Source organism: Cryptomeria japonica, unplaced genomic scaffold (genome assembly GCF_030272615.1).
Source record: "Cryptomeria japonica unplaced genomic scaffold, Sugi_1.0 HiC_scaffold_389, whole genome shotgun sequence".
NCBI classification, from domain to species: domain Eukaryota; kingdom Viridiplantae; phylum Streptophyta; class Pinopsida; order Cupressales; family Cupressaceae; genus Cryptomeria; species Cryptomeria japonica.
The window spans coordinates 62,156-134,244 of NW_026729210.1; the positions used below are offsets into that span (position 1 = coordinate 62,156).

Here is a 72,089-nt window from a genome sequence, read left to right on the forward strand (position 1 = left end):
CTTAGTTAGTTATCAATTTAGAAAGATAAAAAAAAACTTGTATGCTTTCTAAATTAAAATCACCTGTTTAAACAATTTTAGTCATCAAGAATATAATGTTTCTAAATTGAAAAAATCAAAATCAAAGTTATATATACATGTGAGTTTTCTATTTATCTCTTAATTTTTATAAGATTATATCATTAGAGTTAAAATAAAGTAAGAAATAAAAATGTTATTTTAATTAAAATAAATTTAAAGGTATTAATCTCATAAAAAATATTTAAATAATGAAAACTAATTCATAAGAAAAGTACATAATAATGAAGTTTTGTTTTAATATTTTATAATAAAATGATAATAACTTGAAACCTAACGTTAACAATATTCATTATGCTTGAAAATAAGCCTAACCATAACCCTAAAAAATTAACCCTATTTACATAATGCAAAACATATCTATAACCCTAACTCTATCCCAAACAATTATGTATACCCTAGCCCTAAACATAATCCTAACCCTAACTTTAAACTATAATTCTAAATCCTAGCCCTAGCCCTAACCTTAACACTAATATAACCCTATAGTTGAATTCCATCCATTACCTAATCCTAAGCATAACTCTAACTATAGAATTAAACCCTAACTACAACTTCAACCTTAATCTAACCCTAATTGAATCTTTACCTAATCCAAACTCTAACACTTATTGAATTAATCCTAATTCAATTCAAGCCCAAAACCTAACCCTAATTGATAATTTTGCTAATCTAGAACTAATTTAACCTTGAACCATAACCTAATCCCATACTTCAACCTTAATCTAACCATAACCTAATCCTAAATTTAAGTACAACCCTACAATTAAGCCCTAACTATAACTTGAACCCTAATCTAATCATAACTAAATTCTATCCTAAACTTAATCCTAACCCTAATTAAACTCTCAATTCTAATTTTAATCTAACCCTTACCATAATCAAACATTAATCATAATTGAATCCTAACTATAATTAATTATAACCGTAACCCTTAACTCTAACCCCTATAATTGAATGCTAACCCTAACCTAACCCTAAATTTAACTCTAACCATAGGAATAGACCCTACCTACAACTTCAACCTTAATCTAACCCTAATATGAACCCTAATCCTTATTGAATCCTAATCCTTATTTAGTACTAACCCTCACCCTCACCATGCCTTATCCTAATAATAACCCTAATTAAACCTTAACTTCAACCTTAAAATCAAGCTTTATTATATAATCCTAACCCTCACACCATGCTTTATCCTTAAACACTAACACTATTTGAATACTAATTCTAACTCTAGCCATAATTTAAACCCTATTTATAAATTGTAATGCTAACCCTAACCCTAATCAAGATGTAAATCCTAACCCTAATAATAACCATAATTATAAACTTAAACCTAAATATAACCAGAACCCTAAACTAACCCTAATCCTAACAATGATGTAGACCTTAAATATTATCCTAATCCTAATCCTATACCCTATCCCAAACCATAACCCTAACCCTAACCATGATTTGAACCCTAAACCTAACCATAATCCTAGGCCCTACCGTATCAATAATCCTAACAATAACCCTAATCATGGTGTAAATACTAATCATAATGCTAACCCTACAAACCTAACCCTTACCATGATGTAAACATTGACATTAATCATTGATGTAAACCATAACCCTGGCTATAATACTAATGTTAACCCTAACCCTAACCCAAACCATGATGTAAACCATAACCTTTACCATAGTCGTAACCACAACTCTAACCCATTACCCTAATAATAACGCTAACCCTAAACCTAACCTAACCTAATCATAATCCTAAACCCTAACCCTAAAAATATGAAATGACTCTATAACCCTTAGGATGCACCAATCATCTATTACAATGTATTAATAATATATGAAGGGTATTAATAGCTTGGTGCATCCTAAGGGCTAAATAGCTATTTCCCTAAAAATAAACCTAAACCTAGCCCTAACCATGATGTACACCCTAACCCTATCCATAATTCTAACCATGATGTAAACCCTAATCCTAACCATGATTTAAATCCTAATCCTAACCCTAACCATATCCATAATTATTACCTGAAACCTAACTATAACCCTAACCCAAGAAATAACTCTATCCCTAACCATAACCCTAATCATAACCCTAACCATAACCATAACCATAACCATGGTACACAAACTAACATTAATCCTAACCCTAACTCTTAACCCTAACCCTAACCATGATTTAAACCCTAACCCTAGCCATTATCCTATCCATAACTGTAACCCTAAGCTTAGCCATAAATCTAACCCTTACCCCAACACTAACCATGATGTAAACCATAACCCTAACCAGAACTCTAGACCTTAACTCTAACCTAGCCATAACCAAAAACCCTAACCCTAACAATTATCCTTAGCCCTAGCCATAAAATCTAATCTTAATCATTAGCCTAACACTAACCATAACTCAAAACCTATCCCTAATCCTAAGAGTTCATCCTATCCATAATTCTAATCCTAACCTTAATCTTAAATCGTAACCCCAACCATAATCCTCACCCTAACCCTAAGCATGATGTAAATCCTAACCATAAGACTAAACCTAATCTTAATCATGAACCTAACCCTAACCCTAACACTAACCTTAATCTTAACCTTAATCTTAACCCTAGCCTATTTGACTTTAGGGTGTTAAATTTTTAAAAAATAGGTGTCTTGACAAGTCTAGGCTTTCTTTATATATCAAAACATGTTGTTTGATATAAAAAAAAAAAACCTTATGCTGGAAAACTATAAGACTATATTAAAACTATAAATCTTTATATAGTCATATTTTATAAGACTATACATATTTTATAATTTAATTTCTTTACAATTACCCCTGCGGTTGCTACTAGCCTATATATATAGAAATATATATATAAAAAGTTGAGAGATATGGAGGCTTTCATTTCAAAATTTTACGTAGAATTAATAAATTAATAAATGAAATCCTAGATATCTCTTGGCTTTTTTTATATATATTTTTTTTTATATTAAAGATCGAGAATAAACAAAATACAATTAGCTGTAGATAGAGAAGGCTATGCCTCAACCATCAAAACCACCGAGGATCTGTGTTACATCACTACAGAGTAGTCCGATATCAAAAAAGGAATAGTGCAAAAAGGGAAAGTCTAAGCACTACTGCAACATGTGATCAAAAGGATCGATCCAAGTGGTCCACCCTTGGGCCCCTTCCATCCAAACCACCTTCTTTTGGTCTTGGATCTGGGTCAGCATGGCAATGTGATCAGCCTCAGGCATCCTATTACTGTTGATCTCTTTGTGTAGTTTCTATAGAGCCTCTTCAAAGGAAGATTGGTTTTTCACAAGCCTCCTCCATTTTTAGCCATCCTTTATCTCATGTATGAACATAATTGCGTGACCATCTTGTAGGAACCGGAGGAACTTATGCCTTTCGACATTCATAACGAAGGAGACCTACAAGGCAATTTTAAAAAAGTGAGTCTATGAAGAGACTGAGTAAGACACCTATCATTGCCATTAAACTTGTCCTCATTTCGCATCTTCCAAATGAACCAAAGGATATAAGAAGATAAGATAAACCAGAATAAATTAGCATCCTTTTTAGCCCATCAATATAACCAGAAATAGTATTAAGGGTATCCACATGATTAGGAATGCAAAAACCAAACATTAACCAAACCTCCCTGGTGAAGGAGCAGTCAAAAAGAATGTGTCTACCAGTCTCAGGTAATCTACAAATGGAACACATATTAGTACTGAGAGGGTTTCTCCTTAATCAGAGTCTGTCAATAATAAGCTGCCATTTAAAGCATTGTATTTTAGGGGGAATCGGGATTTTCCATAGACGAGTAAATCATTTATACTAGGAGTTGTCAGGTAGATCCAAGTACCACAGAATGTTAACATGTTTAATAATAGAGTCATCATTGGATATTAGATCATAGATGGTGCGACATTTGGTAATGGGAAGGAGAGAGCCACCTTTCCAATTGAGGGTCAGGAATCGGTGGGAGTCCAGATTAGTACTAGAAGGAAGGGCAAGAGTAGCACAAGACTTCCTTATCATATGGTAAGTTCTTTTCTGGGTGGGAGAGAGATAATGCATACTGCTGAGCTCTTCCCAACTGATTAGGAGACCACTCTCAAATAAGTCCTCAAAGATCCTGATGCTGGATTTGGCCCAAAGTTTGGCCGAGCAGCCTTGAGTGAGGGATAAAGGTTTTCTAGCCTTGAAAGAGATTATAAATACTATTGGATCTTCCCAGTATATTCCCATTCAACTGGTTGTTGATATGGATAACTCTATTGAAATGAAACCCCTAACCTCTCCCATGCTGAAATCATCCCTAGAGGACTCCGCTCCTTTTATTAAGGTCAAACCCAAAAATAGAAGAAGGAACTCCCCTATTGGCCAAAATCCTCTGGTCTCAGGGGGGTCTTAACCAAAAATAGACAAAAAGTAGACTATGGGTCAGACTCAAGGGGAGTGGGGAGACCACCCAATGCAATTAGCAGAGATAGGTAGAGTTGGGTTTCCATTGTAGACGGAGCTCAAAGAACATTACCAAAAATGGGGATGGGATCCCCTTCTCATGCTAAATGAAAGTCATCTCATAGAATATAAGGGGTTTAAATCACCCCCACAAGCATGACCTTCTATCCAATTTGGTTAGAGATCATAAGCCAGATATATTACTTGTTCAAGAAACTAAAATGCCTGGTAGCAAAGTGGAAAAAATTAAATTGATGATTTTGAGAGATTGTGGTGTTCACTATGTGGATGCAGATGGTGCTTCAGGTGGTATCACCACTCTTTGGAATTCAAGACTACTATGTGGTAAGGTGGTTCTCTCTTCTCCTAATCACATTGCTACTAGATTCTTTAATCTTAAAGATGGATCCTCCTAGATTATTTCCAGCATCTATGCTCCTAATAGGAGATCTTCTAGGAAAGCCCTCTGGTCTTCCATTTTCCATGCTATAACATTCTTCACTAATGAGAAATGGGTTCTTCTAGGTGATTTCAACACCCCACTCTCAAATTTTGATAAATATGGGGATATGCCCATCTCTATTGATAGTAGACAAGACTTGGCTGACATGATCAACTCTTTGAGCCTTTTGGATCTAGATCTTATTGGTCCTAAGTTCACCTGGTTCAACAGAAATAGTGGGGAGGATCTCATTCAGGTTAAGCTAGATAGGGGCCTTGTCTCTCCTTATTGGATTCAGAATGCTTCCTGTAGACTCAATGCCTTGCCCTGTGTTGGATCAAACCACTTCCCTATTTGCCTTTTGGTGACTCCATTGTTTGGAAGAAAGGGGTACCCCTTTAGAGTTGAGAAAATGTGGTTGATGGCCCTTGACATCCAAGATAAAATTATGGAGTGGTGGAATATTGATATCCAGGGTACGGACATGTTTCATATAGCCAAGAAGCTATCTAATTTCAAGTCCAATATTCAACATTGGAACAAGTCCTCTTTTGGAAATATCTTCAAAATTAAAGATAAACTCAAATTGGATCTTGAGGAGGTTCAAAAGCACACACAAGTTTTTGGGTTTGATAAAGATGTCTCAAACAAATAAATTGAGATTCTGACTAAATTACATGATATTATTTCCATAGAGGAGGAATTCTGGAAACAGAGATCTAGAGCTTTATGGCTTAAACGTGGTGACAAAAACACAAATTTCTTTCATATGATGACCCTTAAACACAAGGCTACAAATAGAATAAATAAAATTCAGATTGGCCAGAGATGGGTTGATAAGCATGAAGAGATTTGTGAGGAAGCCATTAGTTTTTTCACTAATCTTCTTTCACTGGATGATCCTCCTGACCCTCTAGCTCAAAATGAAATCTTACAGAAGGTTCCCACCATTATCTCTCAGGATATGAACTTGGAGCTTACCAGAATCCTTTCTCCTGATGAAGTTCACAATGCGGTCTTCTCTTTTGAAGGTAACAAAGTCCTTGGCTGTAATGGCTTCCCTCTATTTTTCTTTCAGAATTTTTGGCAGGTTATTTTCTCTCATGTGGTCACTATGGCTCAAGAATTTTTTGGATCCCGCTCTCTCTTGAAGGTGTTGAATTCCACCTTCCTTGTCCTCATCCCCAAGAAATCTAATGCCTACTCTTTTTCAAGATTTTAGACCTATTAGTCTTTGCAATTCTTTATATAAAATTTTTACCAAAATCCTAGTGTTCAGACTAAAGAATTTCATCCATTATTTAATCTCTAAGCATCAAAATGGGTTTGTTCCTAGGAGGTAGATCTTGGATTTTGTTATTATGGTGCATGAGAATATCCACTTCCTATCTATCAATAAAAAACCTGGCTTTTTTTTTTTCTGAAATTGAACCTATTGAAAGCTTTTGATAGAGTCAACTAGAGTTTTCTTCTTTGAATTCTTAGGGCATTTGGATTCGAGATAACTTAATCCAGATTATTGAACAATGTGTGTCCACCCCAAAAATTTTAGTGTTTATTAATGGATCTGCCTCTGATTTCTTCCGCCCGTCAAGGGGCATTAGATAGGGGGATCCTCTATCTCCTTTCCTTTTCATTTTGATGAGTGAATCTCTCAGTAAAATTATCCAGAGGGAAGTTACAAAAGGCAATATAATGGGATTATGACCCTCCTCTTAGGCCTCCTCATGCTCTCACCAACAATTTGTAGATGATACTTTGTTGATGGGGACAGGATCGGTTAAAGAAGCTAAGAATTTAAAAAAGACTCTAGATACTTATGAACAAGGTACTAGGAAAAATATTAGCCTAGCTAAAAACTCAAATTTTTTCTTTAACACCCCTGAACAAATAAAAAAGAAGATTGCCTCAATTCTAGGGTGTAAAGTTGGAATTCTGTACAACTCTTATTTAGGTCTTCCCCTCTACCATGGTTCAGCCCTAGACTCTTGGGTGAACCTTATTGATAAATTCTAGAACAAGTTGGCTGGGTGGAAAGGTGCTTTGTTAAGCCAAGTTGGTAAGCTCCAGTTGCTCAAAGCTTCACTTCAGAGCCTCCCATTATGGTATGAGTTTATTCAAAATCCCAGCCAAAATTGTTCATCAACTAGAAAGAATACAACAAAAGAAAATTTAGGACAGGGATTGAATCTAAGAATAGATTACATCTTGTGGCTTGGAATCAGGTTTGCCTTCCCAAGTCCATGGGGGGATTGGACATTAGAAATATGAGAGATTTCCATAAAGCCCTAATGGCCAAGCAACTTTTGAGATGTCTTAAAGAGAATAATGAATGGATTGACATTTGCAAACATAAATACCACATTTTAGATAACCAAAACACTTTGGAATCTTATGCCCTCCCAATGATGTTTCTAATTTATGGAGCAACTTCTTTTGCTCCTCCAAAGTTATTTTGCATGGTTGTAGATGGGTACTGGGGAATGGTGCTAAAATCAGGTTTTGGGATGACTGGTGGACTAGTGATAACCCCCTATCAGATTATGTTTGGGCTTCACCTTTCAAAGAATTATATCTTAGAAAAATTGGCTCCTGGGTAGCTAATTATTTTAGAGATGGAGCCTAGTTGGATCTCAATTATGTGGATAATGCTTTGATACCTATGAAACCTTGGTTGAATTGTATACACATCCCCTGCTCTCATGTGGAGGGTGAAGTGTTCTGGAATTTCTCCTCTTCTGGAAAGTTCAAGGTTGCCAATGCTTATAAGTTCATCTCCAGAAACTCCCCCACACCCTTCTGGGTGGGTATCTTGATGTTTATGTAGGGTAAGATCTCTGCCATTGACAATCTTTGCAAAAGAGGTCTTCCTCTTGCTAATAGATGTTTCCTTTGCAAAGAAGCAGATGAAAATGTTGGTCATCTGTTGCTTCACTGCTCTTTTGTCAGGGATATCTGGAATTTCTTCCTTAATATCTGGAACACTAATTGGGTCTTCCTTGATTTAGTTCAAAGGATGTAGTTTGAATGGATGTGCTCCTTTGAAACTCGGGCTTTGGGAGTTCTCTAGAATTTGTCTCTTCCTCATATTGCTTGGGGTATTTGGAAAGAAAGAAACAATAGAGTCTTTAGAGATTTGGAATCTTTTGCGCTTGTTGTGGCTACTAGAATTCACATTTCTACCAAGGACAATTTTTTGCACTCCTTCCCTAGCAGAAAGAATGACAATCCTCTCCCTACTCTCTAGGCGGAATGGGATACTATCAATCGGTGGAAAATTGATTGGAATATTGCAATTCCAATGCACAAAACAAAGCAGTGCAAACAAAATGTTCTTTGGCATTGCCACCTATGGGATGGATCAAAATCAATGTGGATGGGGTGGCTAAAGGGAATCCTCGACCGACCAGGTGCGGGGGAGTGGCTAGGAATCATACGGGTTTGTTGGTTTCTGCAATGGCGCTCCCTCTGGGCACCTAGTCCAACCACTTTGTGAAGGCCAGCGCTGCCCACATTGGGTTACACATGGCTAAAAGAGAAGGCTTTAGAAAAGTCTGGCTGGAGTCTGACTCACTAAACACTCTTAATTGTCTGAATGGGTGCACGGGTCCTAGATGGATGATTGCTAATCTGATCAAGGATTTCCAAGATATAATAAATAAGTTGGAAGAATTCAAAGTTTTGCATGTATTACGGGAAGGAGACAAAGCGACAGATCTACTGGCCAATATGGCGATGGGCTACATGGCGGCTAAATGGTGGAGTAGTAGGGTTTCATTCCCCAAACACCTATGCGATCTGGCTTGTGATGAGCTCACCCACTTGCGTTAATCAATGATCTTTAATCATGATTTGATTGAGTTGTTGGAAAAATGGCTCCTTTTTGTTTTCCCTAACTGAAGATCTAGAAACTTCCCTTGTACTTGGATTTTCTATCTGATTGTGTGGCCCATTTTTTTCTACTACTCAAAGACTTTTCTAGTGTGGCCCATTTCCTATGATTGTTCGAAGACTTCTCTGGTGTGGTCCATTTCCCGCAACTATTCAGAGACTTCTCTAGTGTGGCCCATTTTCTGTAGTTTGGCGACCCAGATCATTATGGGTGGGGACAAGAACACGCAAGAACCATCTACTTCTGAGAAATGGAAGAAAAACAAGGAGGTGTGGCAGGAAATCATTGATGGGGGATTGTCCCCTTCTTGGAAAGACTTCATGGCCCTTCTCCTCTGCTAATAGAATCCTTTGTCAATGGGTGGAAGAAAGGGGTCCCGAGGGCTTATGGTGTTGATTACCAGCTGGATGAAACCCTGGTGACGATGGTTACTGGTCTGGCGATGAATGGCAAAAGGTTCTATAATGATAGGAAAATAGGGGAGGAGGACTTGGCAAATTTTTTTGACAAATACAAGGAGCGATCAAGAGTTAACAAAATGGCTGATGGTGGCTACAATGGGAAAGATCTTATGGCTCCCAAAGTGGACATGGTCGAGTTCATCATGAGGTATATTACACTCGATGGTAGATATGCCAGTATCTTTTCCTACCATTTTACCATTTTGAATCATTTTACACATGGAAAAATCATTTCTATTCCTTTCTATCTAGCCTCCTCTTTAGAGAATAGTCTTGAAAAACATATGGAGAATCCAAATAATCATGTTCTTCATGAAGGGCTTATTGTGCTCATCATGGAGTACACTAAGACCCTTGAAGTTGTTCCCTCTCTATCTAAGAAAGGCCAACATACTAATATTCAGGATGTATCTGACTCAGAAATGGATTTGGAGGATAGTGGGGGTGCCATTCCTTTTGACGACCCTGATTATAAGCCAGTGGAAGAAGGTGAGATGATGGTCAGCCTTGGGACGTTTAGTAGTAAGAATCTCTCCAAATGGGTGGGCAAAAAATATAAATCTACCAGCAAACTGATTTCTAAGGACGAGCCCCATTCTAAAAAGAAGAAGCTTGCAGCTAAGGACTATGGTCCGAAGACTTCAAACCAAAAAATTAAACTAGACATTCCAATCAATGTCTTGAAGGAAAAGAAAGGGACCATATCTAAATAAGAGGATAGTAGGTTACAGAGAAATAATAATTTGATGAGCTTGGTTATGGAAGTGACTAGAAGGCAGGAGAGCTGATGGAAGTGGGTGGAGAGAGAAATTGATACCCTCAAAGTGGGGATAAAGGAGATTATTGATATCTTTATAGCCTCACTTGAGCCTAGCAAATCTGAGAAGCTCATAATTATGACCTAGAAGCTCTCCCAAGATGTCGAAGTGATGAAATACATTCTCATTTTCCTGCAATTGAACAAAAAGCTACCCTCTTTTTCCAAAAATCCTCAAAGTCACCAAGAAATACATGCAAAACCAAAAACATCCTTTTCCTTTTGCATGAGAACTCAATTAGCAACTTCCCATGCGAACACAAAAATCACTTCACATCAACACAAAAGAAAAGGGTAACAAATATTAATTACCAATTACAACTCCAAATGACCAATAAAATTAAAATAAATAACTGAATTCATAAATAAAAAATAAATACAGTAAAAATGTAGTTCTATAATATAATAAACCTATAATGAATACATATATACAAACAAACAAGTGAAAGAGAATCGCAACATCACACCCTACTCATAAATGAGTGATGTGACATTGTCCCTTTCACCTCCACAATAATAAGGCAACATGGCAATGACATAGCATCATCAAAAACATTATCACATCTAATATAAACATAAAATATAGGTTATCACATGGAAAAACATCACAATCAATAAATATAAGCCAAATCACATGATAATGAATAGGCACAAATAACCAAACACAACCCAAACATCAACATAGTCTTGAGTATACCATCATCCAACATAGAAACATAATGTATCAATGTCACCACAGAATATCTCAACATAAAAGAGTCTAAACAAGTCCATAAGTAACCTTAATATGTACCATAAAAGAGTTTGTCATGGAAGGGCACTACAATTAGTTATCCCATTCTAGGAATCCACATGTGGGAAAATAATATTAAATAATCATGTTCACAACCCACCTTTTTTGGATGTTAGTGGAACCCACCACCCCATATGAATATATTACAAAGAATAGTGAGAATAAATGTTTCAAAATATTTTTTCAATACACCCTAAGTGTCATAGGCCACTTTCCAAGGATATTGGAACCATGTAGTCTGACATAAGATTTACAAGGTAGATGACACCTTAATTCTAACACTTTGTTCACTATTTTGCAACCTTAAAAAGGTGGATATACATTTGTAAAATTGCATAACACCTAGTAATTAAATGGTAGACTCTTTATTATAAGGTGTTTATTTTTTATAAATACTTTAGGATGCATCATATTAAATAAAAATAGAACAAAGAAAGGAACTTGTGTTATTTCATGTCATCATAACTTTTGATAAGTCTAGCAAGATTCTTGGTTTCCCATGGATGGAATGATTTCAAGTAATCTCTTCTATTGGAAACATAAGTATGTGTTATCATTGATGTCAAATTTGTTGTCATGGGAGATCGATTGCAACTTGCATGGTGTTGTTGTCATCGATATCACACTTGCATATATTGATGACAAAGGTGAAGAGGAAGTTGTAGTTGCTCGGTTGTATGGTACAAAAATGAGTGTCCAAATGTTGTTATGATGTATGGTGGTGATATTGAGTTATTATGTGGTGTTTCAAAAGGTTTAAAGTCTTTATGGGAGAATGTTTCATATTCCCCCACTTTTTCTACTGATGTCTTTCAGTTTTAGATTTAATGTCTATGTTGTATGGATGTTGCACTATTATGTTTTCAAGTCCTTGATTGTTTAGATGTTAAAGTTAGTTGTTACAATTTGTTGGCAGTGAGGTTGTATGTCAAGACTACTTTGGAGAATGTTATGCATTGCTTCGTAGTGTTGGTCCAAGTGTTGTGGCTTGGAGGACATGTTCATATTGTTCATGTAGTGTTCCATTTCATAATTCAAGTGTTAGTATGCTCCAAAAGAGAAGTTATGTTATTATGTTATTTGATCTAATCTATTGTGTATGTCTTTGGTTGACTCAATTTCTTTATCTTATTTGGATCATACTCTTTTGGTCTAGATATGCATTGGAGATTGAGTTAAAGTGTTGTTATGAGTCTCATCATGGTGTACGGAGATCCACATTGAGTAATTTGCATTGAAATTTTTTTGGGGTCGACGAGTTAACATACTTTATTGTTTATCTACACATTACCTTATAAAACCTAATGCTAACCCTATATGCACTAGAATCCAAACCTTAAACAAAAATTAAGTCATAACACTAAACTAATTTGAAACCTAACCATAACCATAAATGTAAACTAAATGATAAAATAATTTGGATCTTCTATAGATATATGTGTACACTATTATCACATGTAATGTCTCCATTAAAAATTCAATTAATCTAATCTTACATTTGAGCTCTTATCAATATTAACATAAAAAATATCCTAATTTACAAAGGTTTTCCTCTAGAAAGATATATTTTAACCTATAAGGTCAAGTTTTTGATGGAAATTAAATTTAGTTGAATAATAATTATTGTTTAAAAAAGTATTACAAAAGCTACGCAGGGGAGATATACGCAATGAAAAGCTATACTGCATTCAACAAAAAGAAATGTATATTAAAACAATAAATGCTTATATATACATGACATGCTTTCAAACAACATAGCCCTAGTATATTTGGAAAAAAATCGAGCCAAATGGGAATATAATTATGCGTAGGTCCACTTCGCATGATTGCCTCCTCTTCCTGTTATCTTAAAATAAAGTTATTTTTATTATGGTTATAAAAAGGAGATACCTTTTTTTATGATTATAGATTAATATTTCTTTTAGTTTTAATTTTATTTATATATGTTAAATACCTCCCAATGATACTAATCTATATTGACATATATAGATTACTTAAAACAAAAAAATATTAATCTAAAAAAGGGAAGCACATAAATTTTTTATTATAATCATAATTAAAAAATTAAAAAACACAAGACAAATTAGCCTATAATCATAAAAAAGAGTTACTCACTTATAAAGAAGGTATCTGCTTTTTATGATTATAGACAATTATAAGCTAGTCTATCTTTTATACATACATACATTTATGTATGTGTATATGTATGTGTGTACACACAGACATAACTAAAAGACATATAATCATAAAAAGGAGATACCTCCTTTTAATGATTATAGGTTAATATCTCGTTTAATTTTATTTTTATTTTTAAATTTATATATGTTAGATACCTCTTCTTATGATTATAGGTAAGGATATTTTTTGTTTTGCTTTTTCTTTTATCTAAGTTATATACATTAGTTTCTCCTTGTACACACACATAACTTTATGTTTAAGTTAATATGCTTCTCTTTTCTAGATTCATGTTTATGATATTAAGATAAAGTTATTTTTATTATGGTTATAAAAAGGAGATACCCTTTTTATGATTATAGGTTAATATTTCTTTTTATTTTATTTTTTATTTTTATATTTATATATGTTAAATACCTCTCAATGATACTAATCTATATTGACATATGTAGATTACCTAAAACAAACAACATATTAATCTACAAAAGAGGTACTTAAAGTATATAAAGATAAAAACAAAAAGAAAATCAAAAGAGTTACTTATAAGGAAGGTATCTCCTTTTTATTATTATAGACAATTTTATATATATATATATATATATATATATAATCATAAAAAGGCAATACTTTCTTTTTATGATTATAGGTTAATATCTCTTTTAATTTTTCTTTTTATTTGTATATTTATATATGTTAGTTTCTCCTTATACACACATAACTTTATGTTTAAGTTAATATGCTTCTCTTTTTCAGATTCATGTTTATGATATTAAGATAAAGTTATTTTTATTATGCTTATAAAAAGGAGATATCCTTTTTATGATTATAGGTTAATATTTCTTTTAATTTATAGGTTAATATTTCTTTTATTTTTATATTTATATATGTTAAATACCTCTCAATGATACTAATCAATATTGACATATATAGATTACCTAAAACAAAAAAGATATTAATCTAAAAAAGAGAAGCACACAATTTTTTTATTATAATCATAATTAAAAAAAAAACACAAGACAAATTAACCTATAATCATAAAAAAGAGGAATCTAAAGTATATAAAGATAAAAACAAAAAGAAAATCAAAAGAGTTACTCACTTATAAAGAAGGTATCTCCTTTACACACATATATATAAAAGGTTACTCACTTATGATTATAGACAATTATAAATTAGTATTGTCTTTTACACATATATATAAAGTCACCTCCTTTTTATGATTATAGGTTAATATCTCTTTTAATTTTGTTTTTGTTTTTATATTTATATATGTTAGATACCTTCTTTTTAAGATTATAGGTTAATATCTCTTTTTATTTTTTATTTAATTTTATATTTATATATTTTAGATACCTCCTTTTTATGATTATAGGTAAGTACATGTTTTGGTTTTCTTTTTGTTTTTTATCGAAGTTATATACGTGAGTTTCTTCTTATACACACATAACTTTATGTTTAAGTTAATATGCTTCTCTTTTTCAAATTCATGTTTGTGATATTAAGATAAAGTTATTTTTACTATGGTTATAAAAAGGAGAAACCCTTTTCATGATTATAGGTTAATATTTCTTTTAATTTTTTTTTTGTTTTAATATTTATATATGTTAAATACCTCTCAATGATAATAGGTAAGCATATCTTTTGGTTTTCTTTTTGTTTTTACCTAAGTTATATACCTTAGTTTCTCCTTTTGCACACACATATAACTTTATGTTTAGGTTAATATGCAACTCTTTTTCAAACATGTTTATAGTGTTAAGATAAATTAATTTTTATTATGGTAAAATTATTAACAAATTTGTATTTATTATATATGTTTTTGGATTAGATTGTGTAGAATTTTTCTCGATTAAATTTGTATTTAATGGTTTCTGTGCCTTTTTAGGTTAATATATGTCTATATAGATTAGCATCTCTTTTTTAGGCACATATATATAGATTAGTATCCCAATTTTTATAGGTTAGTGTCTCTTTTGGTTTTCTCTTTGTTCTTATATATATATATAATTTTATTGTTTTATATGCTTCTCTTTTCTAGGTTATTATCTCATCTTATGTTTTCATCTTTATGTCTATTTATTTGATTTTATATTTATTGTCATCGTTATGTCTTGAGTGTTCTCATGTTTAACTTCATTTTTTCCATTTTTTTTAATTTTAATTTTTAATTGTTTTTTTTCTAATCTTTTCCCTCATCCCAACTCTCCTCTCTCCTTTATATCTACTTTTACAATCCTATTACACATTTTCCTCTTCTTGATGAAAGACTACTATGATTGAAAAAATTAAAAAACAAATACAATTTAAATCAAAACTCATACACTTAGTCTAATAAACTGTGAATTGTGAAATATTAATGCCAACCAATCATAATTTCAAACAGTGAATTGTGAAATATTAATGCCAACTAATCATAATTCAAATTGCAAGCTCAAAACTTGAAAAACAGTTACGGTCAAACAAATGACCGTTAGAAATCACTGCTCCCCCATGACATATGTACACCCAAGTATATTCAGAACTTTCAGTTGTAATCAAGGTTCACGTAATCTTTACGCAACGTGGAAGTGACCCACAGTAAATTACTCACATTAAAAATGCTCTATATATGCTGTGGATAAGAAACTCTTGATCAGAGTTCTGGTGTTGGTTGTGATCATGGCTGCAATCAGTACACAGTTGACCTTTCCCAAAGGAAATTCCCAAGATAGCAATGCAGAACACAGGAACTCTACAGTGGTTTATAAGGATCCCCACTAGCTAGTTGAAGACAGGATTGAGGATTTGCTTTCAAGGATGACTTTGGCTGAGAAAATTGGGCAGATGACCCAAATTGAGAGAGTAGTGGCTACCCCTGCAATTATAAGGGACCTTGGAATAGGTATGAATGTTTTTAGTCTTGTGGCTTAGGATTATTTTGATCCAACTGGGTTGCATTTTTCTAAAAAGGTTTCTGAATTGGTTATTTTAGATTGCAACAGGGTAATGAATTGAGTAATATAGCTTGAAATGGGGAGTTATACTATGTTATTAGATTGTAGGAATTATGGTATTGTAGCTTGGGATAAGCATCAATTGGGTGTCACTGCTACATTTGTTTTCTGGGATTTATACGGTGTTGTTGGATTGTCGGAATTATGGCATTCTGGCTTGGAATGGTTATGAATAGGGTATTATACTCCATTTTTCAGGGTTCACGGATTAAGGTATATTGTGATTTTGGATGAGCATTTTCTGGGTATCATTCTGCGTCTTTTCAGGGTTTGGGGATTAAGGTATTGAAGATTGGGATAAGTATGAATTGAGTATTATGTTACATTTTAAATATGTTTTGGGTAATAAGGTATTTCTGAACAGGGTATGATGCTGCATTTTTCAGGGGTTAAGGTATGATGTATTTTAGCTTGCGATATTTATGGAGTGGCTTCATTTTTCAGGGTTTTAGGATTTAGGAAATTTGGCTTGGTATAATTACGATTTAGGTATCGTACTGCTGAAGTATCAACTAGATACTATACTGCATTTTTTTTTTCAGAGTTTAAATATAGCTTGGAAGAGATATAAATTACGTACTATTCTGCGGTTCTTTTGAAGGTTATAGGCTTTGGGCATTACAGATTGGGACTTAATCCAAGAAATCGAAGGTACAACTTTTTGGGTATTGTATATTTTATGCGGTTTCTGCTAAATAAATTGGATTGTACACTGCATTCTTTCAGGGTTTACGATAAGTATAAACTAGGTATGATAGTGCATTTTGTTTTGGATGTCTTTTCTTTGAATTTTCTTGGCATTTTACTAGCATACGGAGTAGAACGGTTGTACACTTGTAGTAATCCAAGACATTTAAGGTCAGTTTTTTTGATATATTAAATTGCATTAGTTTAAGGATAATTCCTGGTTTGGGGTCTTAGATATCGTAGCTTGGGATGAGCAGGAACTGGATATATATATATTTTCACTGTGTAGGTTTCAAAAAGTTGTAGATTGTGGTATGGATTGGTTGTACTGTATAATCTTTTTGGGCATAGCTTGAAATGTATATGGATAGGTTAATATACTGCATTTTATATCAGAATTTAGGGTAAGGTTTTAAGGGAGGCTTCAGGATCTATTTTTATGGAGTGGGAGGTCTCATAAAATCAAAAAAAAATATGTTGCAGGAATGTTTTCCTGAAAAATAGCAGTCCCTATTTTTTAGGACTGAATATTTCAGCAGGTGAAATTGGGATGGGGCAAGAAATTGCCCAACCAGCTTTGGAAATTCTTTGCCACTTGTTAGTTAGCTAATATTTTAGATTCCCAAATTCTTTTAAGAAGCCCTCTCCATGGAACCTTACCTTAGTGTGAAGGGTAGGCATTATGGTGAATTAATTTTTCTATTTAGGGTTTAAAGGCTTCTAGCTTGGGATAAGTGTGTACTGGATGTTATTCTGCAGTTAGCTGAATGTTTTTCCTAAAAAAAGATGGTTCTATCATTTGTGCATTTGAAGGTACGTCTTTTACACTTGTATACTGCATTTGTATTGGGTTTTTTGCAATGAATTATGCATGTGTTACACTATTGAGATTGATCGAACATAAGGATTGTATTAATTTTGAGCTGGCGAGTGGTTTAAATGCTAAAATTGGGCACCCAAGTTGAAAGTTCAGTTGAAGAGAAATTATCCCATGTCAAAAGATTAATTTTTCTATTCTGTATTTGTTCATTGGGTATTTGAATTTTTTATGGATTTTTGGAGATAGCTGGATCATGATATGTTTGAATAAAAGTTTTGTTTATACATCATATTTTAAGGATGTGTTGTATTGGGCAAAAGTGGCTCATACCAATTTTGAAAGAATGCTGTACTATTGTGTTGTTACCTCAAGGATTTTGTGTGTTGTGGCTAAGGAGAGTCATGATAGTTTTGAATGACTGCTATGGGACCACGTTCGTATCAGATTTTTTTTTATGACATCATTATTCATTGATGTAGAAATTTGAATCTCAAGGGTTCTTTGTATACCGCAGATTTTTATGGATGTATTGCATTAGGTTAAAATCTAGATGGGTCATCATGATTTTGGAAGTATTGATATTTTCCCATGTTAATACAAGTTATTTATAATGTTTTTTATTAATTTAAATAGTAATTTGGATCTCACGTATTTTGCAGATTATTTCTCAGATCCTGAGAATTAGTAGCACAACCGTATGTTTCCAATGACTGCAAAATATTTACAAAACTCAGGATCTAACTCTCCTACCCATTCTATCTCTCCCATTACACATCTCCAATTTAATATCTCTTCCTTTCCTCACAAAGACACTGTGTCCTAATAGAATACTAACTCTTGATCTTTAGTAATCATGCAACAATTGTCTCCCACTATTTTGTGCCACTACTAACTATTCTAAACATAGCAAATACTATTAGACTAGTCTCCTAAATCTAGGGGATAGGTTTGATCATGCCTCTTAAAACATAAAAGTTAGTTTGCATCATTCTCTCCTTCTTTTAAAATTTTGAACCTCTTGGTTTAAGCTTATTTGCATGAGAATCATCTTTTTGACCATCCAATTTGACTTGAAGAATCAAGCCATGGTGTTCCCTTCCACCAAATTAAAAATTTTCTCAAATCATCACTTTTTGACTTGAAAAATCAAGCCATGATGTTCCCTTCCACCAAATTAAAAATTTTCTTAAATCATCACTTTTGTTTTCTTTTGCTTCCAACCACTTGTTGGAATAGAGATCCTCCTCCTTTGTCAATTTATCTTCTTCTTTTTGCAGCTCCTTGAAGGCTTAGGAGTTCTCCTCCACTGAAAATCATCATTATTTTTCACAACATTTGTATCACCTGCACATAAATCATTTAAAACAGGAATAAAGTTAAAGGAATAAAAATCTCCCACTAGTGCCTTCTCCTCCTCTGTGTTCTGCCATTTAGGCATGCTTCCTTTTTCATATTTCGTGAGATGGTCTTCTTGTCTTACATTAGTGTGATGTTGTTCACAGTACAAATTCTTTTAGACATTGTCCCTTAAAACATAACTGTACTTATCTTTACTCTTAGCCTCAATCATCCTTGTTCCTTCCTCTATTTGAATTACCACCTCTTTTGCTGGTTGCTTTGCTTACTCTATTCAATTTCTCTTCTGTTTTTAAAGTTAATTGATAGCTTCATCTACAGAATTCACCTTGAGTAAGGTTAACTCATTTTGTAGCTGGAATCTAAGTCTATTAATATACCTGGCCATAGTATGCTCATTGTCTTCTTGCAAATTAGTTCAACTTCATAGATTCTTCAGTGTAGGTAGATATGGAGGACTCCTCCTGTTTGAAGTTCTGAAATTCTATAAAAAGCTTTTGCTGGTAATCTGAAGGCATGAAACTAGTCTTTAAATGCTTCAATATCTTTGGCCAGAACTTAATTTTCACCTTCTTCAATATCTTTGGCCAAAACTTAATTTTCACCTTTCATTGACTCCTAGTGTTTTGAAGATTCTCCCACCATAGAGTTGCATGACCTCATCTTTGAAGCTGCAATCTTCACCTTTCGTGGATCAGCTTCCTCAATCCCTTCCATATCATAGTACTTTTCTAAGTCTTGAATCCAATCCAAGAACACCTCAAGATTTACTTCACCTTTAAAAGCAGGAACGTCAACCTTGACTCTAGTTCCTTGTTTTTTAATGGCTATTCTAAGCCTCCTAAATCTGAGGGATCGGTTTGATCATGCCTCCTAAATCACAGGAGTTCATTTGCATCACAATCTATGATTTATTTGGTTTGATAAGATTTGTTGGATGTCTAGTAGTTCTTGCTAGCTTCAATTTATTAGTTCTTTAATTTTCCTTTAAAATACTTGGTGCATGTCAATATTGTATTTTGTAGGTATATTGTTATAGGAATATCATTATAGTTTACTAAGATTTCTTGATGCCTTATTATAACTTTAAAGTATAATTGAAAGCGCAATTGCCTTCTATAGTCAAGAGTCTTTGGATGTATGATATTTAGAACTTTGAATTTTAATGTATAACTAAGGCAAAATTGACTTCTGCAGTCAAAGTCTTTGAGTTTATAGTATTGTCTGGTTTTCTTATACTGCAATCACAATAATTCAACACGTCTGTAGTCAAGAGTCTTTGGATGTATGGTATTTAGAACTTTGAAGTTTAATGTATAACTGAAGGCAAAATTGACCTCTGCAGTCAAAGTCTTTGAGTTTATAGTATTGTCTCGTTTTCTTATATGGCAATCACAATAATTGAACATGTATGCCGTGATCCATGATGGGGAAGGTGTTATGAATGTAATAGTGAAGATACTGAAGTAGTTGTAAAAATGGCAGAAATCATTGAAGGGCTACAGGGCTCTCCTCCTGAAGAACATCCTAATGGCTATCCATATGTGGGGGGACGGTATGCTAGCTTTGTTACCATTTTTCATTTATTTTCAAAACTCTTGGGAATGTTTTTCCTAATCATGATTTTCTTGTGTTCAAATGTTCAATTTCAGACAGAATGTTGTAGCTTGTGCCAAGCATTTTGTTGGAGATGGTGGAACAGAGGGAGGAGTCAATGAACACAATACTCTGGCAACCTACTATGATCTTTTCTAGATTCACATGCGTCCATACCTGTACTCCTTGGCAAAGGGTGTGTCAACTATCATGGCTTCTTACTCTTGCTGGAATGGAGAAAAAATGCATGCAAACCAACACCTTCTAACTAGGATTTTGAAAGATGAACATGGATTCAAAGTAAGTAAATATGACAAATAGAGTGATTCATTTTATTTATTTTCTGTAATAATAATTTTATCACAGAGGAAGAACTCTAATCAGAACACTACTTCCATTGGATTTCCAAAGCATACCGATTTTTTTTCTTCTGATTAATACATGGAGCAGGGCCATTTAAGAAACATGTCTTTTCTATTACAAGAAAATCATGAAATACGTTCCCAGACAATACGCAAGAAATCTTGAGCTGATAATTGGCTTGATCGTTTTGAGTACAAGGATTTATCATTTCAGATTGGGAAGGAATAGATAGGATCACCTCACCACCAGGCTCAAACTACTCATACAATGTTTGTTCTTCGATCAATGCAGGAATGGACATGGTGATTTTAAATGATTAATCATGTTTCCATACCACTATATTGGTTTTCTTTCCAGTCAGTAATTTATTTTATCTAATCTTGAAACTATGTAGGTGATGGTCCCTTTCAAGTTCAAAAATTACATTAGTAACCTTACAAAATTAGTCAATTCAGGCCAGATTTCTATGAGCAAAATAGATGATTCAATTAGGAGGATTCTCAGGGTCAAGTTCATTGCTGGCTTGTTTGAACATCCCAAAACAGACAGATCATTGTTGGGCATGGTTGGAAATCCTGTGAGTAAAATGAAATCCACTTGCATTGCATGTATTTTTCACTTTGAGGACATTGTATTACAATGTTGACAAGAAGCAAGTGGATTTAATTTTGATTTTTAATAAATTTTTGTTTTGGTTCAAGCTCACAGAGAAATAGCCAGAGAAGCGGTTCACAAGTCACTGGTTCTCTTGAAGAATGGAAACAAGGGTGAGAAACCATTACTACCTTTAAACAAGAAAACCCAGAAGATACTAGTAGCAGGCAGTCATGCAAACAATCTGGGATATCAGTATGGTGGATGGACAATAAACTAGGCAGGCAGTAGTGGATCCATGACTGTAGGTAAAAATTTGATAACCCAGAAGGCTTGTGTATCTGCTTATATCATACTTAATAGTTTTGAGTCAATGTCATCTGCCTATCTCATAATTAAGAAGATTAATTCAGATGACTATTGAGATAGATTCTTTCTTGGAGTAGAAGATAGATGGATGGTAGAAGATAGTTGGTTTAAATGGGTCTAAGCAAGAGTTCACAATCTCAAATTCCTCATTGTACCTTTAGATCAACTGCTTTAATTTCCTATCTTGAGCTAATTCTCTCTCCAAGATGATCTGCCCCTTATTATTTTTTTATGTATATGATAATGTTGACACCTTTCCAGTTTAAGAACCAATTCTCAAGTAAAATTTGTAACCAATTCTCAAGTCACAATTCTCAAGTAAAATTTGTCTCTTTTTTCACAGGAACCACTATTGTGGTAGGGATCTAGGGTGTTGATGGTGATTGTGGACCTAAATTGGGTCTAGTACTATCTAGGTTATGGATCGACTTAATGAAACATGTTGTTAGGACTTCTCGATGTGCTTACGAGATGACTTTTGGATTGGATGATATTTGTTTGGTCTCAGGCCGCCATGTTTTATAATTATGTAATCGGTTTTATTATTTGGTGGTCGACCTAATTGTTTAAAGTCGAGGGTTTGTATATATATGTGTAAGATCTCTTTGTTGATCATGTAAGGGATAAGGTAATGCAAGTGAATAATGTAATAATCATTCATGCAGAGGATTTGGTCGATCATAGGTGATCGAGTTGGGTTTATGCAAGAGATTTAAGACCTCCGGTATTGAGCTTAACCAAAACTATATCCAGGCATAAAAGATGTTATTATTGCAATTCATTCTTTCTTTCAGATTGTAGTTTGGATTTTTATGTAGTCAGTGAGAGTCCTTTTTGTAATGAGCAGTGTGATCTAGGTTGTTGGCCTTCCTGCAAGTATTATTTGATTGTCGGTAGGCTTCCCACTATATTTTTTCCCTTTACCAGGTTTTCCATGTACAAATCTTGGTGTCATGTGGATGGTAACTATTCTCTAATTGTTGGTTGTGCTTAATTGGTATATCTTCTATTTTGGTAATTGGTTTATGTATTCCGGTATTGATCTTATGTGTTTGGGTATTAAAGTTTTAATTTTTTAAGATTTTGGCAATCTAGTGACAATTGATTCACCTACCCCCCTCTTAGTTGTCCTCTGGTTATTTGAACTGTCTAACACCACTCACATTCTAATGAAATAAATTATCCAAATTAGCCTCCATAGATTTGGTAATTAAACATTAGGAAGCCTTAATTTTGACAACTTCTTCTTAGATAAATATTATAGGTAGGACTAATGGTAGTAAAACTCATGCACAAAGGAGGGAAATTTGAATTTGAATTTGCAAATTATGATTAAGCAATACTAATTTTTGTGACAATGATTGATTAGATAATTAGTTACAAAATTTGAATTAAGGTTTTTGTAAATTTTACAATTTAAAATTAGGGTTTTTGTAAATTCAGCCACTAAATTTATGTAATTCAATTTAAAATTGAGATCTAGGAAGAAAATTTTGAATTTTAAATTAAATCATCAATTTTGAAATAATAAATCCAAATGAGACAATGCACAAGCTCAATTTTAGGATGAAATTTTAGGGTTTTTGTGAATTTAACCCATAAATTTTTTAAGTTTAATGAAAAATTAAACTTGCAAATGTAAATTTGAATCTAATATATGAAAACCACTAATTTTTGGACTTAGGTACCATTATATTAAAAGAGGGAAGTAAACCCAATGGATCTAGCCACAAATCAGCAAGGATAAGGACTAAGAATTCTATTGGATTTACTAGGTTTGAAATGTATTGAACTCTTTTTCAAGTTGACTTATAAAAATGTTGAAAGTAGGGTAAATGGGTTGGAATTGATGTAAAAAATGCATAAATGGTAAGCTATAGTCATAAGATTGAGCCACGAATTAGGATCTAGCAAATGTAAATATATCTAGATCTGTTCCTAGAAGGAGATCTTTATTTGTCATGTCCATATTGATGGTCGCTCTAGTCCTCCACATTTTTTGCACTCTAATGGGGGATTGATTTGACACTGTAAATAAACCTAATTCTGATAATTGTAGGTTCGTACCTGTTCCTATGAAAAAAAGAAAAGAGAAATAGGTTGGGAATAGGGGTTTAACTTAGGTTAAACCCTATTTTTTAAATTAACCATGAATTAGAAAGAAATATGATGGAATTGCAGTAATGGAAATGTTCTCTTTTGGAGGGAGATGTTGAATAATGATTGAAATACAAACTATATACCGCCTTGTGAAGTTTTGTTTGTCTCCATGAATAATTAGGGTTTCATGATGTTCTCAATAACAAATAACATGAATGTCAACTCTAATGCATGAATCTTGACCTTATCTCTACTCTAATGCTTGAAAGAAGACTAATTGTGTTCACACTTTAAATTGGATGCTCGATTCCTTAAATTGATTGATTAATATTTTGTTGAATTCCAATTGTATATCCAAATGAGAGGGGTAGACCTCCTTTTATACTTGCCTATCTAAAAAAAACTTATATTTTTTACATGAGCCAATATGGGGTCAGGATGAGGACTAGGGTGCTTACACCCTGATCTTGACCAATCAGGCACTAGAATATAAGGGGAGATGAAGTGCAGGGTCAAAAATATGGCAAATATGCATGGTATGAGAAGAATTCAATCTTCGTTCAGGCCTAAGCACACAAATACCAAGGTGGGGTGCCATATGAAGAAAAAATTACAAGGAAATATAATTTAGGACGCTACACCTTTTTATCTATAGGATTAGTTAAAGGAAATTTAGGCATAGTATAACCATTTTCTACTACCATCCAAACATAAAAAATATAGATTTCCATTATAATGCTCGAAAATCCATAATTTGTGCCATCAAACAAAGGTACCTTATTTGATGATGAAACTTCCAGGTTATTCATCTGTTCTATTAACATAACCTGCTTAAACTAATTAAGTCTCTAAACAATCTAAGAGATAGATCACACAAAGAAACCAATGCACAAGGGACTATGTGGAAACCCGAGATGGGAAGACCACAATGAGAAATGTTGCTAGGATCTACTATCCTCATCCAACCTCATATTTAAAAAACTTACAAAATTTTAGGGCACTAGCCCAAGGAATCACCAAATACCCTATGAGAGCACCAACTCCCTACAAAAATATCAACATAACAAACTGAGCACCAACTTAGCATTCTTAAGACATTAACCAAAAGAATGTTACAAATATATCATTCCAAATTTGAAATTTTTTAGTTAGCACTATTAGAATTATATATTGAAACATTAAATACTGATTACTATTTCCTTTGAGATGTTTTGATTAGATTTACAAATCACTGTGATATTATCTTCTAAACAAACTTCAATAAAAAAAACTATCAATAATCTTCTGAAATGATATTTACAAATTTAGAAATATTCATCAAATAACTTACAATATACTTCTTTTATTTGAATTACAATTCTATTCAAAACTCTAAAACGTTCACCACAAAATGATCATATACTTGTATTCATAGCACTTCGTCAAGTACTATTATTGAATGCCCTTCACAATATTGCAAGATGAGTTCTCCCTTCTTTTCAACGTTTCAATGTAGATATCTTTGTATCATTTTACAAAGATTGAATATAAAATAGATAAAGAACTGTTACAACTAAATGATAGTTTAACTAATTATAATTGATCATGATGTAGAGGTTAGTTACAACTTTTCTAACCAACTTGGAAGATCATTTTCTATATCATATGCACTAACTCTTTTTGATCAATTATTTTCTAGTTGTAAACTCAACTGTCAATTGGATGGCTAGAAGATGGTTAGAAACTACTTTAATTGTCAAGACAGCTATGCCTGTGTAGTAATTATAACTAATGCCAACTTTATAAACTGTAAACATAAGCAATAATAAAGTTCACCATGTTTTGATATAAACCTATCATCTAGTCAAAATATATTGAAGCTAAGGATAGACATAATTTCTATTGTTTATTCAATTTATATTTTTTACCACCATTCATCATTAATATCATTCTAAAACTACAAGTACTTGTATCAACATAACTCATCCTCTTGAAATATGAGACTAAAAATAAGAAAATGTTAAGAGATTTCAACACCAAATAATATGTAGTCTAGAATACAATTTGAAACAACCAGTGATAAAAGAAAAGAATATTTATGAGTTTGGTGACTATCAAATCTATGAGGAATTCTTATTCTATTATCTATAGGAAATTCCATCTCTACATATGTGTGTTTGTTTCACAATGTCTAATGCCATTTGCAAAATATGATAAAGGAAAAGCCCCTAAAACGAATAATAATACCAATTACACTAATGTACCCTATGATTGTACTATCAACCATATCATTAAATTGGAAAAAAATGTGTCTAACAAAATCATAAAAGGCAAAGCCCCAGAATGCAATGTGATTATTGACGAGGTAAAGTTACTTTACAAGGTGCTACATCCAAAAACTAAAATGACCTTTAGACCAATTGAGAAAAAAATCTACTCTTATTTTGATCCTTGACCTCTTCCGTATTTGATGTTTGCACAAAGCCATTTTGGATAAATCTTACAAGAGACATTTGTCCCTACCAATCTAAATGTGGACTAGTTTCAAGCCATGGTGGGACACCATTCTACCTCTCATTTCCTTACATTCACCAGATAATATGGCACATCTCTACAACAACCACACAATGCACCACTTCATATTGAATCTTTCCTCCATAAACACTAGATAAAATAAGTCATCATAGATGGAGAAGCAGGTCTCAACATTTCCACTTTGAAAGTTATCATAACACTAGGATTATTTGAAAATGCTATAGATTCTAGAAAAATCACTATAAAAGCATATGATGATGAACGCCCCTGAAAAGGGAAAATCATTCCACCTCTCCAAATTGGGCTACTAACAAAGGATGTGGTATGCCAAGTCTTTGATGTTGATCTCACATACAATATACTTTTCGGACAACCTTGGATACTTGCAATCAATGTGCTGCCTTCAACAGGCCATCAATGTATCAAGTTACCACACAATAGAACAATAAGTCATGGTTAAAGGTGATCCAAACCCATACATGTATTGCAATAATATTTGACCAAGACCTATAACAATAGTTACTATAAATTGGGAGGCTAATCCATCTTTAGCTTATATCGATCTAGAACCACTAAAAGCTTTCACTTGAACTATAAAAGAAAGGCATCATCAAACAATTACAACCGAAGTTAGTACCAAAGAAATAGAGGACAAAGGGACTTGGTTTTCCACCATTAAGGTTATATGATCTTGACTCTCAAGAGAAATTACAAACTATTTATCCCACTTCCACCAATGATCAAAATAAGGAAAGACAGTACTCTACAAATTCAAATGAATGGGAATGGGGTTCCAATAAATCATCCAGTAATTATGACATTGCAGAAACCTTCACAGAACTTTGGAGAGGGTATCAAACATTTTAGTCACAAAAAATATTAAAATAAAAACAAATGATGGGTTTTTTTTCTGAAAACCGCACCAGGATGGTTTCTGACCCCAAAAACTAAAAAGAAAGGAAGCATATGATGGTGAAAACCTCCCTACATTGTAGAATTTAAAAGAATATTTTTTTCTTTTCTCTAAGCTTTGAATTGAAGAGTCGATTTATTCTAAATAATATTGACAAGTGAGTCCTAATAGAAAAACTAATATGATTTCTGATCAACAACCTAAATGAATCAAAGCTGGAAATGTCTTGTTTTTAAACTCCCAAGAATATTTTAACCTTCATAAATGACAATATAAAACAAAAGCCACCCACCCCGCTCTCAATTTCTTCTATTGCTTGCCCAGCATAAGAAGAGAGCACAAGCACATATGATCACCAGCCGAATCTTTGCCACACTTCTACAGCTTACACCTATTGTACAGAAGTTAACGCTTCGAACACCCCTTTTTTTTTATGTCGTGTATATGACAAACACGCTTATAAAATTCCAACCGAATTACTTCATGCATTATCATTATTACTCTGTAAAGTCTAAACCTCTCAAGGAATTAAAAGAGACAGAAATATATAAAACAATCTGAATATTTATATTAATAATAATGAAATATTAAATCAAACTTCTAAGTAACTGTTCTAATAAACTTCAGATATTATTTCATTCCTCTATAAACCATTATAAACTCACAACTTATAGCTTGAAGAGATGGACTCTCAAAAGAGAGTGCATACAAAATGAAAACCATAAAATATATAGCAAATTCATCACTTACCAAGGAGAGGGAGGACGGAATAAAATATTATCTGCCAAACTACCCTAGCTATAAAGCATGCGAAACCTGCAGATAGAACAGCGGGTAGAGTATAGAATTAATGTGAATAAGATCCTCATTGAGTACTTTCATTTAATGCTGAGGATTAAGAGCAGATATCGATGATTATGGAAGATATAGACATGATAGATTTGGTGGCGTAGTTGGGATTATTTCCAACAACCTCTATCCCAATCCCAACTTCCTATTTTCTCCTGGTGTATTAAATGGACTGATGTTTTAGCTGCTTCCCAGAGTGAACTGTTGCATCAGTTTCAAACTGCTTCTCACCTGGCACTCGCTATGGGGCCCTTTAAACATCACCCCATAGCCCGTACTAAATTTCCTTATTTCTAGGCACCCCTGCCCCTCCGTAAAGGCTATGGGGTGTTGTTTAAAGGGCCCCATAGCCGGTGCATTCTCACCTAAAATCTGTAGGATTTCCAATTTACAAAGAATAAAAGATCACCCTATCCTCCTTTTATGCGTGTGAATACAACATTTCCCTTGAGAATTTATGTCTGTCGATTCCTGTGCGAATACATTTAACAGTGAGAAAGAAAATAATAATAACTCTGTATCCAATGTTCCACAAAATATATATAAATGAAGAATGCGTTTTCACCATGCTTTGAATTATTCTTTTGTTTAAGTAAAATTTCTGAAAGCTGTCCTTTCAAACATTGTTTAAGGTGATAGAAATTTCACAGAATCCAACAAAATATGAAGATAGTGATGCATATTCCTCGCAGATCAAAATTTTTGGTCAGTTTCATTTGATGGACTTTAAATGGAGTAATCTTTTTACAACTTTTTGATTTTGACAATGTTTTTTCTTACAAAGATTTATTATTAAACTAATTAGAACAATACTAAACAAGAGCTCTGATGGAGCTATAGTCCCTGCCTTTTGCAAGTGATGGGTCAATGAAGTATTGGATTTGAGAATGGAAGATAGAGAATGGAGAGTAAAGACTTTGCAGGAAAGAGTGGAAAATAAAGGCAATAATGTGCATTTTGTGGTTCAATTAAGTCTTTGATATAGGGATATTGGAGTTAAATGAAACTTCCAATACACAATCACTAATTTATAAAATGTAATATTAATTACTTAGGGGTAGTGTACAGGTATTTTGTGCATGTTCTGAATGTTTTCAGTTTAGATGGTCAAAACTAAGAATTGCGTGTGTCAAATTCAAATATAATGAACATTTCGCCAAATCTTAACTCATTAAGTGAACATTATACTTTGGAGAAAAGTGAAACAAAAATTGTACAGTAAACATTTGAAATATTAAAACATGCTATGGATTTGACATCCTAAAGGTTTTTGTATTTATATATTATAATTTGGAAAGTAGTTGAAAGTTGATACTGGGTACAAAAATGATAACTAGTTGTAGTTCGCTATGAACAAGTCTTGAAAAGTACTATTAAATGGCAATTTGAAAAGTATCATAGGCAATGTTGTGTCTGTTCTAGATACAGGTAAAGATTGGACAAGATTTCTATTTACAAAAAGCAAGCATGGCGTCGAATGTTTGTAGTAATCATTTGGGAACCTGTAAAATTAACAAAATAAAGATATTAATTATTAAAGTTGGAGAGCAAGTGAAATGTGCAAATGTACATGAACAATGCTGATATCACATATGCATTGTAGATATTTTTTTTATTTTTTTTAATATGCATTGTAGACATTATTCCTATGTCAAGTTACATTACATTATTTTATCAAACCCTTCCGATTGAAAATATAAAGCAAAACAATAAGAATCATTAAGCAAAACAATAAAGCAAATACCATAAAGCAAAACAATAACGCAAATACCATAAAGCAAAACAATAAGAATCATTAAGCAAATACAAAAATAATCCTTTAAAAATATAAAATTTATATTATTCCTTCCAACAGTACTTCAATCTGATGTGTACATTGTCGAAAAGGGATTCAAGAAGCTTATTGAAGATTAATCCTCTGGCTTTCCCTTCTAATTATCATGACAATGAGGAGTTGGATGGAGATATTCAAACTAAATTGAAGGAACAAAAATGATGTTGCAGTTCTGTTCTTCAGCATGAAATGCCTATTTTATGGTTAGCAAGCTGAACAAAATAACAGTATTAATCTATGTAAGTATTTTCTCCCATGTCAACACAGGTCATATAGGAAAATTTAGCTCTTCTGATTATGGAACCATGTACCAACTTTGAAAATTGAAATCAACATCGTATTAATAGTTGAAGCATCAAAAAGAAAGTTAATAAACTGTTTTATAAGTCCGTAAAGTAAAAATTTTTAGTCTTGTTATGCACCTATCTCTGTGATTGGAATCATCGTGGACAATCATGTTGTAAATGCTATGAGCTATAGTACAAGAGAGAATTTCAGAAAATCACATTTTAAGGCACATAAAACAATAGCTTGCAGAAATATATGTACATTTGCATACGTCATGGCGGTGTAAAAAGTATCAAGCAGTAGTTTCTATATTGCTATACCCATGGTAGAACTAAATTCTTTGAGACGTGGCAATGACAAATATGAAATATAGTAATAACATTGTAATAAGATGATAAAAAAAAAATCGATTCAATTGAGCAATTCATTAGAAACTGATAAAATAATTGAGTTTGGTATATAAAGAAATTAGGATGATAGGAATACAAGATATATGGATGTGTTTGGGAAAGTTAGCATTACCTTGAGGAGTAGTGCGTAGTGAATGAAGATCTTGTTGGAAATGGCAAACTTATTTTATACACTCTGCAATTTGCAATTGTATGTGCTTATCCTTGAAAAGATAGGTTCATAATGTCCAGCAACTAGATTTGTGTCATGGAAAAGAATTGATATTGGAAGATTTGTGTCATGGAAAAGAATTGATATTGGACCATGACATGCATCTTTATTGAAATGCAAATATCTTTTTTTGTGTTTCAAGGACCAAATGCATATGGGTATATTTAACCAACGTGCTAACTAGTGGACACAAAATGTGTCACCCCAAAGTCCAATTTCACCATCGGCATTGATTTCTGTTGCCAAAAGTCTCATTCTAAATAGATATGTATTTTTGTCATGTATATTATGCAAATCATATAGTATTGTTGGATGTAATTCATGTTTAAAAGACTTCAAAGCTACAGGACAACCTTCATGAAAAAAATGTAAGAAATGGTCCACAAGACCATTACGTAGTTCATTAGGTGTATATCTACAATGAAGCAAGACATGTATTGTGTCAAATAAGCAGTTACCAACTTTGTAGTTGAATGAATCAATTAAAAAACAATGTACCTTGTCTAAAGCCTCATCAATTGATATCATATTTTGTTGGTCATGTGATTTGTATGTTTCTACTATAGTTGGGTTGTGTGACGCATTTTGTTTGTTTGGACTAGTGTTTGCAAGCATTTTACTAAACTAGTTAACCAATCTAAGAAACTTTGTATTTGTAGTAGTGCCAACTTAGAAATATGGAATGTAGACAAAGAGGAAAGCAATTATGTTTGAAGAAATAAACAAGGAACAACTTTAAGAATTCATTACTCACCTTGAGCAGTAAGTGTGTGGAAACTAGAACATTTCCCTGCACAAAAGATAGCCTACAAAACAAAAGCACAATTATATTGTCAATCCATCTGGAAATATTTGCTTTTACTTTAAAATCAGAATTTCAAATCTTCCTCAAAATAATCCATATATAGTAGCAGAAATATAGCTCTTTTGAATAGGTTGAATGTGACAATCCAATCGAAGGAGATGAAAATGAGCAAGAAAGCCCACAGATTGATGCACAAAGAACAAAGCAATTAGGTTTGAAGAACTAAACAAGAAACAACTTTAAGAATTCATTACTCACCTTGAGCAATAAGTGTGTGGAAACTAGAACGTTGCCTTGTGCAAAAGATAGCCTGTAAAACAGAAGCACAATTACATTGTCAATTCATCTTAAAATATTTGTTTTTGCTTAAAAAACAGAATTCCAAATCTTCCCAGCTAACACAACAAATTTCTAAAATTCTTTTCAACAAACCTATTAAATTCAAAAAAACTTATAAAACAGTAAACACTAAATAGATAGAAGTATATGCATAAATTTAGTTATTTAAAACATCCTTTCAAGATATAAATATTAAAGATTAAATTAAAGAACTAGCTCTCATATTTGATTATGATCATGAAAAAAAAAATTATTTTTTATTAATTATCTTATATTTCTATTATACAATTACAACTCAAATCAACATTATAATTTTTTTAACTAAATAAATGCTTAAAAACACAACCATAATTCAATAATATTGATGTAAAACTATTGAAAGTTATAACTAAATAAATGCTTAAAAACACAACCATAATTCAATAATATTGAAGTAAAACTATTGAAAGTTAAATCAAAATAGTGTGACTTATTTATCATCCCAAATGTGTTTGTTAAAAATATTTAAGTATTATGTTACTTGAAATTTCCCTTTTTTTCCTTTGTCAAATGATTTAGATGCAAGGTTAGAATTTTATTCTACCAACCAAAGATTCAAGATGGGAAGAAAGGAAGACAAACCAAAGAATCAAGATGGGAAGAAAGGAAGACACTTATGGTATTGAGATCTTATTCGCAAGGAAATTCAAAAAGTTATAACTTGAACGTTCTTTTTTTATTAGAAATGCAGCTAACAGGAATACAGAGGAACTAGGATATCATAACCTAGGGAGATTGCAGACATGCAAGCATATATAAAACATCATATTATTCAAAATGATCCATATATAGCAGCAAAAGATGGATGAAGAGTAAGAGAGGATACCCCACCAATTTGGCAGGTAGGGAAAAGTGGTTCTTCTCAATATTACCTGTTTGAGTTTGATTAGGGATCATGGTTAGTGCATTTCATGAACTCAAATGTTTGCTTCTGTAATCCTTCTTTTGGAAGTTGTTTTTTCATAATGGTACTATTTAAGCTCAGTATTAGAGCATTCACTCCTTTCTAAAAATTTAGTTCATAATGAGCGAAATTCTGAACTTGATGATGGTTTGAATGATTGTTGCTTCTGTGATGTTAGGTCACCATTAAATTATGCAAAAATGTAATGAATTACTATTATATTAGACCTAAATCATCCAAATTTATCCAACATTTATCTCAAATGATTTCAAAAACTTGTTTCCATGATGATTGACTCAAAAACAAAAAAAAATGTTGCAGTCAAATTTCCACCAAAGCTTTGAATGCATAGAAATCCATCCCTGTCAAGTGCACAACTACTAAGATGAAGGCCTTGTAAGCTGATACCAATGTACATGAAGAAAGTGTTGAATAGGAGTGATAAATTAATCGATGTAGTAATCAGCATGGACAAATGGGTAATCTATGATCATGGATTAAGAGACTTAAGTTTTGCATCTATGGAAATTGTAATGAAACATTTGACTATTAAGTCAACCTTTTCTCTACGTTGTCTCAATTATTGTTAAAATACTTATAACCTCAAATGCAAGCTAGGATCTCAATAAAAGAAAAATAATCATTACAAGCACAATACTGGAATTTCAATACAATACAAAAATCTAATCATGATAACTTTTGCAAAAAAATGAGTGTTAAGATTTTTATGAATTCTTTTCAGAAGTTTGTAATTTTGATATATATATATAATTGAAAACATCAAAACAATTGTATTCATACCACTTTCTTTATCAGGTACTCCCAAATTTTTCAATAAAGAATAACATAAGTGATATTTATAAAAAAGATTTAAAGTTTTACTATGTAATACTTTTTCTGAAATATGAAATTATAAGAAAAGGAAAATAGTGATAAATTATTCTGAACTCATCCATCAGAAGAAATGTTTTGCTAAGAAGACAAAAAAACTATCTTTAAAATGAAAACACAGACTCCCCTAACCATTCTATAAACCTTCAGTAAATGTGTCATTGAGAGATGAGCAAACCGCGACAAGGCCAATCAGAACCCAGAATGCTAATTGTTTGACAAAATGCCTAAAAGAAATGTGGTCTTATGGAATGCCATGATAGCATGATATGCACATAATGCATACCTTGAAAACGCTATAGAAAATTTCAAGAAAATGCAATCGACAGGTGTAAAGCCAAATTGCACAACCTTTGCCACATCCTCCCTACCTCAGGGCACAGTGAACTGTTTGATAGAATGCCGCTAAGAAATGTTACTCGTAAACTGCGATGATTGTAGTATATGCACAGAATAGATTTATTTTAAAAAATCTGGAAAGGCATTCAGAAAATGACAAATGAATCATGTAAACTCAAAGACTCTGTAAAAGGATAAAAATGAACATCTGGACCTGTGAAGTTCCTGTCAATAAAAGAGTCTTATTTTCTTATGGTAATCTGCTGAGCCAATGTATAGAATACAATAAAGAGTAATTAAAATCCTAAATTCCTTAGAGGCATTCTCCTTGGGCATTTTATAAATTGAAAAACATAGCCAGCTAATGAAAATAAACCACCATTGCATATTGAATTTAATACACCTTCACCCTAAAAATTCAGATACTGTAATGTAGTCGATGACTAATTTGGCCAGGAGTTTGCTGCATAACCAGAGAAAGAGCCACCCGATTTTTGTTCTGGCCAAGGGTTTTCATAGAATTGAAGAAGAGGTCTTTCTTATCCTACCTACGCAACTGGGAAGAGGACGTGTGCTCGGTGTTGTTAATGTCCACTTGACAGAGGAGGAGAACCTTAGTCTCATGAAGTCCGCCTGGTCCATTCTGGATGTTCAACAATGGCTTTCTATAGAAACCCCGATTGGCAACCTTTCTCGACGAGTTATCCTCCCAACCGGACCATCCTTCAGTTAGGGCCTTCAGCGAGATCTCCTCGTGCCCCCGATTAGCAAGAAACGTGAGTTGATTCCCGGTAGTTGAGGATGGGAAACTATAGTTATCCATGGGGTGGAGCAAATACAAGTTGAACTCTATTGCTGTAAGTCAAGGGTGGCCATAGAGTCCTTTTGTTCTCTAATTGTTAGAAGAACTCTCTATAATTCTAGGAAAGGTGTTAACTTATCAACTCCAACCGGAAGCTAATCCCACAACTGGGAAGAGGACGTGTGCTCGGTGTTGTTAATGTCCACTTGACAGAGGAGGAGAACCTTAGTCTCATGAAGTCCGCCTGGTCCATTCTGGATGTTCAACAACGGCTTTCTATTTCACAGTTTCTATGTTCCTACGCCCTACATGGTTTTTTAAGATCCTGCATACATACAGGGTTTTGCAATGCTATTCTATAGTTAGCCCTTAAAGTTTATTCTTGGCAGAATAGCTGCGGAAGATTCAACAGAAGCCCTTTTTGTCAGATATTTTGGCTGTGACCCCTCTTTAATTTTGAGTTTCCCGGTTATCCACGCCGCCATGGAACTATTGCAGACTAGGATTAGTCTGCCCTCACAGGTTTGTTTGTCAGCAAATGGATGCAAGGTACAATGGACAAAATTGTGGTCAAAACAAACAAACTCAAGCAACACTGCGAATTTGGGTTATCAGAAAATAGAGAGAGAAATTGCAGAGAACATTAAATCAATCCCTTTCCCTCTCTACAATGTTGTCTCCAGAGTGCCTGATTACGGAAATGCTTTTAACCAAACCTTCTTTCTAGCAGCAAATACTAAAATGCACGGTAATCTTTTTTTAACCCTACAAAATTAATTTAAACCCCAGCAAAATTGTTTCAGCCAATGATATTTTTAGAAAAAAATAAAAATAATTTGAAAAATGATCAGATCAAATAAATCATGCTTAAAACTTTAACATTAGATTTTTTTTATTTGATTTGGCTAACAAAATGAATGACATGAAAACATTAGTTCCCTGCTTAAGACAGGAACTAAAAAGATCCTCAATTATTTACTTAAAACCATAAACTTATTCACTTATTAGAAATCAAACAAAAACATATTTTCAACTGATTTTCAAATCAAACGATTTTCACTTAGTCTCTTCGGGCTAAGATTGTTTATCGATAAACCCTAACAGAACATTATTGATCAACACTCAAAACGGAGACTATATTTAGCATATTTCAATGACAATGTATTTAGCAGATTTCAATGTCTCTGAACAGAGCCTGAGTATCAGGCTGCTTGGGCACTGTGACAGTGAGCACTCCATTTTCCATGCCAGCTTTAACCTCATCCACCTTCGCATTCTCAGGTAGTGTGAAACGCCTCAGGAACCTCCCTTTGAACCGTTCACAACGGAGATAATTCTTGCCCCCTTCTATGCTGCGTTCTCCGCTTATTTCCAGAATCCGACCGTCTACCACTCCTAATTTAACCGCTGCTTTATCCTCTCCTGCAATGAAACAGAGTCCGGCAAAAATTTCTTGAAGCAAAATCGAAATGAAAATGAAACCCCAAATAAATAAATACTTACCGGCAAGGTCGGCCTTAAAGACATGAGTATCCGCAGTTTCATTCCAATCTACAGGTGGAAATGTTGTAGTTTCTTTCCAAGACACGAAACTATCAGGCATTTTGTAACGAGGGTCAACGATTTTGGCGTAACTATTAGCCAAGTCGCTGCGGTTCATTTCGTAATAATTCGCGAAGTCGCTGCGGGTCATTTCGTTATAATTCACGAAGTCTCTGTGGATATCAGACATTTTCGCCAAATCAAGAGAAAAAACTTCTTCTAGCTTCACGCCTGACGTCTCTTGTTAGATCGGGCATGAAGAAAATGGCAGAATTGAAGCGTCTTATATATGTTTCTCAAATTTGTTTCAGAAGTTTCTCAAAGGACCAGATATTTGTAGCACGTTAGGGTAACCGTTATTGCTAAAACATTGTAACTTATTCAAACGATTGTAAAAATAAATTAATAATAATATACAATTTGTATAGCCATTTTATAATATATTATAATATTTTTAAATATACAGATTTACTCCATCCACTTTATAGAATAAAACTAGCAAAGTTATATTTTAAAAATTTATGTAGTGGTTATAGCATTCAGATTATCAACAAACATTGTTAATCAGTTAATAATAAATAACGGTCATAACTATCTTATATTTTATTATATATTTAAAAATATAGATTTGTATCATCCAATTTATATGACTAGAATTAATATATTTACATTTTAAAAAACCTATACAAAATAAAAATCATGTCATTGGGATATACCAACAAATATTGTGAGTGAATAACTAATATAACAATCTTATATTGTATAAATGGATGATCCCTCAATGCTTCCTATTTGGGAGGTCAAAAAAGCAATGCCCAATAGAAGTCATGAGATATTGATTTAGCAGCAAATATTGTTAGTAAAAATAATATACAACTAGCATAGTGATCTTATATTTGATTATAACATTTAAAAATATAGATTTACCCCACCCAATTTATGCTAACAAAGATAACATACTTATATTCTCAAAAAGTCTATATAAAATAACAATCATTGCATTGTGATTTCCTAACGAATATTGCTATTAAATAAATAATATACAGCTAGCATATCAATCTTATATTTTATTATAATATTTAAAAACATAGGTTTACTCTATCCAATTTACATGAGTACAACTTCCATGCTTATATTTTGAATAATCTATGTAAAATATAATTAATGACATTTTGATTTACCCAAAAATATTTTTAGATGAATTAATAATATACAACCTAGCTTGAATGCTTATATTTTAATAAAATTATGCAAAATAGTAGTCATGGCATTGTGATATATTGTTAATGGACCTAGCATACTTATATTTTAAAAAATTAATGTAAACTAAGAATCGTGACATTGTGACTTACCACCATATATTGTTTGTTAATAAATAGTATACAATTTGCATAGAGACCTTATATTTCATTATAACATTGAAAAATACAGATTTATCCACATCCTATTTAGAACTCACTATCATTCTTATATTTAAAAAAAATATGTAAAATAGGAGTTATGAAATTGTGATATACTAAGAAATATTATTAGTCAATAAATAATATAAAACTAGCATTACAACTTTATATTTTATTATAATATTTAAAAAAATATATTTCTCTCAATCTACTTTAGATGAGCCATGTTTATATTTTAAAAATCCATACAAAACAGTAGGCATGACATTAGGATTTACTAACAAAAATTGTTAGAAAATTAATAACATACAATTGACTAAGCTACCTTACATTTTATTATAATAGTTAAAATTATATTTACCTCCATCTCATTTACAAGAGCGAGTAAGAATTCATTGATTTTAAAGATCTATTTAAAATCAATGGAGAGATATCAATTTAAAGATAAGTTCTAAATTAAAATTAAAGAAGCTTATTTTTTATTTTCTTAATAATTTAAAATAAAAGCATATTACAGTTTTTCTTAGATACTAGCTTCTTTACACCTCTATTATGGTTTCGTCTTCTCTATAAGAGAGGAGAGATAGCAACGAGAGGGAAATAGGTATAAATCCTATAGCAGGAAAAGAGAGTGAGATAGAAAGAAATGGTGAGGGGAGGAAGGAGGGAGATAGTGAGAGAGAGGGAGAGAGGAAGATTTATGTAGATAAATAGAGCTAGGAAGGGAGGAAGGTAGGTGTATGTAGAGAGAGGGAGAAGGAAGATAGAGAGCAATAGAGATAAAGGTAAAATATATAAATGCAGATTGAACATGGAAGGGTGGGAGAGAGAGAAAGGGAGGGAGAGAGGTAGGGAGGGAGTCAAGGTGTGTATTTAGGAAAATAGTGGGAGGGGTTATAGAAAATTATAGAAAGGGAAGGATAAAAAGAGGTAGTGATGGGGAGAGAGAGGTGACATATTGATGAGAGAATGTGTGTGGGGTCGGTAGATAAGTGAAATATGTAAACTTTATGTAGATTTTCACTTCTAAGTTTAAATTATTAATATTCATGGGATTTTTATTCAATAAGGATTTTATAACTTTTTATAAGTTTATTTTGTTAATTTTTATTATATTTTATGACAATTTTTTAATATTTTTTGTCAACATGTTTACATTTTTTTTTATAGTTTTAATTTTTATTATTTTTATGTGAGTTTTTTAATATTTTGTTGTAATATATTTACCTTTCACACCTTTCTACTTATTAGTAATCATAAACAAATATTTTTATTTCTTTTAAATTTTTAAATTTATTGTAAAGTATACATGCATATTTGTTAACTTTATAATTTAAAAAAAAAATATTTCTCTTGCAAACAATTGGCTAATACTTTTTTCCTGTTATACACGGGTCAGCATAATATTTGTTAACTTTATAGAACTTGAGTTCATCCAACACTATTTAATTTTCTTTGAGTAATTAAATTAATCTTATACTCTAAAGTATCAAATTATGTTATTTATATAGGAATAAAATATTTTTTAATTTTATTACATGGATCTAAAACATTTTATCATATATAATATTTTATTTTAATTTATATATTATGCTTTCCTCTGTCCCAAAAATTAAAATTGAAGCATTCCTTAAATAAATATTAAATAGAATTATAATACTTTTTTAAAATTTAAAATTATAAATTATTTCCAAATAATAAGATAATACAATAATAAAAAAATACTATAATAATTAAAATTACAATATTATTAGTTCAAGGGGTTGAGCTTAACTGGCTAAAACACTGGGTTCTCACTGTGGAGACCCAAGTTCAACTCCCAATAGGGACATCTGAAGTGGAAATCTAAGTTGTGACTCTTGGCCTTCCATAGGATGGGGAAGGTAATCCAAAGATATGTAATGGGGATGGCCCCCTACTGTGTTATTAGACCATCTTATATTATATTTCTATTAATATTAAATTATTTTTAATATATCACATATTTTTATTATTATTATAATATTTTAAAATTAGTATAAAATTATTATTATTATTATTATATTACTACTTTAGAAAAAATTAAATATAAAAATATGTAAAAATATATCACTTATTCTTTAAAAAATATAGCTTTCCGAAGACATTTCATTTCAAGAGTAAATTAAAAACAAGGCAGGTACTAGCCACTATGTGGCACTTGTTTTTTATAATTATGGGTTTCTTCTTTAATGAATATTTTATAACTTTATTTTATTACAAATGGAGAATATCTAAAACACATAGAGATATTATAGTTTTAATTATTATTTTTAATGTCAGTTTTTAAATTTTTTTTTTGAACATGTTTACATTTTATAGTATTAATTTTTATTATTTTTATATGGGTTTTTGAAAAAAAATGTGTTTGTTAACACGTTCACATTTCACCCCTTTCTACCTTCACTTAATGTTGAAGAGTTATTTTATAACTAGTATATTTAATTTTGATCCTTATAGATTGAAGAGTTATATTGTTTACTTAAGACCTATTTTATATGTAGTATATTTACTTTAAAGTTGTTTTATTTAAATTTTTTTTTTTCACTCATGCGAGTGCCAGTAGGAAAGAGTGGAGGCGAGAAAACCTCTGGCCTTGCTCGGGACCATAGTCCAACATAATATACAATAGTTTCAGATTTTACTAACATATCATCACCCCAAGCCAGGGTGAGCAGGTGGAGGGTGTTTCTATTTTTCCCTCCCTTACAAGCCCTAAATTACAAATTTCAAATTTCAAATTTCAGTAATCATTTATCCCTCCACTTCCTGTGGCTTGGCTCTAAAGTTATTCTTTGATTGTATATATTATCCCTTAATTGCCCAAAGATATACCTGTTTGTCCTGCATGGTTAGTTTCTCAGACACTAGGCAAATTGTTAGTATCGTTCAGTTAATTATCTCAAATGAAATTTTATCTGTCAAGCTAGAAAATTTCCACAACAAAATATCCTATGAGACTTATCCTCACAGATCAAAAAAGATATATAAAATCTTATACTTAGTTAGGTTTCCAGTATCAAATATCTTAGGGCACCAATCATGATCATCTTTTGACCCATCCAAACAATGTATCTCCAGTTTACCAACTCTTGTTTTTGCTCCTGGATGCTATCCCTAGTAAAGGATAAGATCCAAGCTACAACAACAAGAGTAGGTAAATGTGATTTCGTCATTCCAACCTCCCCTTCCCTATAAATTTATAGCAGAGAGGATGACGGCATATATGATTATTCAAGGAAACATGATGATCCTTTGACCCATCCAAACAATGTATCTCTAGTTTACCAACTCTTGTTTTTGCTCTTGGATGCTATCCCTAGTGAAGGATAAGATCCAGGCTACAACAACAAGAGTAGGTAAATGTGATTTAGTCATTCCAACCTCCCCTTCCCTGTAAATTTATAGCAAAGAGAATGATGAAGTTATATGATTATTCAAGGCTGGATATAACCATTGTACTGACCCCGAATTTTGCATGTTTGCCACTTATAAGCCATAGTCTTAAGATATGACAGAAGGATATCAAAATATAGAAATCTTTAGCAAATGGCACTTGAGTACTATAGCCAGTGTTTAATGTTTTAAAATAAGCCAATATTACCCATCCTGATATGATTTCCACCATTATGAATAAATACCAATAAATGCATGCATCGAGATGCTAGAAAATATCTAGAGTATATATTCAAAATACTAGTTATCAAAACAGAATGCTAATATATTTTCCCTTATGTATGTCTATATAAACAAATATTCCATCATGCCTATTTAGTCTTAGTAACTTTTTAGAAATTACAATTTCATCAAACTAATTTAATGTCCTGCATGCTGCTTGAGTTTGTTTTTAAGATTCGCTACTAATTAATATCTTCACCACAGTCTCTGTTAGCTAAAGATTTAACCCTATTTTTCTAGAAATAGTAATCTACTTGGATCACCAATATAATCCAGACATTTAGTGACATTATTATCCCATACAAAATTAACTCTGTTTTACTATCAAAAAAGGTCCCATGCACTCACCAAGGGCCGAGCCCACTCACTCCAACCCAGAAGGTGTGGTAGATTTTGGAGGGTGTCGTACATGAAATAAATAGAGCAAAAAGTTGACATTTCTATTAATTGCCTCAATCCTCTCCCTGGTGAAGGACTCACCATTTGTGGAGATGATAGGGAGTCTTGGGACCGGCCTATTGTTTCGAATGAGATTATCAGAGTTTCGCAGCCTTGCGATAGTCCATTCGCTATCAATGTTGACTAAAACCCACTCTATACCACCTAAGATAGAGGCAATGAAGACCTCTTTACACAGAGCACCTGTATCCTCATGATTTTTGGAGGATGTAACCATCACAGCAAGAAACATGGCGGCCACATCCATGTTAGCTCTGGTTCTGTCTGAATTTGTGAGAAAGTATGGGCCCAAGATGTTCTCAACTGCATCAATCACTAAGGTATGGGGAAGTCACATGATGCACTTGAGATGGTCTCTAGTAATAGCCCCTTCAAAAGCCATTTACCTCTTCAAACTACATAATTTGGTTGGGGTATCCATCACCTGTTATTTCTCAATTCTAGGACTATGTTGGATTACAGAGCTTTTTAATTTAACCTAAAGCTTGGTTTAATAGTCGAATGGGTTAATGATGTGAAAGTTCTGAGTTTACTCATTCATTCTAAATACATGTGAGTTGTAGCCCACTTTGGATGAATCTTATTGGTTAAGAAATAGTGCATATCCTTAAATGATGCATCGTTTGTGGGAAAATCGTGTTGAGGAGCCGTGATTAATTTTGGCGGATGATCAAACAAGTACGCCTCACACCGAAGCCCTGACTTGTCATAATGGTCAGGATTTCTTGGGGATCATACATGCTTTGATGATCAGGCACTCCTATCAGAGGGTTTATTATTATATAATTGCTATGTTTAGATATGAGTGCCCCCACCTACTAAGTTAATAATTGCCCTCTATTCTGTGAGATGAGAGACATATAAGCCTCTGAGCATAGTGTTTGTGACTGTATATTTAATTAATTCAAATTTAAGATAAAATGTTCTATAGGTATGTCTGTGTAAATTTTGAATATGATAATGTTTATTAATTATTATAATTGGTTTCGGTTTTTAAATATGAATCAATTTATATATGAATTAATATATATATATATATATGTAAACATACATATATATATATATATACATATATATATACATATATACATATATATATATGTATATATATATATATATATATAAGGTATACATGTATAGAAATATATGTTTCTAAGGTATATATATGTATTGATTTTGGAATGTTTGTTATATAAATATTATAATTGTTAGTTTCTGATAATTAATTAAATAAATTTCTATGAGAGTCAATATTTGTATTTATACATCTATATATCTATAACTTTGTATATAAATATGTGTATATATAAACAGATAAATATCTATCTATCTATATATATATATATATATACATACATACATACATACATACATACATACATACATACATACATATATATATATATATATATATATATATATATATATATATACATACATACATATACAGATATGTATATACATACATACATACATACATACATATATATATATATATGTATGTATGTATGTATGTATGTATGTATGTATATATATATACATACATACATACATACATACATACAGATATATATATATATATGCGTATGTACATATGTATATATGTATGTACATATATATATATATATGTATATATATATATATGCTTATTTTAATCTTCTGGATGTAATTTACATTGTGTATGTTTTTTCTGATTATGGTTTAAATGTTTGTAGTCTTCTGTGTATGAGAAGGTTTTGATAAAAAGTATGTTAGTTAATTACTATGGAGCCTTAGAAGATTTCAATCAGAGGATTTTGAGGATAGGTAATTTCATTGTAGGGCTTGGCTCCTACTGATTTTATGTATATGAGCCTCTTATATGAGTTGTCATGTGGTATGAAAACTGTTTATATTTTTTGTTTAGTTGTAAAATAATGTTTTAAGGGCTAATGTTAGGAGCTACATGAATTATTGTCTTACCATCAGCTCCCATATTAGCAAGGGAATCAGCTCTTTTGTTGCCTTCCCTATAGATATGATTAAACATGACCCTATCAAATGTTTTAATGTTTGTTAATATCTTAGCCAGGGAGGCATTTAGCTTCCAACCAAGCATTGCCCCTTTTCTAAGGGCATTGATGATAATGGTCGAGTCTCCTTCAATGACGATCCTTTTAATATTGAGTATAATACCTAGATTTATTCCTACAGCAAGTGCTTGCATTTCTGCTACATTATTTGTACAATTACCGTAGGGGAGGGCCATATAGGCCACCTCATCCCCATTTGAGTTATGAAGACTACAGCCAAGACCCATTCGCCCCAGGTTACCCTTCAAGGATCCATCAAAGTTTAGTTTAAACCATCTACCATTAAGAGGAAGCCACTTGCATTCCATACGTAACTTCCAGTTTGATGGGGGGCCTTTACCAATGAAGGGGGAATCTTTAGAGCTTTCCATCTTAGTTTCATTTTTTCATCCCAGTAGGACATATTGACATCTTTTTGGTAATTTGAGGTTTGGTTATTTATTATTTCAACTTAGGTGGCTTCAATTTTATTGATCAATTGATACCATTGCATTTTACTATCTTTGAAAATCCTCCTATTTCTTTCCTTCCAGATTTCCCAGATCATAATGGAGGGGGCTATGATCCATAAATTTTCAAACATGCAGCCAATGTTTCAGATTGGGCAAGCATGGAATAGATCTGAGATATTATTAGGAATAGGGGTATACCAAATCAGCTGATTTCTTAACCATCCCCAACAATTATGAGCATTTCCTTTGTAATCCTTTATTTGTGTTAAAAAAGGTTATGTTAGACTTTGAAGTATTGATTTCTTGTCTAGAGATGCTGGTGTAGCTATTCAGGATTTTTTTAATTATTTTTGCTTCTGTAGAATTGATCGATTCAAACAACAAGGTATCATCAACAAATTGTTGATGGGTGATAGGTTCCATGTTAGAGGTAATTTTAATACTGGTTAGTTGTTCCGCTTCTCTGGCCCAATTAAACATTCTACCCAATGATTCTGCCATTATAATGAAAAGAAAGGGGGAGAGGGGGTCCCCTTGTCTGAGACCTCTAGTAATTTCAAAAAAACCTTCTCAAGTTCCATTGACTAGGATTGAAACCCTGGGTGTAGCAATACATTCAAAGACCAGAGTAATCCATTGCCTGTTAAACCCAAAGGATTCCAGATATTTGCAAAGAAAGTGCCAATCTACTTTATCATATGCTTTTTTAATATCCAGTTTGATGATCATACTTGGTGCTTTACTTTTTTGTACTGAATGGATAGCTTCCTGAGCAATGATTATACCATCATAAATGGATCTATTAGGCACAAAACCTATTTGTTCCTCACTGATAATCATGGGGAGAAGGGTGAGTAGTTTTTTTGCCATTGTTTTTGTGAGTAATTTATAAAGGGTGTTACATAAGGCTATTGGACGATAATCCTCAAAACTATCCACTATCTCCTTCTTTGGGATTAAAGCTATGAATGTATTATTTAGTTCTTTGAGAATTTTCCTTGAGTTTCTCATCCCTTCTAAGGCCTCAGTGATTTCCTTGCCCATGAAGCTCCAACATTTTTGAAAAAAAGTGTGTTGGGAACCCATCAGGACCAGGGGCCTTATCTGGACCCATTTGGAATAAAGTTAATTCTACTTCTTCCAAAGTTAGTTTTTTATTAAGCATTAGGTTGTGTTCATTAGTTACTAATTTCGGGATGTTTTTTAAAAAGTCACTCTCCTTAGTCCATTTGGAGCCCTCACTGTTGTGAAGGATAGTCTCAAAATACTCAACAGCTAACTTGGCTATTAACTCAGGATTTTCACTAAAGTCCCTTGATACCAATTTAATCTTGTTGATTCTATTTAAAGTTCTGCGTTGTTTTGTGCTATTATGAAAGAAGCTTGTGTTTCTATCGCCAGCCTCAAGCCAATGATCCCTAGATTTCTATTTCCAATAAATTTCTTCACGAGCTAAGATTTATTCATACCGAGCCAAATTGATTTTTTCCTTTTGATATAGAATGTTATTCATCCCATACCTGATCACATCCTCATTAATAATCTCCATCTCTTACTCAATTTCTATTTTTTGTGTGAAGATATTGCAAAAGTGTTCTCTATTCCAAATTGTTAAGTGCTGCTTAATCTTTTTAAGTTTGGTAACTACTTTGAAAGCCTTGGAACCTATGACTTTAATTTCATTCCACCACTTTTCAATAAGTTGTAATAAATTTTCATCTCTGAGCCACATCTTTTCAAAGCGAAAGGGAGTTTTTATTGGTTTTATTTCTTCTGATATAACTAATTGGACCAGAAAATGGTTCGATCCTGAGAATGGGAGGACCGAGGATTCGAAGGACTATGTAAGATTTCCACAAAGGAAGAATCTATCAAGTTTTTTTGCAATGTTGCAAAAGCCTTGTCTTATATTATTCCATGTGAAGGCTTCATTTCTGGCTTTTAATTCCAACAAGTTACAATTGTGAGTCCAATTCTTGAAATCTAAACATGATTGAGTCATTTTATTATTGCCACCCCCATTTTTTCCTTAGGATCCAAAATTGCATTGAAGTCCCCACCAATTAAGTATGTTTGTTCAGTGTCACTTAGAAGGAAATTCTCAATTTCATCCCAGACTTTCCTTTTTGCTTGTGTTTGGATAGGGCCATAAACATTAATTATAATAAAGTTTAAGTTACTCTTGATGCTTGTAACCCTTCCACACATCCAATTCAGGTCTTTACTTATAAGTTTGAAGGAAATTTGCCTAGGGTCCCATATGATGGCCAATCCACCAGATTCTCCATAGGCAGTTTGACCCACAAGTTCTCTGATACCTAATTTTCTCTTTAGGTTTGTTAGTTCACTGTTATTTAGTTTCATTTCTTGTATTAAAAATAATTCTAGGTTGTATTTAACGATGCATCGCTTTAAGATGCATTGCTTGTTAGGGGCGTTCATGCCCCTAATATTCCATGTAAGGAGTTTCATAATCCTATGGGAAGGATCTTCCCCTTCCCTACCTCAAAAAGGTTTGTGATTTTAGTCTGACCCACAACACTTCTAGCTCTGGTAAGTAATTCAGAAATTGATTTCCTCCCCCACTTTTTTAGGTCAGCGGCATAGTTTGGGGGGGAGCAGTTCTCCATGGTGTTAGTAATCCCCAGGCTTTCCAAATTTTCAGATGTGACATCAACATAGGGGTTATGTACTAAGTCCTTGGTCATGTCAGGTTTGCATAACTCTCTAGCTAGCAATATTTTTTGTAATGCTAGTTCTTCCTCATCAGCTATCTCATTAGTAAATAGTTCAATGAGGTCATCTGTGATTAAATTACCCACATGCTCAATAATGCACTTATCTTCTAATTCTCTTTTAGCATCCACATCCACTTCCTTAATACTGTTATTTATGTTGTGATTTTTTTCCTTTTTTGTTCTTTCTTTTTTTATTTTTTCCTTTGCCTTTTTTGTTCTTGTTCTTTTTCTTTTTTTTAGACCTTTAACCCTATCTACCATATTCGGAGCAAGGTTGCTTAGTGCTACATCCTTCTCCATCATAATCTCATTATGAACTGATAAAGCCTCCTGGTTAATAGGATTGGTGTGAGATTTTAGGGGGCTATTACCCATACCTTCATTGCTTAATTTTGTGGATGCCATGTCAGCTAATGGTTTAGTATTTTGAAAAACACTTAGTTTATTCACAATATCTATCCTTCATTGTTCCTTTACTGGTTCATTAGGTGTGATTTCACTGTTAATGTTTTCTCTTTCACCTTCTACTTTTTTATGAATGTTTTTTGATTCCTTAGCCCAAAGATTTTGTTTGTTAAACATGAAACCGCCCATAGGGTTGAATTTTATGTTTAACTCCACATCTTTATGGCATATTTGCTTTGTCTTCTAAAAAGGGGGGGTTCTAGTCCTAGGAATGAAACCTTCCACGAGGATCTTTGGTTTAATTTTATATATTGAGTGGTTTGTGATAACTTTAATGGGTTCAAATGTTGATTTTCCTATCTCGACATTAGCTAGAATTCTAATATCAGAGGATTCCAAATAATTATCCTCCAGACCCTCAAATCCTCCTAAAAAATCCCCTAATTTTTTAAGAACATGGCTATGGATTAATTCTACCAACATATGAGAAAATCAAAACCACTTTGGAACCCTAAGTTTCTCAAAGTCTGTGGGGGAGAAATTGGGTTTCGAATTAAAAAATTTGAAGCAATAACCCTTAAATAATCTATGATTATTTTTAAGTAAATTGTTTTTGAGATCCACAGTATTTCATTTGATAAATAAAAAATCATTATCTAGGCTCAAGATACTTATCTGATTTCCCGTGATGGACTTCAACCATTGCAGGACCTCAGAGGAAGAAGCTCCAAAACCAAACTATTTGCCGAAGAGCCCTCGAGCATTGTAACATTCCCATAATTCATCAGTATATTTGTCACTTATTATCATAATGTTATATGTGTTGAAGCATGATGGCTTTTGGATGTTTATAGGATATTTCTTAGGGAAAAAACCCTCCCTTCTTCTAGTGGAAGAATTTGAAACTATTGAGTAGGGTTTTCTTAACCCTAGTGCGGTTGCCTGGGAGAGAGGAGATCTAGAAGACCTTCTTTTGTTAGGGTACCCATAATTCAATATAACCCGTGAGTTATTGTGGAAAGCCTCCTTCATCTAAGAGGAAGTATTTGTTTGAATATTACAGGGAAACCTAGTTTGCTTCCTGACTGTCTTTGTCGAAGAAGAGGAGGGACCATTTGTTTTTTCTAGGTCAAGGAGTAAACCATTCGAAGCCCCCAAAGCCATTTTGCTAATTTCATTGAGCTTTAAGGTTGTTGCATTTGCCCCTGTAGCATATGAATTCAGGACATTGAAATTGTTCACAGTGCTTATAGCATTTTTATGGACCTCCAGAGGAGAAAAACTAGTCTGCCATTTCCCAAGAAACCTCCCCTTCCCTCGGGGATGTTTTGGAGGTTTTGCAGAAGAGATTTTGCTTTTCGCATACATTTCGCATATCCAAACTGTTTTATTTAATTTTATTAAATGACTAGAGTTTTAATTTATACTACTTTTTATGTTGGCTCTTTATGTTGGATATATATATATATATATAAAAAAAACATGCTCACATTTCACCCTACCTCTCAAAGTTATATTATTGAAGAGATATTTTGTTCACTAAAGAGCTATTTTATAGCTAGTATATTTACTTTAAAGTAATTTAATTAAGTTTCATTAAATAACTTATCTAGACTAATTTAAATTACTTTAACTTAAATATATTAAATTAAACAAGTACCACATAGTGGCAAGTACTTGCCTTAATAATTTTTAGTTTAATAATAATATTTGTTATAATTATTAGAAATATTTATTTATTGTAACTAGTATGTTATTTTCTTAAATTTGTTTCATTTTATTTTATTGTTTGAAATTTAGTGAAATATTGGTAAGGAAAAAGTTTTAATTTGAGTTTTAACAAAATTTGTATTTATTTAATGTAACTAATACTCATTTGAGGTGATGCATTATTAATTTGTATACAAAATAGTGAGCATAAGAATTATGAAATTAAAATATATAACTGTAAATATGTCAATTAAATTTCAATTAGATGCATTTATTAACAATATTTATTAATTATAACTAGAATTTGAAATTTAGTGAATTATTTGGGAGGCAAAAGTTTAAATAATTTAGTTATTGAAGTACTTTGTACTAATTATTGAAACTTCAATACATGGTTATTCGGAGGGTGTCAATTTAATTAGCTGTTAGAAGAGCATGACAAAATTCTTTAGGCATTAAATTTGAAGGCAACTGTTTGGTTCGGGTTTGTACATAAGAGTGGAGCCTTTTGTTGTGAGGAACTCTTGGTTTTGAAAACAACTTTTATGATCAAATATTATTCATATTTGTAGCATTACCCTTCATTGCATAAATATGTAAAAATATATCACTTATTCTTTTTAAAAAATTTAAAAAATATAGCTTTTCGAAGACATTTCATTTCAAGAGTAAATTAAATCATAATTATTATTAAAACTATACTAAAAAAAAGGCAAGTACTAGCCATGTGGCACTTGTTTTTTATAATTATGGGTTTCTTATTTAATGAATATTTTATAACTTTATTTTATTACAAACGGAGAATATCTAAAACACATAGAGATATTATAGTTTTCATTATTATTTTTTATGTCAGTTTTTTTTGTGCATATTATTTTTTATGTCAGTTTTTTAATATTTTTTTGTGAACATGTTTATATTTATTTCTTATAGTTTTAATTTTCATTATTTTTATATGAGTTTTTGAATATATTTTTGTTTGTTAACACATTCACATTTCACTTCTTTCTACCTTCACATAATGTTGAAGAGTTATTTTATAACTAGTATATTTAATTTTGATCCTTATATATTTTTTTGTTAAATAGTATATTGAAGAGTTATATTGTTCACTTAAGACCTATTTTATATGTAGTATATTTACTTTAAAGTTGTTTTATTTAATTTTATTATATTACTAGAGTTTTAATTTATACTACTTTTTATGTTGGATCTTTATGTTGGATATATATATATATATATATATATATATATATATATATATATATATATATATATATATATATATATATATATATATATATATATATATATATATATATATATATATATATATATATATATATATATATATATATATATATATATATATCAAAGTTATATTATTGAAGAGATATTTTGTTCACTAAAGAGCTATTTTATAGCTAGTATATTTACTTTAAAGTAATTTAATTAAGTTTCATTAAATAACTTATCTAGACTAATTTAAATACTTTAACTTAAATATATTAAATTAAAAAAGTGCCACATAGTGGCGAGTACTTGCCTTAATAATTTTTAGTTTAATAATAATATTTGTTATAATTATTAGAAATATTTATTTATTGTAACTAGTATGTTATTTTCTTAAATTTGTTTCATTTTATTTTATAGTTTGAAATTTAGTGAAATATTGGTAAGGAAAATGTTTTAATTTGAGTTTTAACAAAATTTGTATTTATTTAATGTAACTAATACTCATTTGAGGTGATGCGTTATTAATTTGTATACAAAATAGTGAGCATAAGAATTATGTAATTAAAATATATAACTGTAAATATGTCAATTAAATCTCAATTAGATGCATTTATTAACAATATTTATTAATTATAACTAGAATTTGAAATTTAGTGAATTATTTGGGAGGCAAAAGTTTAAATAATTTAGTTATTGAAGTACTTTGTAATAATTATTGAAACTTCAATACATGGTTATTCGGAGGGTGTCAATTTAATCAGCTGTTAGAAGAGCATGACAAAAAAATTTAGGCATGAAATTTGAATGCAATTGTTTGGCTCAGGTTTGTACATAAGAGTGGAGCCTTTTGTTGTGAGGAACTCTTAGTTTTGGAAACAAATTTTATGATCAAATGTTATTCATATTTGTAGCATTACCTTTCATTGCATTGCAAAATGATTGTGCAATGTAGAGTCTTAAAGAGTAAATGTCAAATTCTTCTTCTAATAAATAGCATATTCGCATAGAAAATGCTTTCACCATAATCGGTTGTTGATAATGTTTTCTTTTGTATACGATGAATTGTGATTTGATTGAGTTAAGAAGCAAGCTAAATGATAAATTGATGGAAAAAAGGATTTTAGCACTTCCCTTATCTATCATTTTATTTCTGAAAATGAAGGAAAGCATAAAGCAATGTAGTGATGCGTATCTGCTAGGAAATGAAAATTTAAGGTAATGACAGTTGAATGTCAAATTGACGCCCTCTTTCACATATAGCACATGTTGAGTACATGTACAAGAATATGAATGGGAAGATAAACCATCAATTATTAAAGTATTGAACAGCTTAAGTCACATACATAAATCTTTGATTTATAAGCTTAAAAGTGTTACTCAAAATTGATTAGCATTCTCTAAGCTTAATTTGTTGCTTAATGTGTGGGATTTTAAAGTATCCAAACCTTTGTTGAACTCTTATAATCTGTGCATCCTTCTAGTTATTTTTTACCATGGAGATTCCCATTCTTAACCTCTTGGGTCCTTGAACTCTTAAGATTTATACTCATAAATGATTCTTACCTCAATATATCTCTATATATATTCTAAATACATAAGAGTTTACAATGTCTTTTTGCTTCACATTCATCCCACAACTTAGTATTTTGCTAACTATATGTTGCATTGTCTCTATGCTTTCCATATGACTAAAGGTTTACAAATAGGCGTGTTTATGGCACCAATAAGTTTGTCTAAATTAATTGTAGGTTAGGTTTATTCAGGATGTTTATTGCATATTATTTGTGAATTCAATTATATAATTTATTTTGCATCATCAAGATGATAAAGAGAAATTATAGGAAAAAACTAATTGTTTGCAAACCAAAACTAGATAAACAGTCATAGAAGGATGAGGTCTGCAAAAGATTCAAGATTTAAAATTTAAAACCAAGAAAAAAATGAATTAAATAATCAACAAATAAAATTCACAATTATTTAAACACAAAAAATATTTTTATATGTATACAGTGTCATCGTTGATGAAGATACATTTTTTGTGACATTAATTTGCAAAAGGGTGTTGAGTGGTAAAACACCTGGGTTCACCATGCCTATAGGGAAGGTCATAAGTTCAAGTTCCAGTTGGGCCATGCTTTTTAGCATTCGGTAGACTAGTTTACCTTAGAGCCGCCCATAAATTGACTAACAGGTAAGGCTTACATTTTGTATTCCTGCAGAGATGGATGAAGCTTTCTGAATGAAATATGATTTCAATAAGCAGTTTAAATAGCAAAATAAAACTCTGATTATGAGGCAAATAGATTATGCATGCAATGGCGAGGAGTGGCATCTGGAAAAATGGAACTACCTGCAAAATAAGAGATATAATGCTGCTTCCGATAATCAGAAAAATGAAACATTGATAGTCAAGGGAAAAGATTATGCATGGTAGACACTACGAAGAAACTTAAGGTGAGATTAAATACTCATATCTTTAATGGAGTGTCCTTCCCAAAAACTCGGATATAAGAGCCAAAAGAATATTAGCCAATCATTTACAAGTAAAATATTTTTTGTAAATTATAAAGTTAAAAAACCCGCATCTATATTATATATAAAATTAAAAAAAAAATTAAAGAAGAAAATATTTTGTTTTCATTAGTTTAAATAATTTTATTTAATAACCATTTAAACATGACAAATGAATTTTCATTACAATAGTATTGCCTAACGACAAGTACTAATAACATTTATGAAATTAATTATCATTTGTTGAGTGATGATTGTGTCTTCTTCTTGGTGGTAATGATTGAATTTTAGGATATATGATTGTTTCTCTTTATTTCAACATATCTAACATTACCTCGTTATTATTCAATTGGTTAAGATGCATGATTTTGTTTTCAAATTATAGAAATTATTTTTCTTCAATCTAATTTGCTCAAATAATTTGCATCTTTGTACATGAATTTTTTTATAGGCAAATTTTTAGGTCATTAAAATAATAATTTGTATGTTTTAATTTTCTTTTCAAATTATTTAAAATCTATATCTAAATCTTTCCTCATGCAATTTAGTAATATAAAAATATATCTTTGATAAAAATATTAATATATATTTTCTATATAGTATATAATTAAATTAAATATTAGATAAAAAAGGAATAAATAATTTTAATATTATAAAATATTATTAATATATTTAAGCCTATATATATACAATAATATAATTAGAATTATTATATTAGGATTAAATACATTTTCAATATTAGAATAAAATCAAAATTAAATATGTTAATTATATATAATCAATGAATAATTAAATTATATATAATACTTTTTTTTCAATTGTGAAAAGGTGAAAAAGTTGGCTCTGTAACCATGGACGAATATGAACAGTCCTTGGAAGCAAGTCATCTCTTTGGTCGAGGGCTCCCAGGCATACGGAGAGGCTCCCACATTCAATTCATCTCGTGTCTCCGTTAATGGAGAAGAATAAGGTTGGGGTCAGCAATAAATTCAACCTAAACATTGCAGAAGGAAAGAAAAACAACCAGGGCAATGCCGAAGGGAACAAATCATTCTACTAGGCAGTTGAAGGGCACTGTACCATCTTCCTAGAGAATGCAAGGTTCGAGTCAGAGGTCCTCCAAGATGCAGTAGCAAGCCAGGCCCATGAAGAAGGTGAGGCTGCCTCGGCACCTAAAGTTGTCATTAAACCTAATTCTTCCATGGTAGAATGTATTTCTACGGCAATTTCTAGACTTAGGGATTCTGCGATTTTTTTAGCAGCCCTTGATGTAGATAGAATGTTGTCTAGGCAGTATTTGAATAGATGGTTTCAAGATGTTTGGTTTTCAAAGCTTGGCATTCATTTTTCATTCTGTAGAATGTTACAATTGGACTATTTCTTTTTTTTTTAATGATAAAGAAACACAGAAGAAAGTGCTAGAAAAATAATTCTAGAATGTTGGAAACTCTTGTTTTAGGGTTGTTCCTTGGAATCCTGTTGCATGTAATGAGGAAGTCATGGAGCTATCTAGCCCTAAATGGGTTATTATAAAAAACATGCCACCTTTTTATGGAATTGTATCTCAAAAATTATCTAACCCCTAGGTAAAGTGATTAAAATCAACTCTTCTGCTGCCCTATTACCCATATGGATGCAAGACTGCTTATTGCCCTCAATCTTGGCTCGACTCTTCCCTCTGTAATTGATATATGCATTGAAAACCAGTTATTTTCATGTCCCTTAGAGTATTTGGGAGGAATTAATGCTTGTCATAAGTGTAGAAGAAGTGGACATTTTCTCAAAAACTATCCTTTGTTAGCGGGGAATAGTGTCGTTCATTCCAAGAATACCTCTGCTTGGCATTCTAGATGCTCTACCTCTGAAGCCCCCTCGAACCCTAAATAGACTGACCCTACTCCCCCCCCATTGCACACTGAATCTCCTCCTTCCATCCCCTCCATCCACTCTCAATCTAACCATACCGATCTGTCAACCCCACCTTCCACTAATCCCCCACCCTCAAGGCTACTCTAACCCACCCAGTGCTCCTCCATCGATTGTTGAGTGTTTGGCTAAATATCAAAAGGCCATAAAAGAGGCCAACTTGGCCACTAGTATCCCTAGATCACAGGAACCTGAAGTGGTTGGATTCCTTATTAACGTTGATGGACCCAGGACCCAAAATCCATAGCAAATTATCCTTGAAAAGTTAAAAATTGCTACAAAACATAGAAAACAACTCAAAGTGTCTTTAAGTAATCAGAAAAAGGAAATTGAGGCCAATACCATGCCCTTCCTCCATGAGTTGATCGAAGGGGATGATGGTGGTCTTCAAGATACCACCAATGTCATCTACATTATAAGTTTGGGGGCTGAATGTACGGGAAATTGGGACATCCTTGGGGAAAAGAACATCCCTCCCATAGTTGTCGATTCAAACACTCCCTTGGAGGCCAAGGTTGAGGGGGAGGGGACACAAACCCTACCACACCCCTTGAATTAGCATTAGGTGACATTGATGGGGATTTGGGGCTAACCATCCCCCCTTCCGACAAAGCCATTGAGGATGATCATGGCACTGGACCCTATGTGGAACTTGATGAATGTGAGGTTAACAACAATGGTGGGGATAAGCCATTCTCTCCAGATTATAGAATATTTGACTTTGGATCTAATAATGGGGAAGGAGACTTATCAGGAAATAAATCCAAGAAAAAAAGAATGAAAAGATCTCCTAAGGTATCTAAGGAGGCATCAGCCAGGAAGGAATCATTTGGACCCAAATAGCTCTCTGAACTAAGGAAAAAAAGAGGTAGACCACTCTCAACAGTGGCCTTTGATGCTAGTCTCCTCTCTAATCCTGATGATTGGCCTAAGTGCTTCGAGGGGTTTAAGTCCCCGATGGAAACTACTGAACAACCCTCCCAATGTTGAAAGCCATTTCATGGAACATCAGGGGCCTTGAGGCTCCTGATAGGAAATATGTGGTCAAAATATTTCTAAATATGCACAAACATATTGACTGTCTTATGCTCCAAGAGTTAAAATCAGTGGGATTCACCTTAGAGGTTGGATTAAAATCCATTTGGAGGGAGGCCACTCCCCTATATACCAACCACCCTAAAGGAAGAGGAGGTGCTGCAATTTTATTAAACCCTAATTGGGCTAATAAGGTAGAAAAATGGGGGCAATCCCCTTGTGCAAGGGCAGTATGGGCTATCATTCTGAATGGCAACACCACCTTTGGCATATGCTCAATTTATGCCTCCAATGACTATTGGGAAAGGGAAAGTATGTGGGAATGGATTGCTAACTTGGAGGATATCCCCTGGTTCCTAGGAGGGGATTTCAACATGGTAGTAAATGCTCAAGATAAACAGGGAGGTAATAAGGTGGAATGGAAGGGTGTTGAGAGACTGCAGTGGGAAAGGATGACTAACAAGATGAAATTGATTGATCCTCTAGCAGGAAAGAAGGGTGAGTATAAAGAAATATGGTACACTTGGTGTAACCATCAACAGTATAATAAAAGAGTCTACTGCAGGCTTGATAGATTTTATTTCAACAAAGACTTCTTTGAAATTTTTTAAAATGATGGGGGAGTTTAGTATGTTGTCATACCATGTACACTTTCAGATCATCATCCTATTATGATAGGACTAAAGCTAACTGATAATAGTGTAACCCCACCAAACCCTAGCTTGAACTTTAGAATTAACACATCTTTTAAAGGATGAGGACTTGAATTGTGCCCTGTGTCTGGTCAAAAATTTAATAAATATGGTAATCCCCAAATGTCCAACATAGACAGATGGAATCAGAATATTAAAACCTGGACCTCACTCTGTCAAGTTGTGGGTAAAAAGAAGGTGAAAGATGTCAGAGCCTCTGAGTTACAACTGCACAATGCCCTCCAAAAGGCCGAATTGGAACTCCAAGGGGCAGGTATGTGCAGGATCATGGTGTGCCAAAACAAGCCCTTAAGTGGCAATGAAATTTTAGAAAAATCCGAGTTATGCAACTTGACATGAAAATTTGAATAAGTTGTGAGCATTATTTTCAAAATATGTAAGAAGAGAATATATAGAAAATTGAATGTAGTTTCTAAGCTACTAGTTGTTTTTTGGAAGAAAAAAAATCCTATTTGATGAAAATTTCAAATTTCAATGCAGTGGTACTAAAATTTCAGGAAAAAAATAAGTAGACGTATGTCTGACCACCCTAATCACAATCAAATCTTAATATTTTTTTATAATATTTATAATATAAGTATTAGACTCATGTCCAGATGTGACACATATTTTTTTTTAATTTTTAATTTATTAAATAATTATTTATGATTCTTCTACTACAGCTTTTCAAAAATTTAGAAACTCCTATGTCTAACCACCTTAACTTGGTCAAAACCTTATGAAATTTAATTTTTTTTAAGTTTTCCCTATAGTAGATGAACCATAGGATGTGACGCATGTTTCGGTTTCAAAAAATATTATACCGTTTGAAAGTTATGAGTGTTTCTCAATCAATATATCAATTAGGACTATTGTTAGAATTTAATTAGAAAATAAATAATTATTATTTACTAAAGTTGAAATAAGACAAGCCTTATATTCTTGGAAAGCTAGGAACATCCTTAAAAAACCCTTTTCATTTTATCAATTTTGGCTACAAAAAAAGTCATCAGCCACTAGTGTAAAGTCTGGAAAATCAAGGAATACTGAAAAACACATTTTTTCAATTGACTTTCCAAGCTTGTCACTTCCAAGCCTAATACCAAAGCTTTCCTGAACCAAAATTTGAAATTTGAAAATTTGAGTACAAAACTCAGATATTGGATATTCGATTTTTGTACAAAAATTTGCGGTCCCCAAAGAATTTCCCTTTGCCACCATTTATAAAGTAAACTGCCACATGGCAGAAATCTGATATCCGATTAAATTGGATATCAGATTTTATTGGTCATATTTTAGAGAGAGAGAGAAGGAGAGGGAGAGAGGGAGAAAGAGAGAGAGAGAGAGAAGGGGAGAGAGAGAGAGAGAGAGAGAGAGAGAGAGAGAGAGAGAGAGAGAGAGAGGGGGAGAAAGAGAGAGAGAGAGGGAGAGAGGTAGAGGGAGGAGAGGGAGAGAGGGAGAAAGAGAGAGAGAGGGGGAGAGAGAGAGAGAGAGAGAGAGAGGAGGAGGAGGAGGAGAGGGAGGGAGGGAGAGAGAGACAAAGAGAAACAGAGACAGAGAGAGAGATAGAGACAGAGAGAGAGAGAGAGAGAGGAGGAGGACAGGGAGAGAGAGAGAGAATGAAAGAGAGAGAGAGAGAGAGAGAGAGAGAGAGGGAGAGAAAGAGAGAGAGAAGGAAGGAAAGGGGGAGAGAGAGAGAGAGAGACCATAGGACCCCTTAGGACACAATATGACCCAAAGTGACCCAATATGGTGTCATTAGGGGTCATATGGTGTCCTAAGAGGTCATAAGGGTTCATGGGACACCATATGACCCCTATGGACAACACATGACCCCTAACGACACCATCAGACCCCTTAAGACACCAAATCATTTCATTAGGGGTCATATTGTGTCCTAGGACCTCGTCAGACATAATATGACCCCTAATGTTATCATTTGGTGTCTTAAGGGGTCGATTGGTGTCGTTAGGGGTCATATGGTGTCTTGTGACACCATAAGACCCCTTAAGACACCAAATTGTGTCGTTAGGGGTCATATTGTGTCCTACAGCCCTGTAAGACACAATATGACCCCTAACGATATGATTTGGTGTCTTAAGGGGTCCTATGGTGTCATATGGTGTCCCATGAACCCTTATGACCTCTTAGGACACCATATAACCCCTAGTGACACAATATTGGGTCACTTTGGGTCATATTGTGTCCTAAGGGGTCATATTATGTCTTAAGGGGTCCTATGGTGTCCCAAGACACCATATGACCCCTATGGACACCATATGACACATAACGACACCAAATCATGTCGTTAGGGGTCATATTGTGCCGTACGACCCCGTAAGACATAATATGACCCCTAATGACATGATTTGGTGTTTTAAGGGGTCCTATGGTGTCGTTAGGGTTCATATGGTGTCTTGTGACACAATAAGACCCCTTAAGACACCAAATCATGTCATTAGGGGTCATATTTACACCATAGGACCCCTTAAGACATAATATGACCCCTTAGGACACAACAATATGGTGTCATTAGGGGTCATATGGTGTCCTAAGAGGTCATAAGGGTTCATGGGACACCATATGACCCCTATGGAAACCATATGACCCCTAACAACACCATAGGACCCTCAAGACACCAAATCATGTCGTTACACATCATATTTACACCATAGGACCCCTTAAGACATAATATGACCCCTTATGACACAACAATATGGTGTCATTAGGGGTCATATGGTGTCCTAAGAGGTCATAAGGGTTCATGGGACACCATTTGACCTCTAACGACACCATAGGACCCCTTAAGACACCAAATCATGTCGTTAGGGGTCATAGTGTGTCCTACGACCCCGTAAGACATAATATGACCCCTAATGTTATCATTTGGTGTCTTAAGGGGTCCTATGGTGTCATATGGTGTCCCATGAACCCTTATGACCTCTTAGGACACCATATGACCTCTAGTGACACCATATTTGGTCGCTTTGGGTCATATTGTGTCCTAAGGGGTCATATTGTGTCTTAAGGGGTCCTATGATGTCCCAAGACACCATATGACCCCTAACGACACCAAATCATGCCGTTAGGGGTCATATTGTGTCCTACGACCCCGTAAGATGCAATATGACCCCTAATGACATGATTTGGTGTCTTAAGGGGTCATATGGTGTCGTTAGGGGTCATATGGTGTCTTGTGACACCATAGGACCCCTTAAGACATCAAATCATGTCATTAAGGGTCATATTTACACCATAGGACCCCTTAAGACACAATATGACCCCTTAGGACACAACAATATAGTGTCATTAGGGGTCATATGGTGTCCTAAGAGGTCATAAGGGTTCATGGGACACCATATTACCCCTATGGACACCATAGGACCCCTAACTACACCATAGGACCCCTTAAGACACCAAATCATGTCGTTAGGGGTCATATTGTGTCCTACGACCCCATAAGACACAATATGACCCCTAACAACATGATTTGGTGTCTTAAGGGGTCCTATGGTGTCATATGGTGTCCCATGAACAATTATGACCTCTTAGGACACCATATAACCCCTAGTGACACCATATTAGGTCGCTTTGGGTCATATTGTGTCCTAAGGAGTCATATTACTTCTTAAGGGGTCCTATGGTTTCCCAAGACACCATATGACCCCTAACAACACCAAATCATCTTGTTAGGGGTCATATTATGTCCTATGACCCTGTAAGACATAATATGACCCCTAATGACATGATTTGGTGTCTTAAGGGGTCCTATGGTGTCGTTAGGGGTCATATTTACACCATAGGACCCCTTAAGACACAATATGACCCCTTAGGACACAATAATATGGTGTCATTAGGGGTCATATGGTTTCCTAAGAGGTCATAAGGGTTCATGGGACACCATATGACCCCTATGGACACCATATGACCCCTAACAACACCATAGGACCCCTTAAGACACCTAATCATGTCGTTAGGGGTCATATTTACACCATAGGACCCCTTAAGACATAATATGACCCCTTAGGACACAATAATATGGTGTCATTAGGGGTCATATGGTGTCCTAAGAGGTCATAAGGGTTCATGGGACACCATATGACCCCTAATGACACCATAGGACCCCTTAAGACACCAAATCATGTCATTTGGGGTCATATTGTGTCCTATGACCAAATCATGTTGTTAGGGGTCATATTGTGTCCTACGACCTCGTAAGACACAATATGACCCCTATGGACACCATATGACCCCTAACGACACCATAGGACCCCTTAACACACCAAATCATGTCATTAGGGGTCATATTGTGTCTTACGGGGTCATAGGACACAATATGACCCCTAACGACATGATTTGGTGTCATATGGTGTCTTTCTCCCTCTCTCCTTCTCTCTCTCTCTCTCCTCTCTCTCTCTCTTCTCTTTCTCCCTCTCTCCCTCTCTTTGTCTCTCTCTCCCTCTCCTTCTCCCCTCTCTTTCTCTCTCTCCCTCTCCTTCTCCTCTCTCTCTCTCTCTCTCTCTCTCTCTCTCTCTCTCTCTCTCTCTCTCTCTCTCTCTCCCTCTCTCTCTCTCTCCCTCTCTCCCTCTCCTTCTATCCCTCTCTCTCTCTAAAATATGACTAATAAAATCCGATATCTAATTTAATTGGATATCAGATTTCTGCCATGTGGTAGTTTAGTTCATAAATGGTGGCAACAGTTCATAAATGGCGACAACTAGAATTTTTTTTGGGGACGACATATTTTTGTACAAAAATCGGATATCAGATAAAATCAATATGGGATATCATTCAGAATGGGAATTCCACCTTTGGTATATGCCTAATTTATGCCTCCAATGACTACTGGGAAAGGGAAAGTATGTGGGAATGGATTGCTAACTTGGAGGATATCCCCTAGTTCCTGGGAGGGGATTTCAACATGGTAGTAAATGCTCAAGATAAATAGGGAGGTAATAAGGTGGAATGGAAGGGTGCTAAGAAACTAGAGTGGGAAAGGATGACTAACAAGATGAAATTGATTTATCCTCTAGTAGGAAAGAAGGGTGAGTATAAAGCAATATGGTACACTTGGTGTAACCATCAACAATATAATAAAAGAGTCTACTAAAGCTAACTGATAATAGGGTGACCCCACCAAACCCTAGCTTGAACATTAGAATGAACACCAATCTTTTAAAGGATGAGGACTTGAATTGTGCCATGTGTCTAGTAAAAATGTTTAATAAATATGGTAATCCCCAAATGTCCAAGATAGATAGATGGAATCAGAATATTAAAGCCTGGACCTCACTCTGTCAAGCTATGGGTAAAAAGAAGGCAAAAGATGCCAGAGCCTCTGAGTTACAACTACACAATGCCCTCCAAGGGGACCCTGAGAATATATCACTCACCAACCAGCTTTATAGGGTCAAGACCAATCTTAGAAGACTGCAGAATCAGAAAATCAAAGGATGGAGAGCTAGGGATAAATTGAATTGGTTAGATACTGGAGATCGAGGATCTAAATTCTTCTTTCATATTCTTAAAATTAAACAAGCCAGAGAAAAAATTGACACTATCTGGGATCAAAATAAGAGCCTATCTGAACCAACTGAAATTCTTGAATGCTTTTCCCAGTTCTACAAGAATCTATTCTCTACTGAACTAGGTAGGGAGGAACAAGAAAATGCCAAAAATATTATTATGTCCTTAGTCCCTAAACTTATTGACAAGGAGGATAGTAAGATACTTGAAATGGATATTACAAAAGAAGAAATCAGGGGAGCTATCTTGGCTCTTAGTAATGATAAATCCCCCGGCCCTGATGGGTTTCCAGTAGAATTTTATAAAGAAAACATTGGATGGATTATTGATGATCTACACTCCCTATACTCTGAGGTGATAAATAGTGGCTCCTTAGGCAAGAATATTAACCAAGGTATAATAAAGCTCATTCCCAAGGAAGGAGACAAAACCCTACTTAAAAATTGGAGGCCTATCACACTGTTGAATGTGTCTTACAAAATTTTAGCTAAGTTGGTTGCATGCAGCTTGGAAAAAATCTTGCCTAAGATTGTCAGCACTACTCAAATAGGGTTTGTTAAAGGATGGTATATACTAGAAAACTTAATTACATGTTGGGATTCCTTGCACTAGATGAAGGAATTAGGGTAGAGTGGAGCCATGTTGCTCATAGATTTTGAGAAAGCTTATGAAAGGATAGAATGGGACTATATCATTCAGATGCTTCAATCATTAGGCTTCCCCCCTAGATTTTGTAATATTGTCAGAACCTTACTATGTGATGCCAATGCTATTGTTCAAGTCAATGGATTAAGGTCCTCCAATTTTGCACTTACTAGATCCATCAGACAGGGGTGCCCTTTATCTCCTGCCCTCTTTGTTCTAGCTGTTGATGCAATGTTCTACCTAATTAAGGACTCCTCTTCTACTCCCCCTATTAGGGGTACTACATTACCTAACAAGGAGGAAATTTGTAATGTCCAATTTGCTGATGACACTACACTATTAACTAATTGAGGAAGAGAACCTTACTGCCCTGATGAAAAATATTGATATCTTTTGTCTAGCATCTGGTAGCAAAATTGCTTTACACAAATCCAATTTTCTTGGTTGGGATGACAACCCTCTGGGCTGGCTTACAAAGTTTTCTCTCAATTGGTTGGGCCCAACACAGATTGTAAAATATCTAGGTATTCCCTTCTCTATCCTCCCAATTCTAAAAGAAATGTGGGAATGGGTAAGGAACAAGATTGATAAGAAACTCTCCAAGTGGAATAAGAATTTTCTCACCTTGGTTGGAAGATAACAGGTGTGTCAAAAAATATTGGCCTCATATAATATCTATTTCTCATCAGCTTGGTTATTTAAGAACTACCAATTTAACCATGTCCAAAAGTAGATTAGGGAATTCTTATGGTCAGATGGCAAGGGTACTAAGAAACAACATGCAGTCAAGTAGGAGTGGTGCACTATGAATAAACTATTTGGTGGGATGGGGTTGAAAGACCTAAAGCTACAAGGCATTTCTCTTACTTCCAAGTAGATCCTTAAGGCCATGGAAGGTAATGATCCATGGAAAGTTCTTATAATGAATATTATTATATGCTCAGTTCCTAAGAAAGCTAAGAAATAGAAGGACCTCCCACTACTTGATAGTCTTATGGGGCAGTTTGAGGTAGCTCCGAATGGGTCTGATATCTTCAAGTCCTTATGGAAGGCCTGGGAACATGTGAGACACTTGGTGAATATTAAAGTTGATGGCACTAAACAGGGGAATGTTGTTGATGACAGATCAATATGGTGGAATTTATTTCATAATGGGAAACCGTTGGCCACTCTCCAAGGCTATTTAGCATTGAAATGACATAATCAGGGTATTAAACACATTGAATAACTGTTTACAAATAACCAACTCAGATTGTGGGAGGAGCTACAACTCACCTTTTCTATCCTGGAATCCTAGAGCAAGACGTATAACATACTTAGAATGGCATTATCCTCTGCTCTTCCCCCCTCCTGCCCCCCTCTCCCTCGCCCCCCCATGACTGCACTTTCTTGGACTGATGGCACACCTCTCCCTTCCCTAAAAGCCAAATGCATATATTCTACACTCACTAAGGTCGATACCATTTTTCTATACCTTAACAAATGTTGGGACCTAAACTGGGAACTAAAGACCTAGAAAGATTGTCTAAGTAGGTTTTGGATGGCCCGTAATGAACCAAAAAAACAATTCTTTGGCTAGTGCCTACTGCTAAATAAACTCCCCATAAAAAATAATTAAGGTGCTTTATTAAGTTGTAGCATATGCAGAGTACCTGAATCTGTGAAACATATCCTCTTTGAATGCCATTTTGCTAAAGAAATATGGAGACTATTTGGTTTTAACTAAGAATCTGTTTCTCTTGATTACATAGATTTTATTATAGGCTATATCAAGGGCTGTAGGAAAATTGCAAATATCTTTTGGTCTTGTTTCTCTTTGGAAGTTCTTTGGCTCATATGGAAGTATCACAATGATGACATCTTTAATAGCAATACTAGGCACCACACCGAGTCTCTTAGGAGACTCATTTCTCATTCTATTTCCATGCATGTCACTGTTGTGCTTAAACTCAACTCAGACAAGTTTGACAAGTGGATCAATAAGGGGGCCACTACGGTGTACATTCGTGAACTATCACATGGATTCACTTGGGAGAGGGATGAACTAGGAAAAGCAGGTTTTGAATAAGCTTTGATGGCCTTCATGAGGCAATTGGAACGTAGACAGATGCATATGGAGATCATTCAGGAGGAGGTTGACCTGATTAGTGAGTGTGCATCCCATCCTCATAAGAAATATATACTTGATGGTCAGGTGGAAATATGGACGGAAGTAAGTATGGGCTAGGTGGCATGGCTCCCCCCACTAGGGAACAACAGCTCACCAGATGCTAAAATCTTAATTCCCTAGCTGATGCTTAGTATGTTTTAATGTTAATTTTGTCTACAAGTATGTATATCAATTGTAATCATCCCTGATATAGTGGAGTACTCGTTAACTGTGTATTTTGTATATGCACCTTCTACTGGTGCCCCAGCTACTGCTGAACTCAGTCATTTTGCTGGTGCTATGTTATGCTTTTTTGATATCTAATCCAAAAAAAAATTATATATAATAATATATTAGTAAAGTAAAATATATTAAATTATTAAAATATTATAAAAAAAATAGAGATTAAGGTTTTAATAAATAATTTAATATTATGCATATTATTAAACTAATTAATTATAATCTAAATTATATTTATAATATTAATAAAATACAATATTATATGATAACAAGTTTTCAATTAATTAGCGAAAATGCGAACTATTGCGATAAGCAGAAACATATCTACAAAACCCTTGAATCATCCCTGGAGACTAGGGAGGATTTTTGGGACATGGCAGAGTAGATTTAATCCATAGGGGGTCCATAAAAATGTTGTGGGAACCTCAAATAGATTTGAAGCCCTGAATGTCTCTCAATCATACTCCACAAGAGCAAATTTAACTAATCTATAGCTTAATGAGATATGCAAAAGGGTTGTCTAGGTCCCAAAGGGTTCTCTCCTCGGCCTGAGAAACATAGATGATCCTCCCTTGACTTTGGTAAAATCGGTTTTGGAGACAAACTCAGTGGCATCCTAGGGCATCTTTAATAAAACAGGCAATTCCTTTAATAGTGCAGAAAGGGGAAGTTCAGCCCATCTTGAAGGTCTTTCAAGATAAATTGCACCCTAACAATGAAAAGATTTCTTATTTACCATTCTCCCACATGGAGAGTTTATCATGAGCCCAAAACGATGTTGCTTCTGGGGCTAATAGAATAAAATTAGGGTTAAGAAGACCCTCCGTGACAAGCTCAAAGTCATACACCCAAACCAGGTGCAGGGAGGATGTCAACCCTAAACAGTGCCCTAAAATCACTCAGAAGCGGCCAAGCTTTAGCATGGATAACATAATGATAATTAGCAGAAAACACACAAACGAATTATGGGAACGTTACAATGAACTTGGGCTCTTTGGCAAATGGTTTGGATTTGGAGCGTCGACCTCTGATGTCCTCCATTGGTTGAAGTCTACCACGAATAATGAGATAAGTATTACCTGTCTGGAAAATGATTTTTTGTTTATCAAATGCAATTCATGTGAACTTAAAAGTCATTTACTTAGGAACAATCACGGATTCTTTAAAGGTTATTGTTTCAAATTTTTTAATTGGAAACCTAACTTCTCGCCCAAAGATTTTGATAAACTTAGGGTGCCAAAATGGATTTGACTCCCTAAAATGCCAGTTGAACTAATGCACAATCATACCCTAAAAAATTAGGGGATTTTTTAGGAGGTTTCGAGGGTTTGGAAGAAAAATACATGAAATCCTTTGACATTAAAATATTAGCTAGTGTTGAGATAGACAAACTAAAATTCGAACCCATCAAAATCATTACAAACTATTCAATTTACCAGATTCATCCAGAGATCCTTATGGGGGATAGCGCATCCATGGATGCTACCTCCACTATTTAGAATACTGAGAAATATAGTACTAAGACTAAAATTGTTTCTGGAATAGATAAGGATATAAACATAAAATTCAACCCAAAAGGCGGTTTTATGTTCAACAAACAGAATCCCAGAGCTAAGGTACTAGTAAACACTCAAAAAATGACAGAAAATGAAAAAGATAAAGCAAAGATTGAAAACACACCCAAAGAACTAGTGAGTGAACAGATCAATGTTTCAAAGGAACAGAACATAAATTCTGGAGTCGAACTAAGCCCCCTAAGGTATGAAGCTAACATTGACAACCAGGAGGAAACAACCAAAGACATCAAAAACAAAGAAGATAACAAGGTGGAACCAGAAAACCACCCCATACCACACGCAACAGAGAAGGCACGATGCTCTAAAAAAAAGAAAAAGAACAAGAACAAAAAAGGAAAAAAAAGAACAAAAAAGGAAAAAAAGAAACAAAAAAAGGGGAAAAATAAAGAGAAAAAGAACTACAACAATAACAACAGTGAACAGGATATGGAAAGATAAGAAAGGATGGAAAGAAAAAATAAATGTATCCTTTTGAGTATGTTGGTAATGAAGTTACAAATGATCTCATTGAACTTTTCATTAATGAAATAGCAGATGAGGAGGAACTGGCATTACAAAAAACATTGTTAGCAAGAAAATTATGCAAACTTAATGTAACCGAGGAAGAAGTACAGATCCATAAATATGATGTGGTAACAGATAAATTGGACAACCTGGGGATATATAAAACCATAAAAACTTTCTTACCCCCTGATTATGCTTCTGAACTAAAAAAGAGAGGGAGAAAATCAATTGTTGAATTATTAACCAAAGAAGGATGCGCTACTGGCCAGATTAAAATCACTAACCTTTTTGAGGTAGGGAAGGGGAAAGACCTTCCCATGGAATTATGAAACTCATTACTTGGAATGTTAGGGGCCTAAATGCCCCTAACAAGCAACGTATCTTTAAACATTGCATTGCTAAATTCAATCCAGAGGTATTCCTAATACAGGAAACTAAATTAAATAACATCGAATTGACAAATCTCAACAAAAAATTAGGCATGAGAGAATTAGAAGGACAAACTGCTTGTGGGGCCTCAGGTGGATTGGCCATCATATGGGATCCTAGGCTAATATCCTTTATACTAATAAGCAAAAGTCCAAACTAGATGTGCAGGTGGGCTAGAAGCATCAAAATCAAATTAAAATTTATTATAATTAATGTTTATGGACCTCTCCAAACACAAGCAAAAAGACAAGTGTGGAATGAAATAGAGAGTTTCCTATTATGTGACACAAATCAAACATACATAATAGGTGGGGATTTCAATGCAATCTTAGATCCTAAGGAAAAATGGGGAGGTAATAAAAAAATCACCCAAACAATTCAAGAGTTCAAAGATTGGACATATAAGTGTAACTTGATGGAATTCAAGATGAAAAATGATGCCTTTACTTGGAATAATCGAAGACAAGGTTTCTACAACATTGCAAAAAAACTTGACAAATTCTTCCATTGTGGGAATCGCACATAGTCTTATGAATCCTCAGTCCTCCCATTCTCTGGATCAGACCATTTCCCAGTCCATTTGATCATATCAGAAGAACTAAAGCCAACCAAAACCCCCTTTCGATTTTAAAAAATGTGGCTTAGGGATGAAAATCTAATACAACTAATAGAAAAATGGTGGAAGGAAACAAAAGTTATAGGTTCCAAAACTTTCAAAGTGTCACTAAACTAAAAAAGATAAAGCAGCATTTAACAATATGGAAAAAAATGCACTTTGAAAATATCTTTACACAAAAAAAGAGAAATTAAGATAGAAATGGAAAGAAATAATGAAGAGATAATCAGGCTTGGGATGGATAACTTACTTTACCAAAAGGAAAAAACCAATATGGCCCAATATGATGAAATCCTCACTAGAGAAGAAATATATTGGAAACAAAAATCTAAGGAACATTGGTTGGATGTTGGGATAGAAATACAAGCTTCTTCCACAACAACACTAAACAACGAAGAGCTATAAATAGAATAAACAAAATGAAATTAAACTCAGGAGCTCTCAGTGATGACCCTGAGATTATAGCTAGGGAAGTAGTAGAGTATTTTGAAAATATCCTTAATAATAAAGATGGCTCTAGGTGGAAAAATGAGAGTGAATTCTTAAAATTCATTCCCAAATTAATCTCTAAAGAACACAACTTGATGCTTAATAAAAAACTATCTATGGAAGAAGTGGAAACAACTTTATTCCAAATGGGACCAGATAAGGCTCATGGCCCTGATGGTTTCCCAGCACACTTTTTTCAAAAATGCTGGAGCTTCATGGGGCAGGAAATTACAGAAGTTCTTGAGGGGATGAGAAAGTCAAGGAAGATCCTAAGAGAACTAAATAACACACTCATAGCTTTAATCCCAAAAAGGAAATAGTGGACTGTATTGAGGATCTCCGACCAATAGCACTGTGCAATACCCTTTAGAAATTACTCACAAAAACAATTGCAAATAGACTTCACAAACTTCTCCCCATAATCATTAGTGAGGAACAAACTGGTTTTGTGCTAGGCAGATCTATTTACGATGGCATAATCATTGCTCAAGAAGCAATCCACCCAGTACAAAAAAAAAAGGTGCCGAGCATGATGATAAAATTGGATATTAAAAAGGCATATGATAAAGTAGATTGGCACTTTCTATGCAAATGTCTTGAATCATTCGGGTTCAATAAGCAATGGATAAACCTAGTCTATGAATGCATTGCAACACCTAGAGTATCAATCTTAGTCAACGAGGCCTCAGAAGGTTTTTTTGAAATCTCAAGAGATCTTAGATAGGGGGATCCCCTCTCCCCCTTTCTTTTTATCATCATGGCTGAATCATTGGGAAGGATGATCAACAGAGAGAGAGAAACACAACAACTGAAGGGTATTAAAATCACTTCTAACATGGAACCAATTACCCATCAACAATTTGTTGATGACACCATGTTGTTTGGATTAAGCAACACAATAGAAGCAGAAACACTTTAAAGAATCTTAGACAACTATTCTACGAATTCTGGATAGGAAATCAACACTTTAAAATCCAACGTTATCTTTTTTAACACAAATAAAGAACTCCAAAGTAAAATCTTAAACATTCTTAAATACAAAATAGAGAAATTACCATGTAAATACTTAGGACTTCCCTTAGACAAAGGGTTCAAATCATCCAATTTGTGGGAATCCAAAATTACAAAAAGGATCTCCTCTTGGAAGGGGAAATGTTTATCCTCTTCCGGCAAGGCCACCATGATTAAGTCGGTTCTCTCAGCAATGCCAATTTTCCAACTCTCATGCATGGATCTTCCTTCAACTAAGAGTAAGGAAATCACAAAACATATTAGGACATTTTTCTGGCAAGGCTCTAATGACAAATTAAGACTCCCATTGATAGCATGGGATAAGATATGCTTACCTAAAGATCTGGGGGGTTTGGGTATCAAAGACCTAAAATTCCAAAGCAAGGCCCTGGGAGCAAAGCTTGTCTGGAGAATGTTTAATAACCCTAAATTCAAATGGGCGTGAATCCTTTATAACAAATACCTACATAACAAGCACCCCACAAGCATCTTTATCATAACCCACCCACATAAAGGTTCCAAAATTTGGAACTTTATGCTTGAATGTAGAGATATCATAACGGACAAGCTAACATGGAATGTTGGAAATGGGGTGAATTCCCTATTCTAGAGGGACTCATGGGGGGTTCAATCCCCCATCAACAAACTTCATGACTTCAACAAAATAATACCCATCCTTGAAGAACAATGGGTTGTGAAAGTAAAAGACTATGCGGAAGAATTCTTCATTGGGGGCCTCAAACAATGGAGATGGAAATCAATGGATAATTTAAATGTACCAGAATAGGAGAGAGACCTCTTAGCTTGGATCCTAGCCTCAAGAAGCCTTGCTTTAAATTCTAAAGATGATAAACTGATGTGGGTCGGGTCCAAGAAGGGGAAGTATGAAACTAAGGATATAAACACCTGTTAATCAAGAAAAATAACCCGAGCTCCAACCTACCCCTAACACTTTGTTGGGATAAAAGGTGCCTACCAAAAGCTGGCCTGTTTGCATGGTTGGAAATTCAAAATAGGCTTCTCACCAATGAAACCTTCAAAAACCTTGGATACGAAGGCCCCAGCACATGCCCATTATGTGAAATGGAGGAAGAAAAAACTAATCATTTACTATTAACCTTTGATTATGCACATAATTGTTGGAGATGGTTGAAAAAACAACTGAACTGGTATACCTCTATTCCTAACTCTATCTCTATTCCTAACTCTATCTCTGACCTATTCCATGCATGGCCCATTTGGAATATTGGGTGTATGTATGAGAATTTTTGGATTATTGCCCCCTCCATTATGATCTGGGAAATCTGTAAGGAGAGAAATAGGAGGATTTTCAAAGATAGTAAAATGCACTAGGCCCAATTAACCAATAAAATTGAAGCAACCATAGTTGAAATGGTAAACAACCAGACCTCTAACAATCAAAGGGATATCAATATGTCCTATTGGGATGAAAAGATGAGACTAAGGTGGAAGGGTCCAAATATTCCACCCTTCATAAGAAAAGGTCCTCCATCCAACAACATAACAAATGCTGAATGTAAGTGGCTCCCCCCCAAAGCTGGATGGATCAAGCTTAACTTTGATGGGGCTTCTAGGGGCAACCCGGGGCAAGCTGGACTTGGTTGCAGCCTTCACAATTCAAATGGGGATGAAATGGCCTATATGGCCTTTCCCTTGGGTAAATGTACAAACAATGAAGTTGAGATGAAAGCATTACCTACAGGTATAAACCTATGCATTATACCGAATATAAAGAGGATTTGTATTGAAGGGGACTTAGCTATAATCATCAATGCCCTTAGAAAAGGGACAATGCCTGATTGGAAGCTAAATGCTTCCCTCGCTAAGATACTGATGAACATCAAAACATTTGACAGGGTCATCTTTAATCACATC

At 33.6% G+C, this 72,089-nt stretch overlaps 1 protein-coding gene and 1 long non-coding RNA gene across 2 annotated transcripts; one reads left to right on the plus strand and one right to left on the minus strand.

The window, feature by feature from the left end:
* Window positions 1-15,744: 15,744 nt before the first annotated feature.
* Window positions 15,745-22,613, plus strand: LOC131871278 (uncharacterized). The gene is made up of 5 exons (XR_009369538.1): window positions 15,745-15,998; window positions 20,459-20,528; window positions 20,626-21,509; window positions 21,641-21,834; window positions 22,239-22,613. It is a non-coding gene; the product is annotated as an uncharacterized LOC131871278 (long non-coding RNA).
* A 13,635-nt stretch (window positions 22,614-36,248) lies between these two features.
* Window positions 36,249-36,877, minus strand: LOC131871280 (18.1 kDa class I heat shock protein-like). Its single transcript, XM_059215939.1, has 2 exons — window positions 36,637-36,877; window positions 36,249-36,555 (listed from the first exon to the last, which is right to left on the minus strand). Exons 1-2 carry the CDS (start codon window positions 36,863-36,865, stop codon window positions 36,299-36,301), a joined length of 486 nt encoding a protein of 161 aa, XP_059071922.1. The 5' UTR covers window positions 36,866-36,877; the 3' UTR covers window positions 36,249-36,298.
* Window positions 36,878-72,089: the final 35,212 nt, after the last annotated feature.

Coding starts and splice junctions, on each gene's coding strand:
- LOC131871280 (XM_059215939.1), bottom strand. CDS start 36,865: ATGTCTGATATCCACAGAGACTTCGTGAATTATAACGAAATGACCCGC. Junction 36,556..36,636: donor CTTTAAGGCCGACCTTGCCG/GTAAGTATTTAT, acceptor GTTTCATTGCAG/GAGAGGATAAAGCAGCGGTT.